At 36.5% G+C, this 72,089-nt stretch overlaps 3 protein-coding genes and 3 pseudogenes across 3 annotated transcripts; all 6 read left to right on the top strand.

Moving 5' to 3' along the window:
• The first annotated feature begins 8,452 nt into the window (after positions 1-8,452).
• Positions 8,453-9,394, top strand: LOC123805634 (olfactory receptor 51G2-like). The gene has a single exon (XM_045818326.1). It carries the CDS (start codon positions 8,453-8,455, stop codon positions 9,392-9,394), a length of 942 nt encoding a protein of 313 aa, XP_045674282.1.
• A 2,835-nt stretch (positions 9,395-12,229) lies between these two features.
• LOC123805310 lies at positions 12,230-13,199 on the top strand (annotated as a pseudogene).
• An 8,845-nt stretch (positions 13,200-22,044) lies between these two features.
• Positions 22,045-22,980, top strand: LOC123805559 (olfactory receptor 51A4-like). Its single transcript, XM_045818215.1, has one exon. The coding sequence runs from the start codon at positions 22,045-22,047 to the stop codon at positions 22,978-22,980; it is 936 nt and encodes a 311-aa protein (XP_045674171.1).
• A 13,193-nt stretch (positions 22,981-36,173) lies between these two features.
• On the top strand, positions 36,174-37,116 carry LOC123805577 (annotated as a pseudogene).
• A 10,544-nt stretch (positions 37,117-47,660) lies between these two features.
• On the top strand, positions 47,661-48,657 carry LOC123805311 (annotated as a pseudogene).
• A 9,155-nt stretch (positions 48,658-57,812) lies between these two features.
• Positions 57,813-58,757, top strand: LOC123805522 (olfactory receptor 52E2). The gene has a single exon (XM_045818153.1). The coding sequence runs from the start codon at positions 57,813-57,815 to the stop codon at positions 58,755-58,757; it is 945 nt and encodes a 314-aa protein (XP_045674109.1).
• Positions 58,758-72,089: the final 13,332 nt, after the last annotated feature.

Consider the following 72,089-nt stretch of genomic DNA (forward strand, 5'->3'; position numbering starts at 1 on the left):
CATATTGTGTTTCTCCTGCTAAAATGTTATAATTGTTTATGAAAATATTTCTGACTTCTTGGGGTAAGTTTAGAACTTGAGCTCCTGGAATTTCTAACTGCTAATGTGGCTATTGGCTATGGACTAAGTCTTCATCTCATCACCAGGCAGTGATGCCCTGTCTCCCACTGCCACTGTAGACCTAGCTGCTCTTTCAACTTACCAGCAAGTACTGGGGCAGAAACATGGGAGTGGCTCAAGAAAGGCTGACAGTGCAGGTCTGAACATCTGGGAAAATGTACAGATTCTCTGCTCACTACTACAGCACAGATTTGATATTTTAACCTGTTAGTGAGTTTGGCAAAATAACCACCCTTATCCTTTGGTAATATTTTCTCCTCTTGTTCTGCATGCTTATGTGGATCTTTACTATTACTATTGTGTCTTCCTCAGTTTCTTTATTAAAGGTAACACATAGATTTCTTCTTCTTCATTAAGATAACTTACACGGCTGCTTTTATTGGTGATATTTTATTATCTCATACCTATTCCTGGGGTCATGGCTGCTGCATGAACACAGCACTATGGGGCTGGTCTCACCCAGCTGTCATGAGTACACATAAAGTAGTTACAGTGTAAATGCTGTTGCCTGTTTACTCACCCTCTAAAACTATACTGAGGAATATGAAATACTGGCTGTGACAATTATTGCTTTCAGTACTGTGGATATGTACAAAACAGAATGCATGATCTTCATGTTAAAAATTAATGTTTAACAGTGGAGATACACACATATAAAGATTAGTAAAGTTAGTAGATGCCAGCATGGATATAGGTAAATAGTGCAATATTGCTATTAAAGAGTGGCCAATTTTCAGTGAAGATTTAGAAATCAGGAATTAAAATAATTGACAATTTAGTTGTACCTTGTGGGTCAAATTCATTGTTGTCAGCTAGACAAAGAGTGAAAGAAATGGGCTTGCTGAAGCTGACTTGTACTGGCTTGTGAAAGCCAATTGTTGATATCTTGTTCCAACTCCACCTTCTGTGATGTCACATCGCTAGTTTGAAACTGGTCATGGTGGCAGTATTTCCAAAACTGAAACTGGTAAACTGTAAATTCCAAGGCTTTACTTTTTTTCCTTGAGAGTTAGTTAAGTATTATCAGCACATCCACAATACCTTGCCATCACTAGGCAAGGTATTCCAGGTAAAAGAGGTAGCATGAAGAAAACAGTGTAGAAAGAACATGTGTTAGTAACATTCTCCAATCTCCAGGAGAAACTTAAGACTTGCCCAGACTGTCTCACAATACCTCAAAGAGAAAGGACCCTGAAGTGGCTTATAATGGACATGGACATGCACTGCCCAGCTCACACTTTAGTGAAGAACTTGTGAAAACATGAGGGGATTAAGAAGTAGAAATTAGTAGTTACAAAACAGTCATGTGGATGTGAAGTACAGCATAGGAATATAGTCCACAATACTGTAATAATGCTGTATGGTGCCAGGTAGGTACTGGAAATATAGTGGAGAGCACTTGTGAGGTATGAAATTGTCTAACCATTATGCTGTACACCTGCAACTAAGACAAAATAATAGTGAATGTAAACTGTAATTAAAAAAAATAAAATATAAAGTTCTTTTTAAAAAAGAAAAAGAAACTTGCAGCCTAAGCTCCCGTACGTGATGTCATTGTCTACTTATGGGATACAAGTTACACCTTGCTTCATAAAAATGATTAAGAAGTGATTCCTTTCTTAATATAAATACATATGTAGGGTTTCTGTTCTTTCATTAAATGTTTTAAATGATTCATTAAAGATGCTACCTTGGTGTGGGGTTTTCTCTCTATAAACTTTTTAGGAAAGATATAAATTCCTGATAGTCTACAGAACACTAATTTCAAATGAAAATTACTCAGCCATGGTCTCTTAAATATTTATTCTGATATTGTTTCTTTTTCATCTCCACCACATGTGAGAAATTTTTAAAAGTATATCTTATTGATTATGCTACTATGGTTGTCCCAATTTTTTTCTCCCCTTTTTCACCCCTCGACTCTATATACCCTCACACCCTCCAGTATCGCCTCCCCCACTTAGTTCATGGACTCAAATACTTCTGATGGAACAAAAGAAAAAAATAATCATCCAACCAGAACAGAATGAAGAAACAAGGGTTCAAAAAAATGAGGAGAGGCTTCAGAACCTCTGGGACAACTTTAAATGTTCCAACATCTGAATCATAGAGGTGCCAGAACTTTTGAATATGTTTCACATGCCAACTATTCATTGTCCTATTTGTCTATTTTTTCATACTTTTACATGTCCCACTTTAGGTATTAGCACAAGGATATTTTATGGAAGGCTTGTACTTGTCCCAATAAAGTGCCTTGAGGAAAGGAGCTATGATTTCTGTTTCCTTGATGCATTGAACCATGTCTATATGATGCCTCAATAAACAAACTGATTCAGAGAAGAAAATGCACTCAACAGTTAATAGGATGAGTTAAGAAATGGTTAGTATTAGGATACAGAGTTCAAATGATTTCCACTGATCTAATAAGCATTTTTCATCATCTTGAGTATCTTAAGCCATGTCACTCCCCACTGCCAGCTTTCACATGTCCTCCCTGGAAGCTCTGCATCAGGCTCAGTGATGAACTTGGGTTTCTGTGAAGATACCATGTTAAGAAAATGAGAGCTTTCCAGATTCCCCACAAAAACACTGACATTATCTTAATTCTGCTCATAAAGTGAATTAGGAACAAGGTAACTTTAAGTTTGGGTGAATATATTTAAATATTTTTCTGTGGGTAATAAAACTCACTTTGAAGTGGACTGTTGCCCTGTTTGCTCTCCCATCAGCTCAGTCAACAAAATCTACAAAACGTTATTGAAAGAAAAATGAATGTGATTATGGATTTTTGTGGTTAATATTTGTGAAAAATAATGAGATTTAAGAAAGTTTTGGAGAATGGTGTCATCTTGGAAAACAGCAAAGACAAAGTTAGTGATTAATCTTCCAGAAGAAAAATGAACATGGGAACTAATCATTTAAATTAAGTCTTATTAAAATTGATGGAGGTGGAAATAAGGTAAAATATCAGAAAGATTATTAATTGATTTTGTTGTTCATATTTGCTTGGGTTATTTCCCCTTTTCAGAAAAAAAATATTCTTAGTACTATTTCTTGACTAATAAGATACCAAGAGAGCTGAATCCCCCAAAACAAACTCATGGATACAATGTACATTTTAGAATGTCAACATATTAAATTAATATGAGAAATGCAACCTTTTAAAACTAGATGCATACTCTCCAAGAAATGAGTTTGCTTTTTGAAAATAAACATACATACAAATCCAAATCATGGTTAAAGAGCCATCTAACACCATATAGTTGACCCCCTCTACCTTTTACTATCCACCCACCTGCTTCCCTCGGGTAACAACCATATCATTGTCTATGTGTATAAATTTTTGTATGTTTGTTCTCTCTTCTTATTTTTCTTGAATCCTCACCTGAGGATATGTTTATAGCTTTTAGATAGAGAGAAAGGGAGAGAGAGAAACATCAATGTGTGAGGGAAACATCAATTGTTTGCCACTTGTATCACCCATCTGGGATCGAAACTGCAACCCAGGTATGTGCCCTGGCATAGAAGTGAACTCTCAACTTTTTGGAGTATGAGATGATGCTCAAACCAACTGAGCCTCTTGTCCAGGGATCACTTGTTTTTCTTGTTTGTTCATTTCTTGCTCTCAGTTTTTTGCCCCACATATGAGTGAAACCATATGGTTCTTAAGTTTTTCTGTCTATTATTTTACTTAGCATGATATTCTTAAGGCCTATCCATGATGTTGCAAATGGAAGGGTTTCATCTTTGTTTATGGCTAGGTAGCATTCTACTCTATATATGTACCACATCTTTCTCTAATCAATTATGAAAGGACACTTTGATTGTTTTGAAGTGTTGGCCACTGGGAATAATGCTGCATGTAGAACTATATGCTTGAAAGCCATATAATCTTATTAACCAATGTCACACAGTAAAAAGCCGTCTGATACTCATGAAATGAGATTCAGAGAAATTGACCTTATGATTTAATTATTTAATGTCTGTGAAATTTGATGTACCCTTTGAAAATACTTGACAGGGTCTTTGAAATCAGTGTCAGCTCAGAGCATAAAATATAGGGTCTCAAATTTGGAAGATTGGAAGAATGCTAGGAATGATTAATTTTAAATAACAAAGCTGTACCAAAGGATTAGGGAATCAATTTTTGGTCATCTGTTATTAAGGACTTAATATCTTCTAAAGATATACATATATTAACTCATTGAACATTTACAAACAAAGAGTTCATTATTATGAACTCATTGTACACATAAGGAAACTGAGGAGAAAAGTCTGAATAGCAGTGTTCACTAGGTTGCATAGTCATTCATTGAGTGTCAGCACCAGAATTCAAAGATAAGCACCTTTGGCTCAGCAGTCCATTCTCTGTACTGTTGTAGTTACAGAGCCTTTGGGTTTTGCTTTCATATTACCCTGAGACTTAAACACTGAATACTGAGTTTTTGTTTAGTTTTGTTCCCTCACCTCCCCCAACCCCATTTGTTCCTGTGCCCTCCCACAGTTTAAAGCAAAATTTCTCTACCTTGGCACTCTTACCATTTAGACTAAACAATTGTTTGCTGTGGGAACTGTGTCCTCCTTGTAAGATTTTAGGAGAATCCCTACTATCTACAAACCAGATGCCCTTAACCTTGCCCCCCCTTGTGACAACATAAAATGTCTCCAGACATGGTCAAATAACGCTTTAGGAAGAAATTTTCTTCATGTTGAGAATTACTGCCTTACATTAAGGATTCTCTCAACTCCTGTTTCCCACATGGAGATCTGCTGAACACAAATTTCAACAATTAATAAATGCTCCCTGGATACCATATGTCTGGAAAAGTCTGAAACATTAGCAAGCAATATTAATGTTCACACACAATGGAATTACAATGTGCAGTTTGTTCCAAAAAGAATTTTGTCAAGGTTTACCTGGTATGTTTGGCCATTAATTCTATTTGGACAGTGGCCTCTTGTACATTTTAGAAAAATTTGATATAGGCAGACTAAATAATTCACATTTGAGCAGTTAGAACTTGCTCTATGTCTCTGATTCTTCAGAGCACAGAATTTTTCTTGCACAGCATTCTGACTAACTAAACCAGCCCATTTTCTCCATCAGATGAGTTCAGAGATACTTTCCAGTTGCTGCCATATCTGGACTCCCACCTTGAGAATTTGGCATAATCATCTCCTTCCCCTGAGCAAGACAAAAAGCTCCAATGCGGTGGCATCAGTGGCATCATTTTTACTCCCTGAAGATTGCATTAGGAAAAAAAATGATCTTGAGAGAATGGACTAGTCTGGGGAGGGACACTGAGTTCAGAGTAGTTAAAGCACAAGGTATAGTGCTAATGAAGCACATTGCTGGATAGAGTCAAGGATGCTGAACCCCCAAATATGCCATCTTGGCTCTGGAGTTGCTGCAAAACAAATGGAAGCTTTCCTGAGGAAAGCTATGCTTCCTTGAAGAACTATCTGCTTTAGGATCCACTGTATAAATGTATGTGTGCACACACACATATAAATTCTCTTATGTTCATCACTGGTGGCTCTCTCTTCTTACAAGAATCCCCTATCCCTGAACAAGCTGCAGCAGGGTGAGTGACTGTCTACACCTGTGGGCTCAGGTATGCATGAAGGAATGTTTCTGAGGTGAGAAACATGGATAAAAGATTAGTACCTATTTGAAGAACCCAGGAAGTAGAAAGCTGGCCAAGTGAAATTACTGTTTTGGGGTTCAGAGATACAGATTGTCATTCACCCAAAGAAGCCAGACTATCATCCTCAAAGGATGCTTAAAAGGGTTTGCAATGGAATGCCATTAAAATTCACTTCCAGGTATAGATACTATAAATGATGGAATCATGCTCTGAAATCTCTGGTTTCTCACACATGGCTGTCTCTTATTAACTGAAAATTATAAGGTTAAAATGATGATGGCAATGATGATATTCATGATGATTCCAGTACCTCCTGTATCTCACTCTCATGCACGTCATATACACTCAGCAATATTATAAGCCGAAAGAGGAATTTAGGAAAAGTAATCCTCCTAAGTCCTGAGGGGTAACATGTTTACCAGTGACACTCCACTTGGCCACTCCAGTTCACCTGTCTTTGGATCACTGTTGTATATGGCTGATATGTTTTAGATGTGACTACTTCTGCATATCCATTAATTTTTTGCTTTACTTAAGCTGAAAGTAACTCCTAGGTCTCAGACTCTGTGCTGAGCACTTTAGATACATTTTCTTGAATCTCTTGAATATTATATAAGGTAACACAGGTCCCAATTTTCATGTTCAAAGAAGTTTAGTAAACTGTTCAAAATGATAGAAATAATGAATGGCAGTTGCCCTCAGGGCTTTTTCTTGTCTTTTTTTTCACTGTGGAGAAGTAGCCACTGAGATCAGGGTGCTTGTGTCTGTATCCAACAGACCCCTTTAAGTGAGATGAATTATGAATATCCTAAGTCAGAGGATTTTCTACAAAGGAGTCAGAAAAAACATCTAAGAGGGAAGACTGGCATACCTGGGCAGGATGGAGTGTCTGAAGACATTGAAGGATTTGAGGGAGGATCTGAAGGGAGGAGAATATAACTGCGTGCAAATGCCACTGTGATGATAATTCTTGTTCAATGATGCTAAAGGGCAAAGGGAAGTTTGAGATATGAAAAGCTGGGATAGTGAGGGCATTGTATAAGGACCAGTATTGCCTAATATGCTATGATTAATACAGTATATAAATCAGACTATGTGAATATGTAAGCCAATTCCTTTCTTTATTGTATCTGTTTCTAGAATGGGAAGAAAGTGGTATCAGAGTGAAAAGGTTCCCGTGACTCCTTTAGGAAGGGAGGAAATTGGTTATTTTAAGTCTGTCAGAAGAAATCACAAAATGGAAGTGTATTAGTGGAGCAGGACAGATTAGGGAACAGATGAACTTTGAAAAAAATGATACTCTGTGAAAAAAAATTTCATTAATATGTTGTGGCTAGAGTAGCTGAAATTGGGTCACCATCATGTTGCTCAGTAATGGCAGTCTTTAGGATTCTATTAAAATGCCTCATCTTCTTCAGTCCTTAGTAACCTCTGCCTCTTATGTTCCCTGAGCACATGTTGTCTACTTGGTGCCTGTTAGACTCTTCTTCTCACATGCCATGTGTTCTTTTGCATTGTTTTTCATTTTTTTTCCGAAGGATTATTTCTTTCTCTTTCTGCTCTATTACACATCCTTCCCAGTTCTCCAAGTAGCAGTCATTTCCCTTTTGACAACTCTTTATGGAACCAAAAATACCACTATCTCATCTGGTTGACACACACACCTCAAATTTATTTTAACCAAACTGAATTAATCTTAACTCCTAGTCTTTCCAACTTTAAAATTTTTGTTTGTTTCTATGAATGACACCAAAATCTACCAAGTAACTTCACATCTCCTGGTTTTCTTCCTTTTGCTTATTCTTAACATATGATCATCGAACAATGTTTCATTTTTTCTACCTATAAACTTTTATATCTATTTATTCTTTATCCTCCTCTCTGTCACATTTCACTTTTATCCATTTTTTTATGGACTACAAGAGCCTTCTAAAGGATTTCCCTGCTTTCTCATCTGTCAATATTTAAAACAATCTTAACATTTGTTCTAGGTTGGCACTGATATAATATACATTTGGTCAAATCATTAACTTTAAAAAGTGTCATCTTTTATCCTCTAACATTAAGTCCCAGCTCTATGTATTGATGCACAATTACCCTCAGAATTTCCCTCTTAACTCCAATAACAATCTGAAAAGCCATGCCACCTACAGCTTTGCTCAATTATATTGATTTACAGTTGTAATGCAAAGAGTTTCCTGCTTTGCATGGGTGCCCATCAGCACAGAGTATCTATCACAGCCCTCTGTTCCCACAGAACTCATATTTGTCATTTGAGAAACTAATTCAAGAATTACCTTTCATAAATCTTAGCTAACCTCCCTGGGCCAGGATAGATCCTCTTTCTGTGTTTTAAACTACACTTTGTTTTAATTTGAGCTCTTTCTATCCACTAGAGTGTAAGTGTTTACTTGAAGACATGTTTTATATATTACTCTCTATTTTGAGAGTACCCAATTTTCCTTTATAAAATATGTTCTCAATAAATGTGCAATGAGGAAATAATGAATTAATTGGTAAAATAATAAATGTAGGTAGTAATGTATATACAATGAGCAGAAGAGTGATTGAAACAGAAAACAGAGCAGTGTGCATCAGAGCTTCTTTTTGCAATATTGACTTTTACCTTAATTGTTTTCCTTTCTTGTCTCCCCACATAGATTGAAAGTGTCTCCATTCCCACAATGTCTGTCTTCAATAGCTCTGCTCTATACCCTCGCTTCCTCCTGACAGGCTTCTCAGGCCTTGAAAGCAGATATGGCTTGCTTTCCCTCCCCATCTTCTTTGTTTATGCCACCTCAGTTGCAGGGAACATTACTATCCTATTTATCATCAGAACTGAGCCTTCCCTACACCAACCAATGTACTACTTTCTGTCAATGTTGGCACTTACTGACCTGGGCCTATCCACTACAACCTTGCCTACAATGTTCAGTGTCTTCTGGTTCCATGCGCGGGAGATCTCCTTCAACACTTGTCTGGTCCAAATGTACTTCATTCATGTTTTCTCAATTATCGAGTCAGCCGTGCTGTTAGCCATGGCCTTTGACCGCCTCGTTGCCATCCGAGAGCCCTTGCGCTACGCAGCCATTCTAACCAATGGTGTCATCATTGGGATTGGGTTGGCAATTGCTGGAAGGGCTTTGGCTCTGGTCTTTCCAGCTTCCTTCCTCCTAAAGAGGCTTCAATATCGGCCTGTCAATATTCTCTCCTACCCTTTCTGCCTGCACCAGGACCTCATAAAGACAACTGTGTCCAGCCGTCGAGTCAGCAGCATCTATGGCCTCATAGTGGTCCTTTGCTCCATGGGACTTGATTCAGTGCTCCTCCTCCTCTCCTATATCCTCATCCTTGGCACAGTGTTGAGTATAGCCTCCAAAACAGAGAGGGTGAGAGCTCTCAATACTTGTATCTCCCACGTCTGTGCTGTTCTTACCTTCTATACACCAATGATTGGGCTATCTATGATCCGGCGTTATGGGCAGAATGCTTCCCCAATTGTCCATGTGCTCATGGCCAATGTCTACTTGCTGGTTCCACCCCTCATGAACCCCATTGTCTACAGTGTCAAAACCAAGCAGATTCGTGACAGAATTCTCAAGAAATTCAAACAACAGAAAGTTTAGGGAAAAAAGGTTCTAAAATACAACTTTCTTCCCCCTCTTTATATTTATTAGGGTACTTCACACCACTGTAGAACTTTCAATTTATATATTAGTGATAATGTTTTGACTTTAAGAAACTAGACACAAACCTTAACAACAGTAAATCTTATCTTTTTGGTGTAGAGAATAAAGGCATGATTTTGTTTTACATTCATGTTGACATACTAAACAATATGGTCCTTAAACCCATTCTTAGAAGAACTCTTTTAATAATCAGCAATAAACATTTGTGAAAGTAAGATTCATCAAATCAACAATCTCGTGAAGTTATTCATCACACCTTGTTAAAGCCCTCAATTTCTATAGAAGATTTAGGTTATGACACTGGGTCTCCTATGGGTTCTGTGGTCAAGAGCTATATTTGCTCATGAAATAGACCGTAGTATGAAGGTATTTTTAATGCATTTTTTAAAAATCTCCTGTTCAGGAGAGAAAAATGATTCCAGGAAGAAAGACTTCTTCTATAAAGAGAAATTCCATGACAAATGGACAAAGCTCAGGATGTTTTCAGAAGCATTAAAGGAAGACACCTTGGCTCAAATTATTAAACTGATTAGAGTGGCTCTCATATGATCCCAAACCATCATGTTTCTGTGTTTAGAAACTTATGGAGGCTTTTATATTCTGAGTAGGCAGACACTTCTGAGACCCACATTTCAGCCATTTTGATCTGCTTTTAACCTGTTAGTTACTGAAGAGAGATGTCAAAGGTTCCAAAACATCATAACACATTTGTCTATTTTTTTCTTGGTTATGCTATCAGCTTTTCCCCAAGTATTTTGATGCTACATTGTTAGGTATGTAGATGTTAAGATTTGCTATGTCTCTCTGGGTAATCCCTTCATTAAAATGTAATGTTCTGCACTGGCTGGCATAGCTCAGTGGATTGAGTGTGGGCTGAGAACCAAAGTGTCCCAGGTTCGATTCCCAGCCAGGGTACATTCCTGGGTTGCAGGCCATAACCCCCAGCAACCACACATTGATGTTTCTCTCTCTCTCTCTCTCTCCCTCCTTTCCCTCCTAAAAATAAATAAATAAAATCTTTTAAAAAAATGTAATGTTCTTTATCCTTGAAATTTTCTTTCATTCTAAAGTAGTCTTTTCTGATCTGGCCAAGATGGAGGTGTAGGTAGATACACTACCTCCTCACACAACCAGAAGAAGTATAATAAATTTAAAAACAAAAAATGACCAGAACTGCCTGAAAATCGATCTGTGTGGAAGTGTGACAACCAAGAAGTTAGAGAAGAAACAACATTCAGTGTGGTAGGAGGGGAGGATACAGGCAGCTGGGGCAGAATGGACATGCAGCAAGGTGGCCGCTGGAGGATCAGGTGGGTAAGGTGGTGGCTGGTGGACCAGCTGGTCCCACATTTGCAGGTGTATAAACTGGGAAGAACAAGTGGGGAGCAAGACAGTCCATGAAACCCAGCGTTCCAGCATGGGGAAAGAAAGCCTCAAACCTCTGGCTGTAAAATTATGGAGTTGCAGTGGCAGGAGAACCTCCTAGCCTCACAGGAGAACATGCTGAAGAGACCCACAGGATCCTAGAATGTACACAAAATCACCTACCAGAGAATCAGCACTGGGAATGCTGGTAGGAGGGAGGTGCAGGGCAGAGAGGAATAAAGAGGAGAAAACATGGGACAATTGTAATAATATAATCAGTAAAATATACTTTAGAAAAGATAAAAAAACAAAGATAAAGTGTGTCTTTTCTGAATTCAGTAGGTTGTCTAGCTTTCTTTTGATTTATGTTATCATGGCATATGTTTTTTCTTTTCTTCACTTAAAATACATGTATTTGTTAGAGTATTACTTTGCTAAGTATTGTTTTATTTTTTTAAAAATGTTGACAGCTCTCTTGGATGCAATTTGCATACCATACATCACCCATTTAAAATACATCAGTGTTTTTCGACCTCGTTGGCATAGCTCAGTGGATTGAGCGTGGGTGTGAACCAAAGCATTGCAGGTTTGATTCCCAGTCAGGACACATTCCTGGGTTGCAGGCCACAGCCCCCTAGCAACCGCACATTGATGTTTCTCTCTCTCTCTCTCTCTTTCTCCCTCCCTTCCCTCTCTAATAAATAAATAAAATCTTAAAAAATACATCAGTGTTTTTAAATATATTAACAGATATGTATAACTGTCAATCAATGTTTATCATCTCAAAAAGAAATCTCACACTCTTTAGCTATCACTTCTTTCTCTATATCCTTCACCTTGTCTTAAGGCACCAATGATATACTTTCTGACTCAGTAGATTTCCCTGTTTTGGATTTGGATATGAATGAATTATTAAAATATGTGGCATTTTGTGGCTGATGTCTTTCTCTTAGCATACTAATGTAGCATGTATCAGTACTTCAGTCCTTTTTATGGCTAATATTTCATTTCATGGTGTTATATAAATGAGTTAAAAATAGTCCCTGTGTATTTACCTGTAAACTTTCACAGTATATTTTCAGAGCAAGTAGTTCCTTCAGCTCAAGCTCGCTGGCACCAAATTGAAATACTTTCACAATCAATTACTTTAAATTGATACGATTCTAACCATACACAGACTGCCTGGTTTATATACCTCACAAAACTACACCCAACTTCTGCTAGTTCTAGATAAGACAAACCTTAGGATTATAAAAATCTGCAAACCACTGCTCCCCTTCAGGTTCCTCTATCCAGAGACTACCTTTCATGCCAGATGATTAAAGCATACACATCTGAGTTAATGTATTTAAGCTGTTGTAGAAAGGCTCTCTGAGACCCACATTCTGATTCCATCTCATTCCTGCAATGTCAGTCTTGAACACCTGCGAAGTGCACATCTCTACCTTCTATCCCATTGGGATCCCAAGGATGGAACATACTCACATCATGGTCTCCATCCCCATTGGCCTCACATACCTCATTGCCATTCTGGGGAACTATAGCATCCTCCTTTTCATAAAAGCGGAGACCTCTCTGCATGAGCCTATGTACTATTTTCTGTCCATATTGGCCTTTTTGGACCTCAACTGTCCTTCTACTCACATCCAACCATGCAGAGAATTTTTTTCAATGCCACTGGAATTTCCGCTGATGACTGCTTTGCACAGGCATTTTCCATTCATGGATTCTTATCTATGGAGTCGTCATTTCTTCTTCTTATGTCAGTGGATCACTTTATATCCATCCACACTCTATGAGCTACACCTCCATCCTGACCAGTGACAGAGTCATTAAAATTGGCCTTGTATTTGCTATACAAAGCATGTTATTGGTTTGCCTCTTCCCTTTATTCTAAACAGGCATAGATTCTACAAGAAACACCTTCTATTTCACTTCTATTGCTTCCATCAGGGTATCATGAAGTTGGCTTGTTCTGACAACACGTCAATTTTATCTGTGGCCTGTTTGTGGCTCTAACAGCTATGTTACAGTTGGTGTGTATTTCTGTGTCTTACATGGTGATCTTGAAAATTGTATTGGTCACAGCCTCACACAAAGGCCGCCTCAAGGTCGTCAACACTTGCTTCTCCCATATTTGTAAGTATTCATTTTCTATGCACTTGTTGTCACCTTAGTTATTATTCACTCACTTGCCAAAAATGTTTCACCAGTTATTAGGGTCCTCATAGCTGATACTTTCCTTCTGGTTCCTACACTAATGAATTTCAGCGTGTACTCTGTGATGACTCAGCACATTAGAAATTGGATCCTCGGAAATTATGTGACAAACAGGTTTGATGGGGTATTTCTTGCAGCAAATGCCAAGCTCACTTAACAATTTTCAAACAAAAATGGGAATAAAGAATTGCAATGAAGTAATAGATATTGACATGAATATGTACTATATATACTCAGCTGCCCCATGAAACTTCAAGTTATTGGTTTAACAGCAACAACATACTAGAAGGCTTGGGGTTAGAGTATGCTGATAACTGCATTTCTTACTTCCTCTCTCTCCTCTATCCCTTCACACAATCAGCTATATGATTTTATCAATAACAGCTATGTACATACTATCTTAATTTGATTTAATGAAATTTCAATATATTATTCTAAAACTGCAAAAAGTGTTTATTTAGGAAAAAAGCAAATGTGATTCTAATTAACTCAGGCATGATCAGTAGTGACTAAAATGAAGTGCAACATTAGTCACACACACAAATGCACATATGGTAACAGCATCTCCTAAACACAGCTCACTTGATGTGTGTGTGTTATGGGAAATGTATGTGTGTTTCTTAGCATATTTCATCATCAATTCAAATAAAAGTGCTTTTGCTTTAGTACTGTAAAATATATATTAACTGTAGGAAACTAATAGATGAGCAAATATTTCTTTCACTTATATTTTAAAGTGTTTGTAATATATTTAATAAATTTCCTTCTTTGGTATACATATTGGGTGAGCTGTTCCTTATCCAAGCTTGTATAACCCCCTCTTTATGCCAGTTATAGGCTTATATAAGGATATTATTTCTTAATTGTCTATATCCTACATCAATGTGTAGGTGATCAAAGTAGACTATTTTAATTTCTCTCTTTGTCAGTGTCAAGCAAAGTGCACGGAAAATATGAGTGGCTTATTGTATGTTTGTTAAAAGCATAGCAATCCTAGCAAATTTTGAAGACATGAATATAATGCATAGTAAGAAAACCAAAGAATCTGTTAGAATATGTCTGAAAATGCCCATTAATATGGAGTTTACTTGTTCTACAAGTTAATTACTTGGGACAAACAGTAAAATAAAAACAAGCATAAAAAGGATTTAAAAATCAAAAAATAAGTGAAGTAATCTCATGTATAGAAATAAGATATAGTCAGGTTCTCACTAAAAGTTACTGACTGAATTTAGCCCCACATCTAATAAACACTACTATATTTAATCCACACTAAACTCTAAAAATTATAAAGATTGTATTACTATCATAGACAGTCCATTGCTAGTGACAGTAAACCAAATCATATCACATTAAACAAACTTAACATCCTTAGGTAGAACATTACAATGGTTTACAGATAGGAAGCGAAAGTTTCAGGAACCTAGGACTATTATCATGTTCTAGAAGATACTAGCACCACCCACTCACTCTCTTCACCTCTCTTCTTTGCTTCTGTCAATGTTCTGAATGAACCACCATGGTGTGGTAAGTGGTTGTAAGCTGGTAGAATGGGTAGGTAGTGGTGACACTTCTTACACCTCAACTAACAGAGAAGAGAGTGGACTTTCACTATATGAGCTCCATTTCAGAGATCTAGAGAAAGGGCTGAAAAATACAGACTTGGTCAATATACCCATGGCTGTACATGCATTGTGATTAGCAAAAGTGGGTTATGGTGCTGCTAAAATCACTGCAACTGTAATAAAAAAAAGGGGGGACTTTTTCTTCCTAGAAGGGCTGGAGAAATGGCACTTAGAAAGAAGAAACAAATCAAAACAAATCAAATCAAGTAAAAGAAACAAAAACAGGAGTTGTTTACTAAGAATGCCAAAGATGACGGAATGACATCAGTGAGAAATGCTATTAAAATACAACTCAAAGTAGTTATTAAGGGATACATAGAAAATCAACCCATAGAGTGGCCTGTAAGTATTTTTTGGAAGTTCTTAGAAAATACATACATCATGCTATTACAGCAAGAATTAGGAACCAATGTCCTGAGTAGGTAGTGCAAATTATCATGAAATAGTAAATCATCTGCAGAATGCTATGTTTAAGAAGACAGGCAGGTACCTAGATATATATCATTTTACCTGAAAGCATCTCTAAAGGAGGCATGGAAAGCCTGCTTTTCAATCTTGGCAAGGCAATTGAATTACTTGAGCAGCATTTCAATGTCTGGGTAATAAGGTAATATCACAAGCCAATTAAATCAGAACATAAAATTATTTTAACCAATCTCTGACTAATATTGAAGTTCTTTCAAATTTTGACTATTTTGAATACAGTTTCTATAGATATTCTTAGAGATGTGTTTGCTTGTGGCAGTTCTAGTTGTTATGCTATAGTATAGTATCTCATTGTGATGTTAATTTTCATTTTCCCAAATGCAAGTTGGACAGTGCCAGTTTGGGTACCTTGCCCATTTTTTTATTATTTTACCTATTAATTTGTACGAGTTCTCTATATTTCCTTTGGCAGATATGTAAAATGAGAACATTTACTCCTGGGGGATGGATTGTCTTCTCCTTCTCTTAAAAGTGTGGTTTAATAAATAGATGATCTTTTAATTAATTTTAAGTGGTTAATTGCCACTATCTCAGGGTTAAGGTTTATTATCCTTGGCTATCCAAGGTCATGAACATGTTATCATAAATTTCTTCTACATATTTTTTCTTTTACATGTACTACTTAGATCTATGATCCACATGAAACCAATTTATGATAAAGCTCAATAGTAATTAATTTGTTTTTGTATATAAATTGCTCCACTTATTGAAAATACTTAAGTCTATGATCCAAATGAAATTGATTTATGATAAACCTCAATATTATTTAATTTACTTTTTATATATAAATTGCTCATTTTGTCTATTCTGTACTGGTTTGCAACCTCAGAGAATTTCCTGGGAATATTGGGGAACTGGCCTCTGTATGCAAAGGACAAGGAGCAACAGAAGCAAGAGGCAGACCACTTCAGAATGGTGGGTGGCAGGGAACATGTGTGAGGTTTGTCTTGGGGCCACAAGACCAGTATGTCTTCATACCTGCTTGCAAGAATCTTAAGTTTATACAGAGGCCTTCACTAGGTCCAGTCACATGTACTGTCCTGATGGTCTCAATAATACATCTCTCAGTCAAGGTTACCTCCTTGAAAGTGACTTCCGCTGTAGGAATGGTGGGCAGACCATACATTCTAAGGACAGAGGAAGGGTAAGGAGGTTCTAATTGTGTGGCTCCAGCTTGTGGTGCACTGGAGGTCATGACCTCACAATTACCTCCTCCAACATTGTGTCAATACCACACTGCTGTATAAAAGCTGCTTTTGAATTAGTGCTAGGTCCTAATGGTGTAGTCTAATGTCTTCCTCATCTTGCCCATTGCAGGCCTTTTGCATTTTCACATAAAGTATACAATCAACTTTCAATTTCCACAATAAAACCTACTAGGATGTCAGTAAAATTGTGCTGTCAGTATGCTCCTTTGGAAAGAATTGTTATCTTAACAGCATAGAATTCTTTACTCAATTAATATGGTCTATAGGTCTTTTCAATTTTTCTGCAATGTTTTGAAATTTTCAGTTTTGATATTTCATAAGTACTTTATGTTTATTTTTACATTTTTTATGTTCCTAATTGAACATCTTCATTGTTTGATGTAAATGGTATTCTAAATTTACACAAATTGTTTTTTCAAGTATGTAGGCATTCATTTTCTTTTTTATTTTTTTAACCTGGCTTACTTTTCTTAAGTTCACTTATTCTTTATATTAGTATTTATAAATTTCTACATAAACAATCATATCATTTGTGAATAAACATCTTTACACTATCCTTTCAAATTTTTATGCATTTTTCTTTTTTGCCCCATGTTCTCTTTTTACCCTGTAATGTTTCCTATATTACATTGTCTTGGACATCTAAGAAAATTTTGAATAGGAATAATCATGGGTACATTCTGACCTTTACTTGGTAGTGAGTGAAAATGTCTAATATCTTTTCATTTTTTCAATGCTAGCTATAGCATATTAGTGGAGTATAGCATATTAGTGGAGTATAGCATATTAGTGGAGTATAGCATATGTATGGAGTATACATATATATGCGTTATACATATATAAAATCTGTCAATTCAAGGTAGTACCCCCCATTTATACTTTACTCAGATGTTTATGATGAAAATATAGTTTATCTGCTGAAGTGATCATGCAGTTTTCCTCCATGTCACTGGGAAGCATATATATGATTTTTGAAAAATGTTTATTCTAGGTTAAACTCTACTTGGTTATGATATTACAGTTTGGTACATTCTGTGCTCTACTTGATATTTTTATTATGTTTGTACCTACACTCACGTGGTACATTGACCATTGTTAACTGTTTCTCACTGTGTGATTGGTTAGACAGCAACACATGAAACTGATGAAAAAGTGTTTTATTCTTCAACAGACTGTTATAATATTGGTCTTTTTTGTTGTTGTAAAATGTGTGGCAGATACCAGCCAGTAGTATCCATCTCTGCCATGGATACTTGTCAAAAACATGAGAAAAACATACACAGAGACAACCAGGTCCTGTGGGGGAATAGGGACAGAATGGCCACTCTCTCTAGTGAAGAGCATGCCATTTCCATTCCCAAGCAGATTTTTGTTGAGAATACAGACTTAGTTTGTGGATTCACAGTCTGGCAGAAAAGATCAAAAGAAGTAGGTAACTTACAAAGGTGCAGACAGAACCTCCGCTATGATTCTGGGCAGAGCTTGGAATTTTATCATGTGAAAGGTCTAACAGGGCTTAAAGGCTAGTTTTGGTTTCCTGTCTGTGCCTTCAAATTCTAACCTAATAACATCCTCCAGCAAACAGATCTCACAGGATCTTTCATATTCTATGTCCCAGGCCTGATTACCCCGGGGGTCCACCATTTCTGGTCTGGGCTGCACCGCCCCTGCTATTTCTGCAGGCCTGAGCTAACAGAGAAGACAAAGGCAGCCAGGAGACTTGGATTCTCACAACTTAGAACAAGGAAGGACTCAGGCTTTGATAAAGCCAAGGGGGCAGGGGTTGATGTCCATCACCCCTTCATTTCCATAGCCCTGAGTCTCTTCCTAGAAGCCTCTACGTGATCATGCCTATCTTAGGCAATTCCCCTCTTGGGAAATCTTACCCGTCATTAGCTAACTGATCAAGCTTAGGAGGTCGGGCATAGAACAGGCAACGTTCATGCCAGGGAAATAAGTTTTGTCTCCTTAGTGGCTCCTGATCCAGAGGTCTCTCATTCAGCCTAAGTCACGGGGGGTTACAGCTTCCTGAGACCAGGCAGGGTGGTCCCCAGAAAAAATACTTAAAGTAAATCACACATTTGGCCTTCTGACCTGGAGTTTAATTTCAGGGTTTTTTTTTAAACTTGTGTATTAAATTTTATTGACAGATAAAGAACTACCCATCTTTTTTCTTTCCTGTTATTTTATGAAGATTAGTGTCTTTTGAATAATTTGTCCATTTCCCCTAAGTTAACTATTTTATTGGAAAAAAAAGTTGTTTATCATATGTACTTAATATCTTTTACATTGTTGATAATATTTTTAGTAACATTCCCTGTCTTCATTATTAATATAAATTTTGTGTTTTCACTGTTGATAGTGTGTGGATAAATTTTTTAATGAAATTCTCAAATTTTACAGTGCCAGGTTGCTGCTTTGTTGATTTTCTCCAATTATGTCAGATAGGTATTTTAGTGATCTCTGATCTTACCATTTTTATTCTTTTCTTTGCCTTTTTGACTTAATTTATATTTTCACTATCACCCTGACATGGAAATTATATCTTTGGATGGTCCCATATTATTATTTCTTAATAAATTAACTTATCCTAAAATTGTCTATGGAGACATGGCTTTTGGCTGACTCCCACCTACTTTATATGCCATATCTTCATCATCATTGGGGTCTGGGAGTCAAAAGAAACATTAACTGACTCTTTTTTTTCTGTTATAGAAAAAATACTTCAAATCTATTTGAGAAAATGTTAATAATTATATTTACGTGGCTGGCGTAGCTCAGTGGATTGAGCGCCGGCTGCGAACCAGTGTCGCAGGTTCGATTCCCAGCCAGGGTACATGCCTGGGTTGCAGGCTATAACCCCTAGCAACCGCACATTGATGTTTCCCTCTCTCTCTCTCTCTATCTCCCTCCCTTCCCACTCTAAAAATAAATAAATAAAATCTTTAAAAAATCATATTTAACACATCATTCAATTTTAGTATTTGTAATATGTATTTAAATGTTTATATGCAAATAACTTTTATGCATTATCTGCATAGAAAAAAGTTTCAACATCTAATATGTAAGTTAAACATATGTAAAAATAGGAATAATACTATATTAATATGTAAACATTCATGAGAAGACGCTACAATGTCTAAAATCTGTTCTTTTATTCTACAGCAAACACAGCAAAATGGGAATAATAATAAAGGTCAAATAGCACATATGGTGACAGTTTAAAAAATGCAATCCATTCATTCAATAAATATTTACTAAGCTGCCATATTCCTTCCACAGTGCTAGTGACTGGACATATCAATATTAACAAAATAAATGTGCTACTTGCCCTGTTGTAGCTTGGAACAAATTAACTTAGTCCCCAAAGTTGAGCATTGAGCCAAAGGACACATAACACCACCATAGCAATACATAATTGAAAAGAACCAAGGTGCCTCAGCTGTTTCTTTAAGGACAAGAACCTATACAAAACCTCAGAAAGAAAGTAAGAGTAGATGGGACTGAGTGATTGACTCTGCAACCAAGGGGAATGTAAATGGTAGCCCTTTAGCAATCTAAAACTAATCTTAATAAAGTTTAAAAGACTTCATGATGGAGGGTTATAGTAAAACTTTGTTATGCTTCCTCTCCTTGGTCTACTTAACACTTTTTTACTAGACCATTGATAAATGAGGATGAGTATGTGTTTGTTTTCTCCTCAAGAAGCTTTTCCTTAAAATTCATAGTATTTGCATTATTTTCTTTGTCCCAAAGGTTTTGAACTGTGGGATTAATGATGTTATCTCCAAGAATAAGATGGCAGGCAGTTTAGAATGCTGAAAATAACAGAATTCCAGACAACCATTCAGTTCATAACTTCCCAAGTATTGATTGGCCTTCCTGACTGCATAGCATATGTTTAGTTATTGGGAATCTGACAGATCTGAATTCCTATCTTACTTCTACCATGCAACTCCTACAGATCTTGGACAGATTATTTGACCTCCTTGAGAAACACTTTTCTTCATTGATTAAATGAAGGCAATAACAATATTTACTACTATTCAAAATATTAAATGATTCAAAATCGGCATCTAGTAGTAAACAAGCCTCAATAAGTAGAGCAATCTAACTGTACAAAATGTAGGAAAGAAGAGATTAAAATGCTCAGATTTTTGCCTTGTAAAATGTTAAGCATAAAAATTTATTATGAAGAGACCCTAAGAAGAGACAGATTTCAGAAGGCAGAAAAGGAATCTAATTTGAACAAGTTGGTCTAAAGGGATATTTAGTTTATGATGAATGTGGAAAGATAAGTCCAGGATTAAGGAGTTAAAGTCTAGGTTAAAAGTGTGTCATTGGGTATTTGTTTTTATCACTTCTGTAAATGCACAGACTCATAGTATCTGTGCATTGACTCTGTCCCAGGCAGGGGAGCAATATCTGAGCTCATCAGAGTGTCAGAGATTGTGCACAACATTTACCACATCTCTCCCATGCCTTGTTATTAAGGATCTCTCTCTAACCAAAACAGTCCATAATTCAAGGACTAGATACTTATTTCATGTCCCTAGTAGTAACTCTCTCTGTGGATTTGCAATATCAGTCCATGTTTATTCTTATTCCCAGGACAGATCCAACCTGGCTGCAACCTCCAGAGAGTCTAGTGTTCCTGTACCAGATGACTGCAGGAGGAAATGCATGCAAACCCTCATATATCACCAGAAGCCCTGGGTGGCAGACAAACCCAATCACCTCTGCCATTCTTTGCTTAATCCCGCAGGCAGTTTGAAAAGTGCTCTCCAAAGTATACATCGTCTGCTAAGTATTCTGATATTCTAATCTATTTGCCTTTTACATTACTTTTCTTTTTTGGCAATCAACAACTTAGAGCTTCACATCAAGCAGAGAAACACCTCAGAAGTCACTCCTCTAGGAAAATTGTTCTTTTTAGTGACTATATGAATGAACTATTCACCATTCAGGGAATTAGTTTTCTGCAGAATTTAAATTCTCCTAAGTTGTGATATTGTCCACTTCAGGTTATTATTCTCCAGTCAACACCATACAAGTGGTCACAAATTCCAGGCCATGAGAAGATGAAACATGATGTGTCGGTAATTTCTGCTGTAACCATTCTTATTAATATATAAATAATTTAAAGTCATGAAAATCACAGAAGAATGTTTATACAGCCAATTTTCAAATTGCAGGATATAAAACCAAAGAGTTTGTTTTTAGTAAAATCATACATTTGTGGAATATCCAAAACTTAGAAACTGGCTGTGATATTCTTTTCCCTTTCTTTAGTGTCAAGCTAGAAATCATATATTTTACCCAACATCATATGTAGGGTGTGAAAGCAAGACAGCAGGAGGACTCAAGGATGACTGACTGTAGGTGGCTCAAACTTTGCAGGTAAAATGAATTCAGATACATATTTGAATGTGAAATAAAAATAGTTTCTCCAAGGAAAAACATGGCCAGAAGTAGTTGTTTCAAGCTGTAACATCTGAAGATTCTAGTCTAATGTGGTATGTATTTTTCTATGTTTGTCAGCCACGTAAATGCTTTGTCTTGTTGAAAGTTCTACATAATGCCAGAAACTTCAAAAACTGCCTTTCCTCTGGTGAAATTTCCAGCTTTATCTATTTTCTCAACTGAACATCTGTCTCTTTCATTGCAGGGCCCTCACTGCATCATGTCTATTATCAACACATCACAGGTTGAAGTCACCACCTTCTTTTTGGTTGGGATGCCAGGGCTGGAATATGCACACATCTGGATCTCCATCCCCATCTGCAGCGCGTATGTTCTTGCTCTTCTGGGAAACTGTACCATCCTTTTTGTCATCAAGACAGAGCCCTCCTTGCATGAGCCCATGTACTATTTCCTGTCCATGTTGGCCCTGTCTGACTTGGGTTTGTCCTTATCCTCTCTGCCCACCATGTTGAGGATCTTCTTGTTCAATGCTCCTGGAATTTCTGCCAATGCCTGCTTTGCCCAGGAATTCTTCATCCATGGATTCATGCTACTGGAGTCCTCAGTGCTCCTGACCATGTCATTTGACCGCTTTCTAGCCATCCACAACCCCCTGAGATATAGCTCCATTCTTACTGCTGTCAGAGTTGCCAAAATAGGGCTAGTATTGTCCTTTAGAAGCATCCTCCTGGTTCTCCCCTTCCCCTTCACTTTGAGAAAGTTGCAATATTGCCAGAAAAGCCAATTATCCCATTCTTACTGTCTCCACCAAGATGTTATGAAGTTGGCCTGTTCTGACAACAAAATTGATGTCATCTATGGATTTTTTGTAGCACTTTGTGGTATGGTAGACTTTATGTTCATCTCTGTCTCTTACTTCCTGATCCTCAAGACTGTGCTGGGAATTGCATCCCAGAAGGAGCAGCTGAGAGCCCTCAATACTTGTGTTTCACACATCTGTGCCGTGATCATCTTCTATCTGCCCATCATCAATCTGTCCATTATCCATCGCTTTGCTCGGCATGTCTCTCCTCTCTTCAAAGTTCTCATGGCAAATGTTCTCTTACTTGTGCCTCCATTGATGAACCCAATTGTGTACTGTGTGAAAACTCGGCAGATTAGAGTTAGAGTTGTGGCTAAGTTATGTCAGAAGTAGGTACAACACTGATGTATAATAAGACACATAGTGACAGGTTGTCTTAGGGAAGATTTCAACCTAGTTTCAAAGAACCTAATATTTGACAGAAAAGACTCATTAATATAATTTTTGTCATTATTATCAAATTGATTTCATTCACAAGTAATATGGAGTAAGATGTAAATAGAAATGGTAACAGGCAGTACATACCTTGAGTTCTCTCCATTATGGGGTACAGGGAAAAGTCAGTTGTCAGGATAAAAATAGATGTTTTATAATGATTCTATGTTAAGAACAAAAATGGTAATATATATCCTCCTTACAGAAGTAGCTTCCTCATCCTTCAAATGAATTCCATCTATATGTATTTCATCTTCTCACTATCTTTATTCAGCAACCCTATTATACAGAGTGATGCAAAAATAGGTTTCCAGTTGTGCATATGCAAAACACACTTTATCTTACCTTATTATTTATTAGTTATTGTATTACTTTCCATCCTAACTGTAAACCTATTTTTGCCCTACCTTTGTGTCATCAGCACTTCTCTAGTTAAATATTGTAATCACCTCCAAGTTTCTACATATCTGCTCTTCCTACTTTCTAACTATGCCAGGCAAGAGTTGTGCCTTCAAAATGAAAATTAGATGATGTGATGTCTCTTGTATATAGGACTCTTTATTTTTGGAGAATAAAATTAAAGCAATGAACTACATACTACAAGATTACACATTGACTGGATATTCTCTACATCATCAACAAAAAATAATTATTAAATTCCACCCCCCTTTGACCTTTGTATATTTGGGGAATTCATAGATCTCTTTGCTTCTTGTGACTTTTCACATCTGATCCCTTTTCTTATGACTTCTTTTCATACTCATTTTTATCCATTGTTTTGTTAAGTTTTTATTATATTTCACTGTGGAATACAACCCTAAATCCTCAGTTCTAATTATGACCCTCCCTTTAAAAAATTTAATCTTTATTATATTTTTCCATTACCATTTAGTCTCTTTATACTTCCCTCCCCCCATTGATTACTACACTGTTGCCCATGTCCATGAGTCCTTTTTTCCGTTTTGCTCTACCATTCCACCCCCTAACCTCCCAATCCCCGTGAGCTGTCATCCTGTTCTCCATGTATGAGTCTGTTCCCATTTTCATTGTTAGTTCAGTTTGTTCATTAGATTCATCATTTGAGTGAAATATGTTATTTGTCTTTCTCTAACTTGTTTATTTCACTTAGCATAATGTTCTCCGGATCCTTCTTTTAAAAATCTCTTTTATAGTTAGTTTATATGTTTTCTTTTTTTGTTTGTTTATTATTATTTGCAATGACAGATATAATTTGTTTATTTCATTTTCCCTTTACTTTCTGAATAAGGTGTATAATCAAGAATGGTAAATTTTATCTACTTTATTTATCTCTGTGTACCTAATGTCTAGCATATTAATCCCAGTAAATAATCTCCAATAAATAATTTTTATTGAGTGAAATACAAATAAATAATTATTCTTGAGTGACTGTATAATAAGACTATATTTGGGGAAAAAAGGAAATTGTTGAAAAGTTCGGAAATACTCTATACAGATGTAATACAATTTTCTTAAGTGTTATTACAAAGGTAGGCATAACACAAATGTCCAAAGATTTTAAAAGAAGAAAATATAATATGGGATTAAGGAGGAATTTATTGTCTGGGTTTTGATGGGTGACATAAAGTTCAATTTACCTTCCTAATATGATGTCAAAACCTTGCAGACCATAGATCAAAATTTTAATCTTTTCTTATGTCCACTTATTGACATGTCTTTTCCACAAATCAGAGCAATTCTTGTCTCCTATATTCATGTCTTCAGTTAAATCAGGAAGCGGATTCTGTAAGTGTCAAATGCTCAATAATTAATAAGTAGCCCATGACTGGAAGGCACCTCAGGATTAATGAGAACTTTTTAGAGACATAAACATAGCTTTTGAAACTCTAACATATACAATGTGTGCTTCTTGCATTTTCAAGCATATTTTTGTTTTACTTTAACATTAACCTGACTTTATATAAAATATTCCTGTCTATTTTTTCAGTTAAAGATATTGAGGCTCTGAGAAATTAACTCCATGAACTTCACACAGACAAGAAATTAAGAGCTGGGATTCACATCTTTCTTTTATACCCCATGGTGGTACTGTGTTAGCTATATTTCAGCTTTTGCATTCAGGATTGTATCTGTTTCCACAATGTTATCTTATAACAGGAAATTATAAGGGGCTAGAAGTTGATCTGTGTCTTGAGTGCATAACCCATGTAAAAATTTCACAGGGAGCCTGTGAGTATAGACAATGAGTTACCTGCTTCAAAAGCACAATGGTGAGGCTGGTATAAGATAGACATTCCCATTCCAATAAAAAATAAATTGAAAAGCAAGAGGTCACAGATGCCAAGAAATCTGGAACACAGTAGGAAAAATTTGGTTAGATTTTAAGGCTTCAGAATGGGTGTCTTTTGCTTGATGTTTTGATCTCCAGGCCTACCAGTGTGTCATTATTGCATTTTGGGCCCATGTTGCTTCAACCCTAGGTATTGGCAGACTGTTCCACTGAAATCAAGGAAGTGACTCTGCCCTTTGAAACCAAAGAGGATAGAGCCCTTTCCCCCAAACCTTTGCTCTCTGGGCCCTTGGTAGCCTCGGAAGCACTGCCAATCTGTGAACAAACTTTGGGTTCATTCTTCTCTTTTTTGAAGGTTAACATATGTTCACAGCTTAGTAGCTCCACTGGCTAGACCTGTACCCTTCCAGAAGTTTGACACTTCTCCTTCCTTCTGTCCTATTTCCATCCCAATTGGTAGGAACTGACAATATTTTTGCTGGAATATACTTCTCAAAAAAGCCTTTTGGCCTCAATGCAACTCACAGTGTTCCAAGTCATCAGCCAGGAAGGTCCTCTACAGATATTCTCTAGATAACTACATCTCAAAACAACCTTTGCTAAAGTGGATGATGGATGCAGGAGTCACACCGATAATTCTTTAGCAGGAGGTTGTCCAGACACACCCTTGATGCTGTCTATAGAAGACATATTTTTTTTCATTTTTTGCAAATGGATAGGCTCAGAATTTTCCAAATCTTCAAGTTGTATTTTCTTTTGGTTTAACAACTTCTTCTCAATTTATCTTTCTCACAATTTACTCTCAGTAGCAAGCAGAAAATAGACTGTACCTTCAAAACTTAGAAATCTCCTCAGATAAACAGTCAGTTCATCATTTACAAATTCCACTTTCCACACAACTCGAGAACACAATTCAGCCAAGTTCTTAGGCATTTAATGTCAAGAATCATCTTTTTTCCATTTTCCAATAACATTTTCATTGTTTCTCTCAGACCTCACCAGATAACCTTTAATGTTTATACACTTCCAACATTCTCTTCACGATGATACATGTATCAAAATTCCCTAGGACAATACGAAATTTCTCTTCATCTCCCTTTTTTTCTTTTTTGGTCTTCACCTGCATTGCTTTTATATCTGTATTCCTGGCAAAAGACTCTTCAAGACAATCTAGCTTTTTCTAATAAGGACCTCAACTTTCTTTTACCTTCTACTCATTACCTACTTCCAAATTCACTCCAAAAATTTTAGGTATTTGTTACAGCAACACCTCACTCTCTTATTCAAAAATATGTGTTAATTTCCTAGGGCTGCCATGTCCATTAGCACAGACTGGGTGGCTTAAACATCAGAAATTTATTTTCTCACAATTCTGAAGGCTAGAACTCTGATATCAAAGTGTTGACACAGGTTGCAGCTCCTGAGGACCAAAAGGAGGATCTTTTCCAGGCTTTTTTTCCCTGACCTTGAAGATGGTCATTTTCTTTATGCATCTCCTATAAAAGAAAGTTTCAACACTGGACATTTGTTAAAACTGCAATGCAGGTTTTATTCAGACTGCTGGAGTCAGGGAGAGAAACTTCAATATAGAACTGAGCTCAGCTCCTTTGAAACAATAGGTGAGAAACTTGAAATGCTAGGGCATTCGTAAGGAAAAGTATTGAAAGACATTAGAGTAAGGAGTGATTTGGTCACCTGTGTTTAAGAGTGCTTATTGAAGTTAGGCTTCTACTCTCTCACAGAGACTAGGAAACAGGGTCCATATCTTTCATGATGATTGAACTTTAAAGGGATGGCTCCCAGGTCCTTGAGAAAGGCATTTCTGAGAGTATAGAAGTCATTTCTCAAAGAGACAGACAAAGGATTTGCAATTGCAAAGTTTCTAAAGAAAAGGCAGAACAGGGGCCAATAGTTAGGTCTGGGCTGAGATAATCAGTAAATTCTTTTATGAAGGCTGACCTTTCTCAAGCACACATTTTAAGAGAAATAGGCATCATTATGCAGAGATACAGCTTTGAGTTGATAGAAGCCATGCTGGTATTTGGTGAAGACAGAGCTTTTCTCACTCTTCATATTGACTTCCCCTTATGTGTCTCTGTGTCCAAATTCCTTTCCTTATCCAGATAACAGTCATGTTTGATTAGGGCCTATTCTAATGATTTCATTTGACCTTACTGACTTCTTAAAGACCCTATCTCCAAATACGATAACATTCTCAAGAGCTGAAAGTTAGGACTTAAATACATATGAATTTGGAGAAGGAAACAATTAAGCCCATGACAACATGCTTTCCATCCATTCCTTTATTAAATAATATTCAATGTGTTTATTTGAAAATCAAAATATTCATTTATTTGACATTGATTGGTTTGACAGACTCCTTGCTGGTATGTGTCCTGACATTCACATTGCCATTTCCTTTTTATCAATTAAAACAAGCCATTACTTCCATGTGTGACTGTGGCTCCTGGTCTTTAGGATAAATGGCAATAGCCCAGCTCTAAAATGTTCAACAATTCATGGAAATGCAGAGGTGGTAGTTCAGTTTGGCCAACCAATGAGAATCAACTTATAGGTAGGTTTGAATCACAGCCCAAACACAGAAAGAAATGAAAAGAAAGGAATACTGACATGGGATTTCTGTGACACAATTTGCTGACTGTTAGAGTTATCCCTTTACATGAGAGTACATGTTGTTTCTTGGTGTGGTTATGTGCATCCAATGAGCTTCAATGAGGCATGAGAGAAACAAATTATGACCACTAGCTGTCTTTGTCCTCAATCTGTCCTAACTCTGTATACTTGTGATTAGGTTCAAATCTTGATAAACAAGAAAGTAAAGTCATAATTTTAACCAAAAAAAACACTTATTTACAACACTTTGGGTTTTAAGTAATTGTAAAGGATGTTTGCATAAGATTTAACTGAAAAACACAGCCCTCCTGGATGAGGCTATGACTTTTCACTCATTCAGTGTTTGTCAGTGGGTATCAAAATGACATTCATTTCCATGGGATCCTATGAAACTAGAGGCAGCAGGAAAAGCAGTGCTGCAATCAATAGGAACGCACTTTGCACTGGGTTACTACTGACCCTTGACCAACAATTTGAGGATTAATTTGTGTTCTCTAGGTAGGAAGTGTTAAAAGAAAACAAAACAATAGTAACAAAACACCATTGCAAACAGTAGAGATTACAGATGTTTCATAAGTTTTATAATATTGAAGTTGTCAAAGTCTGTCCTAGGTTTACTTATCTTAAAGGAAAGTACATACACCATTATATGAAAACACATATCCTTTCAACAAACAACTGTTGTCCATTGATCACTGCACTCCTTCATTTTGGATCATCTTTTGAAGCAGTAGTGTGAAAGCACAAAGCTTTGTGTTGTGTGTGTGGAGGCTAAGAAGATCCACCTGGCAGAAACAGAGGACTTCAGTGGGGTAGTAACAATGTTCAGAGGCTGGAAACCAGTATAGCCTGATGGGAGAAAGGACGAGGCTAATCTGACATTGGAGGGTACTGACTTTTCTTAAGGAAGGAAAAAATGATCAGATTAATGTTAAAGGAAGTTAAATTAGCACCTGGTACAAAGGCGTTTTGTGACAACTATGCATACATATGGCCTATTTGATGTTAATGGTGAGCACCTTCCAAGAAGGAATGTCATAACTATTCATTAATTTTATAAGGTTTTAACTGTATTCCTCCTTGTTAATTGCATCTAGAAATTGTCTTGTCCTTTCCACTAGGAACCCTATTATTCCCTTTAACCCTCCTATTTCAAAACCTTACTGCTATTGATATGATTATTATTAAACTGCTTACAGGCAGTCTAGACAGAAACATCTAATGCAACAAGGAATTCAATCCAAGGAAAGCAACTCAGAAGCATAATAGGATCATATGAACACAGAAGTAGCAGCTCAGGAACACAGCATGTTTATGCTGCAGTTTATCAACTGTGAATCGTCAAAGGAAAAAAAAATATGCGAGAGAGAGAGAAAGACATAGACAAAAAGTTATGTTCAGGAAAAAGAGAAATGGAGAAAGGGAGTATGAGAGCATAAGCATGTATGGGAAAGAGTGCCAACAACAGTAAATCTCTTCACTGATCATATACAACAGTTATCTACAGGCCCCTTGCAACATATGTGAGGGAAAGAGTACAGGAAAGAGAATGAGGCAGCATAATGTGACTTTGCTAGATGCCCTTCATGGAAGAATATCAATTGTCTAGTGGTAATGTATTGTGAATGCAAAACACACATCTTAATCTTATATTTATTTTCATTTATCTTTTAACATTTGGGAAGAGTAATGGGCTTTGTTTCACTATTATGAACAATTTTCTTTCATATAATTGTTTTGTGTCAGATTAAAACAGCAGCCAGACACTGGTTATGGTAAAATGCACATATCTTAATTTACTCCTCATGTTTTTCTACTTGTAAACTGACAGTGACTGTCTGGCAGGAATTATTCTCTCAAGAATGGAAATGTGAGAGCTTGCCAGTGATTACTCTTATTTATCGCTTTTCTCTTCTGCATTTTTTAGCCTCTATGTCACAAGGACAGTTTATAGTTGTGTAACAAATATTTAATGATAACCAAAAGTACTGTGAGAATCATGAGACAATGAAAGAAATATAAAATACACCCTGCCTTCACAGAGATTAGTGAAGTTGGAGGAACAGATGTCAAATGAATGAACCATAACTAATGAGACAAACATGCCAAGTTACCGGAAGGCATAGACCAAAGCATTTGCTGTCTTGCTGTAGGACACTGTGGAGAGTAGCAAAAAAGTTCTTTCAAAAAGTGTGGTACCTAATTTAGTGTTAGAACAAAGATGGACAAGGACAAAAGAATACATCTCATGCAGCATTTGTAGCATTTGGAAAAACAAGAGATTTGAAACAACTGTGTTCTGGAAATGAAAAGATATTGACTGAAATATAAAGAGGTGGCCTGGCCATGAAAAGAAAGGATGGTGGTTAACTTTCCTCTTTGGCCAAGATTAAATTAAGATTAGTATTATAAGTGATTAGTCCAATATTTTCTTCAGTTTCTGTTCATGACATAGAAAAAAAAACATTAGTTTCTCAAGGAATTTAATAATTTGTTTAGTAGAAGGCAAACTTTTTCTTGATTTAATATAATACGATTATGCCTTTACCACATCAGAAGAAGTATTCTACAGTTCTAAACTTCTATCACATTTAATTCTCAAATTGTTGCCCAGTTTGAATAAGGAGAGAAAGCCGTGTGTTCATTACCCAGAATAGTAAACATAGTTAAACAAATATAAAATATTCATGTGGTTCTGCTCTAAACTTCTCATCTTTTTCTCTAAGTGATTGATAAATGCCTAGATTTAAACACCTAACAATTCCCAACTATACCCTGCTATCACTCAAATGTTCATCTGTAACAAGATCCTAGAATGAGCAGAGATCATGAGGGAAGAAAGCAAGTTTACTGTGTTGCCTCTTGTCAACTTGTAACGTTTCATACATAGGTTCCTCATTTCTCTGATGAAAACGAAGCAGGTACCCCTGGTATTTCAGGTAATTTTTAGGTAAAAGAAAATCTTAAGGTCAATTTAAGTGTTAAAAAGGAAATGGAATAATTAGAATGTCTAATTAAACACTTCAATCTTTAGTTAAAAGTAATAGAAACAAAAACAGAAGTTATTTACTAAGAATGCCAAAGATGGCTGAATGACATCAGTGAGAAATGCTATTACAATACAACTGAAAGTAGTTATTAAAGGATACATAAGAAATCAACCCATAGAGTGACCTGTAGGTATTTTATTGGAAGTTCTTAGAAAATACATACATCATGCTATTACAGCAAGAATTAGGAACCAATGTACTGAGTAGGTGGTGCAAATTGTCATGAAATAGTAAATGATCTACAGAATGCTATGTTTAAGAAGACAGTCAGGTACCCAGATGTATATTGTTTAATTGATAGCATCTCTACAGTGCTTGGAAAGCCCTCTTTTCAATCTTGGTAAGACAATTGAATTATTGAGCAGCATTCCAATGTCTGGGTAATAAGGTAACATCACAAGCCAATTAAATTAGAATATAAAATTATTTTAACCAATTCCCTACTAATATTGAAGTTGTTTCAAATTTTGACTGTTACAAATACAGCTTCTATACATATTCTTAGAGATGTGTTTACTTGTGACAGTTCTAGTTATGCTATCGTACAGTATCTCCTTGTGTTACAGAACATGCACCAGGGAAGTACGCTATACTATTACCGAAAGGACCTTCCACTGGGTTTGCATTGTCTGCCGCCAGAGGAATGACATCTCTCAATGCCAGAGATTTTTGAAAAGGAAAGCAAATGTTTATTTAAAGCTATATAGACTTAAAGTAGTGACCTAATGTCTTCACTAAGATATCAAAGTCCTTTAGGATGCCCACAGATTCTTGCAGTCCTTCCTTCTCCCTCTGCCCTAATTTGGGGTACCGTATTGTTACAGAACAACAAGGTGGGACCTAAGGGAGTCAAGGCAATATACTATTACCAAACGAAATCCCCCAGGTTTGTTATGTCCACCGCCAGAGGAAAGATGTCTCTCAATGTCAGAGATTCGAGAAAAGGAAATGTTTATTTAATGCTGTACAGACTTAAACTAATGACCTAATGTCTTCATCAAAATCCCAAAGTCCCTTAAAACACCCACAAACACACACAGTCCTTCCTTCCCCCTTTGCCCAGTCTAGGGTACCGTATCACAGGAAGAGTAATAGAAGTCCATGGCTCAGGCAGCCCCCTGTTCTTCCCAGTAATCCATCTCGGCTGGTAGGCCTCCTTCCATTCCCGGCACCATCAGCTGTGTCTCTGGGATCTCTGCTAAAGCCGGGTGGTGGTTACCCCTGCTAAAGCTGTTGGGGTCCACACTCTGGTAAAGCCACATGGCTCTCCTTTCTATTGCCACAGCCGAGTGGTCCTCTCAGCACAATGGCCATGGGAGTCCCCACTCTGCCAAAACCATGTGGTTCTCCCTCCAATGGCTGCCAGGTCTGGGTTTAAATCCCAGCACCCATCTTCCTCTGCAGCCCCATTTCCAACTCCTCCCACAATTGGCCACACTTGCCAGCACTCCTACATCCTTCCAGCTTTACTGAGTTGTCTTAGTGGGTCTGGGCAGGTGTGGCCCCATGGCATGGAGCCAATTATCTCCAAGCTCTCACACAGGAGCTGTAACCAAGGCGTGTTGCCTCCCATTTATGTCTTGGGTGGAAGTTACTTCCATCACCCTGGGTCAAGGCATGGCCACAGCTATTTAACATATCTATGCAACCAGTTAAAGGTTATTGATATGTTAAATGACTATGCCAGAAGTTAGCTGCAAAGCTGTTGCTGTGCAAAACAGCTCTCAATGGCTCTGCTCCCTGTGTCCCTTCCCCTAACTCACACATGTGGGGGATGGGGGGAAAGGGGTGAGGACATCCTATATATCTTTCTAATATTTCCTGGACACCCTGAGTTCTGGACCCCATTCCAAATTCCTACTTGGAGGCCCCATCTTGGCTGTACCCTTTTACAATTGTGATGTTAATTTTCATTTTCCCAAATGCAAGTTGGACAGTACCAGTTTGGATACCTTGCCCATTTTTTATTTTACCTACTAGTTTGTAGTACTTCTCTGTATTTCCTCTGGCAGATATGTAAAGTGAGAATATTGACTCCTAGGGGATGGATTCTCTTTTCCTTCTCTTAAAAGTGTGTTTCAATAAATAGAAGATCTTTCTTTTAATTAACTATAAGTGATTAATTATCATTACCTCAAGGTTAATCTTTTCTATGGCCTTGGTTATTCAAGGTCATGAACATGTTATCATAATTTTCTTCTACATATTTTTTTCTTTTACATGTAATACTTAGATCTTTGATCCACATGAAATCAATTTATGATAAAGCTCAATAGTAATTAATTTGTTTTTATATATAAATTCCTCCACTTATTGAAAATACTAAAGTCTATGATCCAAATGAAATTGATTTATGCTAAAGCTCAATATTATTTAATTTGTTTTTTATATATAAATTGCTCATTTTGTTTATTCTGTGCTGGTTTTCAACCTCAGAGAATTTCCTGGGAATATTGGGAACTGGCCTCTGTATGCAAATGACAAGGAGCAACAGAAGCAAGAGGCAGACCACTTCAGAATGGTGGGTGGCAGGGAACATGTGTGAGGTTTGTCTTGGGGCCACAAGACCAGTATATCTCCATACCTGCTTGCAAGATTCTTAAGTTTATACAGAGGCCCTCACTAGGTCCAGTCACATGTACTGCCCTGATGGTCTCAGTAATACATCTCTCACTCAAGGACACCTCCTTGAAAGTGACTTCCACTGTAGGAATGGTGGGCAGACCATACATTCTAAGGACAGAGGAGGGATGAGGAGGGTCTGATTGCAAGGGTCCAGTTTGTGGTTCACTGGAGGTCATGACTTCACAATTACCTCCTCCAACATTGTGTCAATACCACACTGCTGTATAAAAGTTGCTTTAGAGTTAGTCTTAAGTCCTAGTGGTACAGTCTAATGTCTTTCTTGTCTTGCCTATTGAAGGCCTTTTGCACTTTCACATAAAGTATACAATCAACTTGTCAATTTCCACAACAAATCCTACTAGAATGTGAGTAAAATTGTGCTGTCACTATGCTCCTTTGGAAAGAATTGTTATCTTAACAACGTAGAATTCTCTAATCAATGAAAACGGTCTATCAGTCTTTTGAAATTTTTTGCAATATTTTGAAATTTCCAGTTTAAATATTTTTAAATTATTTTATGCTTATTTTTACATTTTTGATGTTCCTAATTAAACATCTTGATTGTTTGTTGTAAATGGTGTTCTAAATTTATGCAAATTATTTTTTCAAGGATGTGGGGATTCAGTTTCTTTTTTATTTTTTTACTTTAGCTTACTTTTTTACAGAATTCACTTATTCTTTATATTACTATTTATAAATTTCCACATAAACAACCATATCATTTGTGAGTAAACATCTTTACACTATCCTTTCAAATTTTTATACTTTTTTCTTCCCTATATTACACTGTCTTGGACATCTAATGCAATTTTGAATAGAAATACTCATGGGTACATTCTGACATTTACATGGTAGTGAGTGAAAATGTCTATAACTTTTCATTTTTTCAATGCTAGTTATAGCATATTATGTATATGTGTGTTATATATATATATATATATATATATATATATATATATATATATAAAAAATCTGTCAATTCAAGATAATACCCCCCCATTTCTATTTTACTGAGAGATTTTTTGATGAAAATATATTTTATCTGTTGAACTGATCATGTAGTTTTTCCTCTATACCAGCATATGTTTAGTTATTAGGAATCTGGCAGATCTGAATTACTATCTTACCTCTACCATGCAACTCCTATATGATCTTGAACAGATTATTTGACCTCCTTGAGGAATACCTTTCTTCATTGATTAAATGAAGGTAATAACAATAGTTACTACTATTCAAAATATTAAATGATTCAAAATCGACATCTAGTAGTAAACAAGTCTCAGTAAGTAGAGCAATCTAACTGTACAAAATGTAGGAAAGAAGAGATTAAAATGCTCAGAGTTTTGGCTTGTGAAATGTTAAGCATAAAAGTTTAAGAAGGCTTCATATTTCATATTTCAGAAGGCAGAAATCTAATTTGAACAAGTTGGTCTAAAGGGATATTTAGTTTATGATGAATGTGGAAAGATAAATCCAGGATTGAGGAGAAAAGTCTAGGATAAAAGTATGTGTCATCAGGTGTTTGATTTTATCACTTTCTTTAAATGCACAGACTCATAGTATCTGTGCATTGACTCTGTCTCAGGCAGAGGAGCAATGTCTGAGCCCATCAGAGTGTCAGAGACTGTGCACAACATTTACCACTTATCTCCCATGCCTTGTTACTAAGGACATCTCTCTAACAAAAACACTCCCTAATTCAAGGGCTAGATACTTATTTCCTATCCTTAGTGTTACTGTCTCTGTGGATTTGCAGTATCAGACCATGTTTATTCTTATTCCCAGGACAGACCCAACCTGGCTGCAATCGCCAGAGATTCTAGTGACCCTGTAGCAGGTGACTGCAGGAGGAAACACATGCAAACCCTCATAAATCAGCAGAAGCCTTTGGTGGCAGACAAACTCAACGACCTCTGCCATTTTATGCTTAATCCTGCAGGCAGTTTGAAAAGTGCTCTCCAAAGTGCACACTGTCTGGTAAGTACTTTGATATTCTAATCTATTTGGCTTTTACATTACTTTTATTTTTTGGCAGTCGACCACTTAGAACTTCACATCAAGCACAGAAACACCTCAGAAGTCACTCCTCTAGGAAAAATTATTCTTTTCAGTGGCTATATGAAAAAACTATTCACCATTCAGGGAATTAGACTTCAACAGAATTTAAATTCTCCTAAGTTGTGATATTGTCCACTTCAGGTTATCCTTCTCCAGTCAACACCATACAAAAAGAAAATGAATACAGATACATATTGGAATGGGAAAGAAAAGTAGTTTCTCCAAGGCAAAACATGGCCAGAAGTAGTTTTTTCAAGCTATAACATCTGAAGATTCTAGTCTAATGTGGTACATACTTTCCTATGTATGATAGCCATGTAAATGTTTTGCCCTCTCGTAAGTGCTACATAAAGCCGGAACCTTCAAAAACTGCTTTTCCTCCTCTGAAATTCTCAGATATATATATATTGTCAACTGAACATCTGTCTCTTTCATTGCAGGGCCCTCACTGCATCATGTCTATTATCAACACATCACAGGTTGAAGTCACCACCTTCTTTTTTGGTTGGGATGCCAGGGCTGGAATATGCACACATCTGGATCTCCATCCCCATCTGCAGCGTGTATGTTCTTGCTCTTCTGGGAAACTGTACCATCCTTTTTGTCATCAAGACAGAGCCCTCCTTGCATGAGCCCATGTACTATTTCCTGTCCATGTTGGCCCTGCCTGACTTGGGTTTGTCCTTATCCTCTCTGCCCACCATGTTGAGGATCTTCTTGTTCAATGCTCCTGGAATTTCTGCCAATGCCTGCTTTGCCCAGGAATTCTTCATCCATGGATTCACGGTACTGGAGTCCTCAGTGCTCCTGACCATGTCATTTGACCGCTTTCTAGCCATCCACAACCCCCTGAGATATAGCTCCATTCTTACTGCTGTCAGAGTTGCCAAAATAGGGCTAGTATTGTCCTTTAGGAGCATCCTCCTGGTTCTCCCCTTCCCCTTCACTTTGAGAAGGTTGAAATATTGCCAGAAAAGCCAATTATCCCATTCTTACTGTCTCCACCAAGATGTTATGAAGTTGGCCTGTTCTGACAACAAAATTAATGTCATATATGGCTTTTTTGTAGCACTTTGTGGTATGGTAGACTTTATACTCATTGCTATTTCTTACTTCCTGATCCTCAAGACTGTGCTGGGAATTGCATCCCAGAAGGAGCAGCTCAAGGCCCTCAATACTTGTGTTTCACACGTCTGTGCAGTGATCATCTTCTATCTGGCCATCATCACTCTTTCTATTACCCATCGCTTTGCCCGGCATCTCTCTCCTCTCTTCAAAGTTCTCATGGCAAATGTTCTTTTACTTGTGCCTCCACTGATGAACCCAATTGTGTACTGTGTGAAAACTAGGCAGATTAGAGTTAGAGTTGTAGCAAAATTATGCCAGAAGCAGATATAACAGTCATATAGAGTAAAAACCACATTGAGGGAATGTTTTGGGTAAGAGATTAAGATGAGTTTAGGACATTCTAGTATTCGACACAAATAATGTGGATATATGTTTGTTGATATCACCACTTTTATTTTATTTAAACTAGTTAATGGTAATGGGCATGAAATCAGAAATGGATGCTTTTCTCCACCCCAGAGCTGCCCGCCACAGTCAGATCCCATATTCCCACTCCTCATGGCTGTAGGCTAAACAAAGTAGCCCAGGCAGTCAGACTGAAAGTCAACATCTGTAAATCTGTGCTTTTGTAAACTCCATCTTTATTTTGAAAAATGTCTCATGATTTCAGGACAAATCTATGCTGTCACAGCATTGCTGCTGGTACACATCAGGAAGCAAAGGGGCATAGCAGACTGGCCAGTGGAAGGCACCCACTCTGGGCTCCACTGCAATGGAAGACATCATTTTAGAGCCTCAAACATCTCTTCTTTGTCTTGTTTGTGGTTTTAGCCATGTATTTATTCCCGTCTCAGAAAATAAGTGAAAATGATTGTGCAGTATATCATCAAGCATCCTTAATGATCAAATGGGGTGAGCATTGGGTATTAACAAATTTTTTTTGTTTATTACATTTGTACATGTGTTCTTAACTCAAAGCAATTGACCATTATAAAAATTATAAATAATTCATTAAAATGTTCTGGGCACTGCCATCACTTAACTATTTTTAAAGTAATTTTGAGCCATTAAATTGCATTGGTAGCACTTTATCATTCCATCCACTCAACATGCTTTTCTAGCTGAGATGTCCCTCAATAAGTACACATTGTCAGCATCATCTGTCTTCTGTCCTGCTCCTATATGTTCTATGTAACAATGCAATTACAATTGTTAAAATAAACTGTAATGAGGCTGTTAAATAGTCACATTTCCCTTCATTTCTGCAATATATATAACCCTAAAATAATGCACCTAAGTAGCATTTTTTGGATATATTGTTTCATATTTTATATTCTTTTAGAAAATTAAAATGAAAAGTAACTTTTCTTACACATAAATGGAGATTCCCTAAGCCAAGTAAGCTTGAAATGAAGTGCACCTGTAAGAATTGTTTTTAAAATTAGGTAAACACTGAATATGCACATATTTGTTTATGAGTTCATTCACCAAATATTTATGGCACCTGTTGTGTGCCAAGAACTGCTCTCAGGAGCTGGGAAGTCAGTAGTAAAAGGCCGGAGCCCCTTTTTTGTGGAGATTTTCATCCAGTGGGGCAGTCAGACTAAACAAGGAAATAAATGCTCAATATAAACTCAAGTAGCAAAAAATGATATGGAGAAAAATAATACAGGAAAGAGGAACAGAGAATGCTGTTAGAGAGTGTATTTTAGACATTGTATTAGTTTTCTATTGCTACATAATGAACCACCGCTAACTTAGTGGCTTAAAGCAACACAAATGTATTATCTCACATTATCCATGGACAAGAATCAAGGCCTGTGTTCACTGGGATCTCTGCTTAAGTCTCACAAGGTTGCACTCAAAGAGTCATCCAGAGCTGAGTCCTATACAAGGCTTGGGATCCTCTTCCAAAGTCATGTGTTCATTGGCAGAATTCAGTGCCTGCAGCTATGGAACCCATGGAGGCAGAAGGACAATGTCTGTAACTACTTCTTCTCCTTTAAGGGCTATTCTGAATATGCCAAGCCCACCCAGGGTAATGTCCACTCAGCCAAGGGTTAGTAACCTAATTATGAGAGTTAGATCTTATTAAATCACAGGTTCCACCTGCACAAGGACAGTATACCAGGGGGTGAGTGTCATGGGAGCCACCTCAGAATCTTACCTACTTCAGACAGAATGGGTATGGGAAGGACTTTGCATGTTAGTTACTTTTGAGCAAAGACCTGGAAAAGAATCACAGACTGAGCTCTAAAAGTTGAATGGCAGAAAATTTACAAGTACAAAGAGTCTGTCTTGTTTTTTTAAAGATTTTATTTCTTCACTTTTAGAGAGGGGAGGGCAGGGAGAATGAGAGGAAAAGAAACATCCATGTGAGAGAGAAACATTGTTCAAATGTGTCCCTTGAATATGTGTCCAGCCTAGGACAAACCCACAACCCAGGCATGTGCCCTGACTGGGAATCTAACCATCAACCTTTCCCTTGATGGACTATGCCCAACCAATGGTGTCACACTAGTCAGTACTGGGTCTGGCATAGTTGACTCATATTGTATTTCTTTTTTTTAAATACATATTTCATTTAGTATATTCTTACATTTATCACATTTTCCCTCATTTAACCCTTCTCCCCTGCACAGGACGACCCACTTGGATGCCCCCCAACCTTAGTTCATGTTCAAAGATCATATGTGTAAATTCATTTGCTTCTGCATTTCCTATACTATTCTTAACCTCGCTCTGTCTATTGTCTACCTACCATTTATGCCACTTATTTCCTGTAACTCACCCCATTCTTCACTCCTTTCCCCCAACAATAACCGTCCATGTAGTCTCCATTTCTGTGATTCTGTTTCTGATCTAGTTGTTTGCTTAGTTTGTTTTTATTTTTGTTTTTTTAGATTCAGTTATTGATAGTTGTAAGTTTGTTGTCATTTTAAAGTTCATAGTTTTGATCTTCTTCTTTCTCTTAGATAAGTCCCTTTAACATTTCATATTATCAGGGCTTGCTGATGATGAACTCCTTTAACTTGACTTTATCTAGGGAGTACTTTATCTGCCCTCCATTCCAGATGATAGCTTTGCTGGATAGAGTAATCTCAAATGTAGGTCCTTGCTTTTCATCAATTTGGATACTTCTTTCCAACCCCTTCTTGCCTGTAAGGTTTCTTTTGAGAAAGTGACTGATAGCCTTATGGGAACTCCTTTGCAGGTAAACTGTCTCCTTTTCTCTTGCTGCTTTTAAGATTCTCTCCTTATCTTTAACCTTGGGTAACGTACTTCTGATGTGCCTTGGTGTGTGCTTCCTTTGGTCCAACAGCTGTGGGACTCTCTGAGCTTCTTGGACTTGCTGAAAATCTATTTCCTTTGCTAGTTTGGGGAAGTTCTCCTTCATTCTTTTTTCAAATAAGTTTTCAGTGTCTTGATTTTCAGACTCTTCTCCTTCTGGCACCCCTGTGATTGGGGTGTTGGAATATTTAAAGCTACCCTGGTGGTTCCTCAGCCTCTCCTCATTATTTTGAATTCTTGTTTCTTTACCCCGTTGTGATTAAATGTTTATTTCTTCTGCTCCAAACTGTTCATCTGAGCCCCGGTTTCCTTCTGTCACTGTTGGTTCTCGGTACATTTTCCTCTATTTTGCTTTTTATAGCCTTCATTTTTTCCTCTATTTTGTGACCATACTCAACCAATTCTGTGAGCATCCTGATACTAGTGTTTTGAACTTGCATCTGATAAGCTGGCTATTCCTTTATTGCTCAGTTGTAATTTTTGAGGAGCTTTGATCTGGCCTTTCATTTGGGCCATTTTTTATGTCATCTCAGGGTGCCTGTTACATAGTTAGGGGCAGAGCCTTAGGTATTCTACAGGGCAGGGCAACCCTGTCTCTGCCTTGTCATGCTGTTTGGAGGAGTGGTCTGAGAAAAAACAATGCCAGTTGTTAACCTCTCTGCCAGCTTTCACTCACTTCCACCACTACCCATAGGCAAATTGGGCCCTTCTGGGGGCTGATTCCCAGGTGGGTGGTTTTGTGTATGTTTTAGGACCCTTTGGGTCTCACCAACTAACCCTCCTGTGAGGCTGGGAGTTTCTCCAGCTGCCTTAATCCCCCACAGGTTTTTTCATTGAACCTGTTTTCATTGACAGGTTTTGAGGCTTTATTTCCCGACATTGGAAGTCTGGGTTGCATGGTCTTCCCTGCTCCCCAGATGTTCCTCCCTGTTTGCCACAGGCAAATGTGGGACCACCCACTCCACCATCCACTGCCTTGACCTGCCCTGTCCTCCAGACTCAGCCTGCTGCAAGTCCTCTCTAACTTTCCTACCAGTTTGGATGAATGTTTCTTGTTTAACTCCATGGTTGTCAGACTTCCATACAATTGGTTTTCTGTCATGTCTCATTGTTTTTAGTTTTTAAATGTGTTGTTGTCCTTCTTCTGATTGTGCAAGGAGGCTCAGTGTATCTACCTATCCCTCCCTATTGGCTTGAAATCTCACATTCCATTTTATTGGTCAGCACTATGATAGATACTGAACAAAGGCTTCCTAGAAATGCTGAAAACAAGCAGTATGTGCATTCTTATTTTACAAATGAGAAAACTGAGTTTCCCTAATGTTTGCTAACACTCTCAAGTTCACACATCCAAAATGTCCTAAGACCAGGATGTGAACTTAGGTAAGGAACAGAGCTGCAGAGCAAGTTCACGAAAATCGAGCCCGTGCTACCTAACAGGGGACACACTCAAGAGCACTGAGTGCTGTGTTCAATGCTCCCCTGTCACCATTTTGAGATTCTTGATAATTTTATCTTAGATCTGGGGTTTACCAGTGAAGTCCAAGAGGACAATGGAGCAAGCACGTGAGCAGAAGGGATGTGCACAATGTGAGCACCTGCCAATTCTTGCCAACCCACTCATATATGGGAAGCCCCATGGCACAGAATTTCAGAGGATCCATGGTGGTAAGAGTTCAGTGGGACTCAACACAAGTACAAGATAAGCATGTCCAGTCTACGACTAAGAAAATGGGGGTGCTGACGGCCCTGAGAGGGTACATCATTTTTATGTGAACCAGATGTCTTTTGGGTATCTTTGTCTTTTGGGAACCAGATGTCTTGAGCCACCCAAGTGGCTCAGCCAGGGACAGTGACCAGGTAGGGAGTGAGAGAGCACGGAAGAGTCTCCCTAGGAAACAGAATGTGTGAGATCCTAAACTAATGACTCATCTCTAATGAGCCTCCTCAAAAAGCAGCACATTATTCTAGTAGAGCTTTTGGGAAATACTCCTCCTTGAAGACAACTTAACCAAGTGCAGTCTGAATTCTGGGACCAGACTTCTGTGGGGTGATGTACCTCAATAGGGAAGATGGCATGGATGTGTGGGGGTCTCACTCTAGCAAATACCACCTTGGCCACCTCCATGACTGCCTGGAATGCCCCGCGGAGAGCTATATTACAAAATGAGGTGTAGATGTATGTGAGATGTATTCTGGAGAAGGATGACATATTACACTTTTACTATTCATTTATAACTTAATGAAAAAAACTAAAATTTGCTATTTAACATTCAGGGAACTAAGTCTAAAAGAACTTTTAACTCTGTACCTGGGTTCATGTAATGAAGGTTATGTCCTCATGAATTTGAGGACATATATGACCCATATATGACATAAATGTCTGCATACAAGCAAAATTTCCAGACAGTATTTAAAATTTGCAATGTAGTGGGCATAATGAGACCAAAGTCAAGGTCTCCAAACATTGAAGTGGGACCCAGGTCGTTTCTAGGTTGCAGATGAAGTGAGCAGAATATTCTTTATGGTAAATACAAGATATGTGAAAAGGTGGATTGCAAAACAGGACAGTAGAGTAGGGCAGAAGGACCTGGAAGAAATGTGAACTAGTTGATTATATACCAAAGAAATCAGTAAGTCCTTTGCAATATATGAGAGGACATTCTTATAAATCAAGAAAAGAACAAGGTAGTATAATGAGCAATAATCTGGATTCCACTTTACAACTAATAGCAAATCTAGTGATCAAGAATTGGTATAAAAACAAAACACATTTGCTAACTTTATATTTATTTGCAATATATCCATTAACACTTTGGAATATTTATATTTTTTAAATGATATGAACACATTATCTTCAATTAAAGTGCTTTGATGCCAACACTAAACATCAGACAGGCACTTTTATACTGAAAGGAATGCATTTTAATTTAAATATTCCCTGTTATTCTTTGTGTCTTTCTACCTGTAAACTAACATTGACCCTCTGAGGGTCAATTGACTCTCTGAGTGAGGGCTGACAATTCCCTCACTCATAACCAACATTGAGAACACAGAATTAGTGTCAGAATGAGACAGTCACCCATGGGCAGTGCTTACCCTTATCTAGTTTACTTCAGTTTTGCATTCTTTTAGGTTCTAGTTAACAAAGTTAGTTTATGTTTATTCACCAGATAACAAATAAGAACCAAATGAGCCAGAGCCTCAAGGCAATTCAAATAAATGTAAAATGTGCCCTGCCCACAAAAAAGTCTCTAAAGTTGAAAAACAGATACCACTAAGTGAGCCATAATCACTATGAGTGGAACATAAAGGGCACAGTGAGCAAGGAGAGGGACAAAGTTGGTAATAAATGTCCCTTTGAGGCCAGGATTATAGTATGGCCACTATTATAAGTGACTTGTCCCAAATTTTCTCTGTTTTCTGTTCACCTCATGGAAAAAATGTACATTATTAATTTTCCTAATCATTTCACCAATTCCTTTCTTGGAGAGCAGTATATCGAATGTCATACCTTTAAAATCAGAAAAGACACTGGATGGAGCTCATGCCCCCTTCATGTATCAAAACAGATAAGCAGAGACAGGGATTGAACCTTTATGGGCGCTTAATTCAGATGGCTGGTGATCTGAAAAGACTGTGGGTTTATGCCCTAACAGACCATCTTACACTTTCTTTCCAGGCCAGCAAAGAAGGAAGTAAAGTGAGGGGTTTTGAAATTCAGGGAAAATTAGATTTAAAAAATGTAGTATTCTCACCCTGGGCCATTTGCAGTTCCTAGGCACTGGTGGTCTTCTGTCTCTCCCTGGAACACAATGGCCCAGATGCCTTCACTTGTTCCCCAAGGGATAATCTTTAGCATTGCCCCAGGAGGTCAGCTGTCTCTCCCAGGAACCAGGATGGGCCTTATCTGTAGTTTCTGAAACAAAAGCTTAACATATGCATTACTAGGCTTATAATTATTTACCTTAAAGTAGAATTCTCCAACTCTTGAGCCCCCTATCACCTTTATCATATCCTGAGGGCTATGCTACATTCTGAGTGTGAATTTTAAGGCCCCCTTGAGAGTAACTGGAAACCATTCTGTTTAGCACCCCAAACAGTAAGTACAATCAATTCAAAATAAATTTTAACTCTGGTTCTACTATAACTTTCAAATCCCTTTTATCTGGTTAAATTGTAAAATCTTCGATTTAGACAGCTCAAAATAGATCTTTCCTTGCTGCTCTTGTCCAGATATTCTGCTGCAAGATAACAATGAAATAAGCAGGAATAAAAGAGCATAATTTAATTAAAAAGAAAAAAGAAAGGAGATTTGACCTGGAATGGTGAACACAGCATGCAATTTACAGAGGATGTCATATGGAGCTGTACACTTGAGACCTGTACAATTTTATTGACTTATGTCATCCCAATACATTTAATTAAAAAATAAAAGAGGAAAAATTTTGAAGGCAAAGCAAAAAGGCAAGTTTTCTTTGCACCCCACCCCCTTTTTCAAGTACCCACCTGGCCTCATCCATAGTGACCATGATATTATTGACTATATTTCATATAATCTATATCTCTGTGACTATTCTGTAACTAGCAATTTATTTCTTCCTGAAATGCACATTTTCTAACCCTACCATATGTCATTCTACATGCTAGTGACTGGATATATCATAATAAAAATAACAAATGTGCTAACTATCCTGTTGTAGCGTATTTTTATTGTAATGAAACAAGTGGAATGTTTCTCCAAAGTTGGGTAACAAGCCAATTAACACATAACATCACCATCACAATCACTATGTTTTTACACACACAGTAATAAATGACTATATATATATATATACATATATATATACATATATATATCCTGTTGTCTCTTTCATGAGAAGAACCTGTAGAAATCTCAGAGATAAAGCAAGAGTAGATGGAGAAAACTTTTGACCATAACCAAGGAGACTGATTTTGGAGGGAAAGGGATGTAAAGTAATTGTCATAAAGTTTAAAAGAGTTTATTGCAAATGGTGCAAGGTTCAGGTTTAACTTATTTTATTTGTTTTTGGTAAACGAATATCCAAATGTTCTAGTACTATTTTTTAAAGAGATTACCTTTTCTCCAATGAATTGTCTTTGACCTTTGTCCAAAATCAACTGACCACATATGTATGAATGCATACATTTCTGGGTTTTCTATTGTTTTCCACTGATCTGTTTGCCTGTTTTTATGCCAATACTGTACTGCCTTGATCACTATAGCTTTACAATAAGCTTTGAAATCAGGTAGTATAAGTCCTTTAATATCATCCTTCAAAGTTGTTTTGGATATATTTGTTTTGTATATAAATTTTATATTAAACGCTGAATTCTACTAAGAAGAAAGAGGAGGAAGAAGATGAGGAGGTGCAGCAGAAGGGGAGGGGAAGGACAAGGAGAAGTTAGTGGGTTTTTAATTGGGATTTTGTGGATACTAGACTTATTGAGGGATCAGTTCATAAGGTATATAAATGTCTAACTACTATTCTGTACACCTGATACTAATATAATATTGGATGTCCACTGTAATTAAATAAAAGAGGCTATTGTGAAGGATTATGGTAAAACTATATTATACTTCTGTTCGATTAACTAAATACCAGCTCCCATTGGGAAACTTACACATATTAATGGAGGTGAACATAATATATGTTCCATATTATTTCCCAGAATTAACTAGTAGGCAGTCAGAATGCTGAAAAGAGCATAGCATTCCGGTAATCCATTCAATCTCTAACTTCCCAAATATTCATTGTTCATTCTGGTTGTATGGAATATGTTTAGTATCAGGAATCAGACAGAGCTGAAGCTCTGCCTTACCTCTACAGCACATTCCAATAGCTCTTATCCAGATTACTTGGAAAACATTTTCTTCATCAGTAAAATAGAGATAATGTTTGCACTTACCATTATTCATAAGATTGAAGGATTCAAGTTCATCATCCACTAATGAATGAAACTCAGTAAATGGAACAATTTTAATTCTCAATAAATGATGACCATTGATCGATATATGCAAAACGTGGGACAGAAAACATTAACGGGCTCTGTATTGGGGCTTGAGAAATATTAAACATAAAAATTTATTATGGTGATGGGTCCCTAGGAAAGGGGCAAATGTGGAAAGAGGAAAAACGGAGTCTTATTAGGACAAGTAGATTTTAAGGGATATTTAGTGGGTGATATCCAGGAGTATCTAGAAGAATGAGTCTATGCTTCACAAGCAAAGTGTATGTTGAAAGTGCATGTCACGGGGTCTGTCTTATATCTCTACCTTTAATGCACAGACTCAACTCAGAGCCTCTATGTTTTGATTCTGTCCAGGGAAGAGATGTAACATGGGAGCCAAATGCTCAACAGAAGTGTCGAGATTGTGCATGACATTGACCACATCTCTCCCATACCTGGTTATTAAGGACCTTTCTTTAACCAAAACAGTCCCTAATTTAAGGTCTAGATACTTATTTCATGTCTTTAATATTAACTCTCTCTGTGGATTTGCTATATCAGTACCTGATTTTTTTAATTCTAAGAACAGATCCAGCCTGGCTACAATCCCCAGAGAGTCTAGTCTAGTGTCCCTGTAGCAGGTGATTGCAGGATCAAAAAGGTGCAAACGATTATATATCAGTAGGAGCTTTCAGTGGCACACAAATCCAATCTCTTTTGAGATGTCCTAGAATCCTTCACCCAGTCTCAAAAGTGCTCTACAAAATATCCACCACCTGGTAAGTACTCAGATATATTTACCTATTTGACTTTTATTTTACTTCTCTCTTTTGGCATCAACCATGAATAATTTTATGCCTCCAAAAGTCATCTTTAGGAAAAATTGTTCCCTTTGGAAACTATGTAAATGGACCATTGGCCTTTTAGGGACTCAGTCTTCAGCAGCATTCAAACTTCTCTAAATTGCAAAATTGACCTTTTCAGGTTATTAACCTACTATCAACACAACTGATCACAAATTCCTGGTGAGGAGAAAATGAGACAGATTTTCAGTGATCCTTGCCCTGACTGCCCTTACAAATGGTTTGAAAATAATGGGAATTTTTAAAAGAATATTTAAATAATCAACAATTTTCAGAAGACAGGGATAGAACTAATTGTGGTTTGATGTTGAGAAGACTACACTTATGTCAGAGTTGCAAGAAGTAGGAAACAATTGAGTTGTGAGATTCCTTCTTTGTTTGTAGTGCTATTCTAGTAAGCATACATTCTACCCAACATCTTATTTCAGATGTGAAAAGAAGTAGTAGAGGATTCTATATTTATTGACTAGAATTTAATAATATTTTAAGGGAAAAGAAAATCAAATTTATATCTGAATCCAAAAGAATATTTCTACTTTCTCTACAGAAAACACATGGTAAAATAATTTTTCTAATCTATGATGTAAGTGGACTCTGGTCTAGACTATGATCAACTTCTCACTCATTGATAGTCACATAAATGCTTTGTCAAAAGAAGCTGAAAATAAACCAGAACCTTCAACACTGGCTTTTTTCTACCAAATTTACAGGTATTCATATTTTACTAACTCAGGAATCTCTGTTTTATTGCAGAGCCTTCAGTGCATCATGTCCATTAGCAACACATCCCATGTTGAAGTCACCACCTTCTTTTTGGTTGGGATGCCAGGGCTGGAATATGCACACATCTGGATCTCCATCCCCATCTGCAGCGCGTATGTTCTTGCTCTTCTGGGAAACTGTACCATCCTTTTTTGTCATCAAGACAGAGCCCTCCTTGCATGAGCCCATGTACTATTTCCTGTCCATGTTGGCCCTGCCTGACTTGGGTTTGTCCTTATCCTCTCTGCCCACCATGTTGAGGATCTTCTTGTTCAATGCTCCTGGAATTTCTGCCAATGCCTGCTTTGCCCAGGAATTCTTCATCCATGGATTCACGGTACTGGAGTCCTCAGTGCTCCTGACCATGTCATTTGACCGCTTTCTAGCCATCCACAACCCCCTGAGATATAGCTCCATTCTTACTGCTGTCAGAGTTGCCAAAATAGGGCTAGTATTGTCCTTTAGGAGCATCCTCCTGGTTCTCCCCTTACCCTTCACTTTGAGAAGGTTGAAATATTGCCAGAAAAGCCAATTATCCTATTCTTACTGTCTCCACCAAGATGTTATGAAGTTGGCCTGTTCTGACAACAAAATTAATGTCATATATGGCTTTTTTGTAGCACTTTGTGTTATGGTAGACTTTATGCTCATTGCTGTCTCTTACTTCCTGATCCTCAAGACTGTGCTGGGAATTGCATCCCAGAAGGAGCAGCTCAAGGCCCTCAATACTTGTGTTTCACACATCTGTGCAGTGATCATCTTCTATCTGCCCATCATCAGTCTTGCCATTGTCCATCGCTTTGCCCAGCATGTGTCTCCTCTCTTCAAAGTTCTCATGGCAAATGTTCTCTTACTTGTGCCTCCACTGATGAACCCAATTGTGTACTGTGTGAAAACTAGGCAAATTAGAATGAGAATCATACCAAAAAACTGGGCTGGCCTGGCAAAGGGGTACAGGGCTATTCTTCTTTGTGCATCCTAGAGGGGATGACTTCTGAGCAGAGATCTGCCATTTTTCAAAAATTGTGTAGCTTTCATATATTATGTAGTTCTAGTTTGTAAAAACTAACCCTATACAAGATAGATAACTAAAAACAGGAGGAACGATAGGAAGTTTAAGTGATTAAAGCTTTGCCTTGATAGGCCAAAATGACTGCTTTTGAATAAAGACACCTTTTTTTTTATCACTGAACCTTTGCCACTGTAGTTTTGCCTGCAGGGCATCAGTGGGCAGCAGGATCCCAATTACTGTTCCATAACATATCTCCCATTTAACCTCTTTGGAAGGTACATAGGATGTGTTCCAGGAAAACTAGGAAGCCAGCTGTGGAATGGGAGGACATGAGGTCTGAGGAACAGTGAACCCAAAACAGGAGAGAAAGTACAGGCTATTCCCAGCTGGGCACATGAAAAGTATCCAGTTGTGATTGGAGCTGCAGAATTAAGGCTGCTGGGAGGGAGGTCTCCCAGAAAGGAAAAAAAAAAGTAATAAATGTATATCTGTTGGAATACTTCACATCGTAGGTCTCTGACAAAAAAAATTCAACTGTCTTAGACGTTTCAGGGAATTTATTTGCTCTTGCAACAGTAAAGATGTGGGTCTGGTTTTACGTAAGAGATGTTTGTATAACTGTGTCACCAGGGACCAAGTTTGTTTGAATATTTGCTCTTGAGATTCTGTGTCTCATCTTGATCCTCTTAAACTTAGCTCCTTTTATGGACCCAAGATATTTTTGAGCAGCTACAAAGATTAAATGCAGCAAAGTTCACACTCACGGAGAAAAAAATGTGTGTTTTGAATGTCTTAAAATTAATTCTAATTATGTGTAAAGATTTCATTTGACCCAAGTGAATATTTCAGCATATAAGTACAGGAAAACAAAAACTGTAAGCTTACTGGGGGAGATAGCTTTAATGTATATATGGAGTGATGGAGAAGGCTGGCAATGTCAGATGAAAGATACCATTCTGTGCCATGTATAATGCACTCCCATGTATAATGTACACCCACATTTTTGGCCCAAATTTTCAGTAAAAAAATCTTTTATTTTAATATTTAAACTTATTTATTTATTTATTTATACCTCGAAACAAAACCAATTATCACATTTCAGGGTATTATTTTGTATATGCATATCATTATTGCTTTCTAGAGTTACATTTTTAAGCATGAGCATAAATAAAATAATTAAAAACATGTATATAGATATGTGATTAGTACTACCAGTGTATAATGCACATCATTATTTTCCCCTCAAAAAATCAGGCAAAAAAGTACACATTATACACAGCAAAATGTATTGCTTCTCATACATTGTATTCAGTGCCTTCTTTCTTAAGCCAGATACTGTCTTAAGGAAGTTCCCAGAACTTAATAAAGAGATTAATACTGTACAATAAAAGGATCTAATTCTTTCAATCTAAAAATCACATTTTAGTAAGATCCACAAGATATACACCAGATTGACTGAAATTAGAGAAGTAAATATTTAATATTGTTGGAGATTTCATAAGAAAAATGACTGTTGAATTAGTAGAATATAAATTATTTCTCCATCATTTTTACATAAGTAATATCTATGGAATTATTCTTATAAACCAAAACCAATAATAATAATAAGCAAAAACAATAATAATAAAATTGATCACTTAGTATATATAGGACACTTTCTATATGTCTTAGAAACATTTCATGCATATCTATAATTTAGTCAGTGATGGAGACACTATTTTGAGTTCCATTTTATAGTGAAAGAAAATGATGAATAGAAATGATATGTAAGTCATCCTAAATCACTTAGATCGTACATAGCAGAACCAAAATTAGACACCAGAACTATAATGTTGGACTGAAATTTACATTCATATCAATAGGTAGTTAGGTGTTAGGTGTTAGGTGTTAGGTAGTTAGGTGTTAGGTATTATGTGTTAGGTAGTTAGGTGTTAGGTGTTAGGTAGTTAGGTGTTAGGTGTTAGGTAGTGGTGTTAGGAATTTCATGAATAGAAAGGGTGTGAAAAACATCACTGACCTGTATCCTTCATGCTAATCAAAGAAACTCAAAGCAATAAAGAGAAATGGTAACATTTGAAACTACAAAAAGGTCTGCCACAGTAATTAAGATATTTGAAATTAAATTGTCCAGTTTTTTCAACAAAGAAGGTCAGTAGCCTATAGACTTGGGCTGCATAACATGGAGCTATAATTATCTATTTTCACATGTGTTAAGTATAAATGACAATCACTGTGTTTTATCCCCACTTTCTTCTGTTATTCACGTACTTTAGTTTGCTTCTATATGCCCTGGGCTTTTCTTTTTTTTGGAACAGAATCTAGAAATTTGTGAACAGTATCTGCAAACTCAGTCTTCGAGCTCTGTGTATAAATTGGGATTAAATGGGATGTATTCTTTGAAAAGTCCCTTAGGTGCTAGAAGCCTCATATAACATGCCCTCCACTTGCTCAGAAAGAGGAGTGCATGCTGTGCTACTTGGTGCTTTGTGTAACTGTCGACTGCTGTGGAAGAAAGAGCTAAATCAGCTGCTGATTTGTGGTGAATATGTGTGGGAAGAAATGAAGAGATACATGGGCAGAGCAGTCTGAGAACTGGACCAGGGAGATAAACAGGCAGGGAAAAACAGATAGATATAGATATAAATATAGATAGATTATAGATAGATATAGATATACAGATATAGATATACAGATATATAGATATATATGGAATTTTTTAAAAGATGATAAGATAATCTTTAAAACCTTCCAGAAATATCCAAGGCATTTAACATCACTCTATCAGTTGCACTGGGTGAAATCAATTCATGGCAATAGGAAGACATGAGGCCAGAAAGGACCTACTGTTGACAGTGGGCTCCTACTGTTGTTCCAAAATAAGCATCTGGGGTGCAATAGCCTTGGCTTTGGCCATCATCTTTCTGCTAGGCATTTTTTTCACTGGCCAGCTTGTCTGTTTTTATGGAATACAAGTAAGCATCAGTGTACCTGGCAGCAACTTCGCGCTCTCGCGCGCTCTCTCTCTCTCTTTCTGTTGGACTTTGCTCATAAAAGATAGGGGTTTTTAAATTTGTTTTTTACCTCACTATGTTTTCTATATTTAAAAAGATAATTAAAAATGATAAGTGAAACTGTACTGAGGAGAAAAGCAAGGATTCTATGCTTTAATTACAACAGTCATACCACACACCCAAGGGTAAGTTTCTTTCCTTCATTCTGAGTGGCTTGGTTCATTCTGCAGCATTTCTAATGAAGACACCATTTGAGTGCCTTTCTCCTTGCCCTTTAGATAATTACAAAATAGGTTCTTCTCTATTGAGACACTGCTATTCCAGAGAGCTACAAAAATACCTTTGTTAGGATCAAAATCATATGAAATGTTCAGGGTTTTCTATGTAGATTTCTAGTGTCTTGAACTGTTGGGAGGAGAAGTAACCAAGCAAGTGTGTGCTCCATAGCAGTGGTAAAATGAACACAGGTGAAATTAATAGGTGCTCTGAGAGTACCTGATAACAGTGTGGATACCGAGCAAAAGTGGGCAGATGGCATTAGATAACTCTCCTTTTCCTTTTTCCAACTGATCCCCTGTGTGGTGTGTAAATCATGAACAATCAACTGTTTCTGCTCCTGGCCAAGCATCTCAAGGAGCCAGCACTTGTCTGAGAACAGTGACTGTGTCTCATAATCTGATTTGGTGTCTGAGAGATGCTACTGGATGTGGGTCAGAGTTTTTTACATATCTCTATGGCAAATAATGAGTCAGAAGAATTCAGGTTTTCATTGTGTGAGTACCTATACATTTAGATCTATGATTTATTTTTTATTATGGATTACTTAAAGGCTTTTTTGATTGCCTCTGTAGTGTGTTAACTTGGCAGTGGGCACAGTCTTGATGTTTTCAGAGTCACTTGAGGAAGTGGATTTCCCAGAGTGGATTCACACCTTGTTCTCTTCCAAAGTGAATGGTGAGCTCTAATTATTGGACCTCTGCATTGAGTTTGCTGCAAGCTGCCGTATTTGGAATTAGAACTCAGTCAGCAGGCAGAATGGACTGTGTTCTTTCTCAAGCTTTTTTCAAGTATGAATTATAGAACTGTTGATTGTGAATTCAAAGTTAATAAGTCAAAAATAAGGTGCACTCAGACAGAGGAGAAGGAAATTCGCCTATCTGTACATAAAGTCATTCTAGAATATACTGAAGTAATATCTGCACTGTTTAGTAAAGGCATGAAAAAGATGAAAAAGAGGCTAAATTTGTTGATTCATGAGATGACAACTAATAAAATAAGTGTAGTAGACAGCTTTGTTGCAAGATCAAAGATATTTACAGTTATATTACTATCATCCAGAATCAATAAAAGTAATGTATCACATTTTGAAAGTCATCAAGGCATAAAAACAAACTTTTTTTAGTCAATTGATTATTCATTCTTTTTTCTATTTTTTTATTTTAATCATTGTTCAAGTAGTTTTCTCCCTTTTATTCCCATTCCAGCCCACCCACCCAACCCTCCCCACTTCCCTCCCATTTCCACCCTCCCCCTAGTTTTTGTCCATGTGTCCTTTAAATTTGTTCCCGTGAACCCTTCCCATTGTCCCCTGAAATTCTCTCTTCTCTCCCCTCTGGTCACTGTCAGTCTGTCCCCTATTTCAGTGTCTTTGGTTATATTTTGCTTGTTTCTTTGTTTTGCTGTTTAGGTTCCTGTTAAAGCTGAGATCATATGGTATTTGTCTTTCACTGCCTGGCTTATTTCGCTTAGCATAATACTTTCCAGCTCCATCCATGCTGTTGCAAAGGATAGGAGCTCCTTCTTTCTTTCTGCTGCATAGAATTCCATTGTGTAAATGTACCATGATTTTTTGATCCATTCATTTACTGATGGGCATCTAGGTTGCTTCCAGCACTTGGCTATTGTAAATTGTGCTGTTATGAACATCGGGGTGCAAAGGTTCTTTTGAATTGGTGTTTTAGTGTTCTTAGGATAGAGTCCCAGCAGTGGAATTGCAGGGTCAAAAGGCAGATCCGTTTTTAGTTTTCTAAGGAAGTTCCATACTGCTTTCCATAGTTGTTGTACCAGTCTGTAGTCCCACCAACAGTGCACTAGGGTCCCCTAAAAAACAAACTTTCAGGCGAAGCAGGTTCTGTTAAAGTTTAGGAGGCTACAGAAGAATTTTTTAAATGTTTGCTAAGGGTACAGGAAAAGCATTCTGTGGAAGAGCAGGTTTTTGACATCGATGAGACTGGCTTATTGTGTAAGGATATTGGTGAATGAGCATATATAATGCAAGTGGACTCCAAAACTCTTGGCTTTTAATCATTTCAATGCTGTACAATTAATTATTTGTAAGAACTATGCATAAATGAGGTGTCTTTAAGGAGAAACACACATAAAGCATGATTGTGTTTTCATTGATTGGCAAAAATGTGACAAGAGGTTACAGGAAGCTAATTCTTGCATTTCCCCCAGGAGCAATGGTTTCATATTCCCTAATTCATTGCTCACAGTGACTTTATAGGACATTAACAAGAATAATAAGAATTTACTATGTGTTTGTGTGAATACATATATGAGTATATGTGAGTACACACACACAAACAAACACATGTGTCTTGCTCTCTCATCTCCCATGGGAGACCTTATGGGCTAAGGGAATCTCTCTGAAGCAGAGAAGTTTCAGGTCAAAGAGGGGTAATGTGAGTAGAGTAAACGTTTACTTCATATCCTTTCTACCTGCCTCTTCCTCTGTGTTCCATCAGGGCCCTGTAAGCTTTCATCTGGATGCGGAAAATCTCACAAAGGTATTTTCATACATTAGTGGTTGTTAACTTGGTGTTTCCAGGGAAGGAGAAGCACTACCTCTTGTTCTGTCATCTTACTACCATAAACCTTACTTTTCTGCCTTCATTTCCTTAGAAGCCAGAGCTCCTTATGTCTCTCTCTTAATGAGTCAGAGGCAGATGAGACACTGGCGTCATCAGAGACCTTGTGTCCTTTACAAAACTGGCCCTAGGGTATTCTTCTATTGGACGCTCCTCCCAGGCAAAGAGAAGTGCCCTCATAAAAACCAGGCAGATTGAGTCAAGTCAGAGATGGGGTTCCTGATGCTTGGTCTGGTGAGTCTTCCCCATGTCCCAACTCACAATGTATCCTTACTTTACAGTGATGGATGAAGGAAAAGAAGGAGCATAAGAAAGGAAGAGAAGAGACACAGGGTAAAGTTGAGGGAAAGAAGATGAAGGCTGAAACTTAGGAAAAGAATAGAACCACATTTAGGAAGGGCCGTATTATACTAGTAAATACATTTGGATTTTACCTGAATCCTTTTCTTGTGTACTTTAGAAAAAGTAATTTGCTGATATCTAAAGAATGTTGGATAGCGTAGTACTTTTGGAATAGGTTCTAAATGTTTTAAATGAATTACCTGTTAAAAAATAAGAACTTTCTTATCTGCATTTTATAAATAAAAATGCTTATTATTTACTTTTCTTTGATCACAGAGTGAGTAAGTCTTGAAGTTGGTTCCAAGTCTAATGGCAGAACTCCTGCTTTTAAGCACTGCCAAGTACTGTGCTGTAATAAACCCAAGGAATGGTGAGGGTTTGAAATAGCTCTATTAGAATGAAGCAAATGTACTGATTTTAAAGATACTAGAGAAGTAGAATCAGTTGTATTTCTTCACTGTTTGGAGAGGAGAGGAGGATGATATTCAGATTTTTTTATCTAGCCCATTCATTGAACAATAATGATGTAAGACAAACAACTTTAGAAGTTCGTTTTTCTGTATATATCTTCTAATTATTTCTATGGTTATTCATATCACTGTCTTTGTACTTAATAAACCACCAAGGCCCCATTGCAGAATATAACTACATTGATGGATATAATTCCCTATAATTTTATTTTTGATCACAGAATATAATACCATTTCCCTGTAAGAACAATAACAACTAAAAAACTTCACAGAAATGGAAAGTAGCCTATTCTCTCCTTTAATAATGGGCTCTGCACCTATTAGGTAATTTTCTTATATATTGTGAATCTATTGCATGCAGGTATGAAGAAAAAAGAAAAACATTGTCTTTCTAACTTTCAGAGACTATTGCCTACAATTGTGATTTTCAGAGATGTTACTTAGGTATACAAAACTTTATTTACTAAAAAAAACTTGCCATTGGAACTTACACTGATAAGGCACAGAAAATTATGCTTCCATAATTGAATCCAACTGTCATTCCTTATGTTGTCCATGTCACACCTTTTTGGAGTATTCATTGTTCCATTACAAGGTAAGAACATTATACTAGAAAGACTATTCTTTTGGATATTTCATAAAGTGTTTCTCACAAATATTTATCCTTAGATCCTTAGTGTCCTTAGGTCCTTAGTGTCTAAGTGTCCTTAGGTTCTTTTCTTTTCCAATGCTTACATTTACTACTAGGAGTTCCCTATTTCCTCATCTACTTTGTAGTTTCCTTTTATTACTTGTCTATCATAGACAGGATACTTTTCTTGGTTTTGCTTCCCATGTATCAATGTCTTCATAATACCATGATTGTCTTACTGAAATTGTGATCATAACTATCATTTCTCCTCTGGAATCCTCCAGTGACACAAAATGATGAAAAGACACTTTTTACTACAAAACATTTACACATAATGAATGGTCAAATGCTTTGAAAATATGCCTCTAACAAATTCTATAAGTAACATACATGAAATTATTTAAAAAACAGTATATATAACATTAAAAGTGATCAATTTAAGTTGTTTAGAATATGGTTTCTATCTAGTCTCTTCTTCAAAATATTTACCATGTATTGTAAACACTTAAAACCACAATTGCCTCAAACTCATAATGAAGACACTGACATCTCTTATTCAGACAGATGGGAGCTTAAAAGAGCTTGTGTTTGTATGAATATGTGTGAAGGAGGGCGGATGTGTATATGTGACATAATGGAGGCATGAATTATCTTTTTCTTATATCTGACTGCATTCTCTTTTCATTTCAATTTACTTATATCCCCTCCACTTTCTACTTTCTTTTTATAGCTCTTTAACTATAGGCATTTCAAACATTTGGCAAGTCATTTAAACTATTTGAGGTTCAGATCCATATATAAAAACAGAGTTCAATATGATTCCTTATCTGTGTTTATAATGATTAGAGATGATATTTTCCTAGGTTTTGGCATCATTGAAAGTAGTAGGCAGTATCTCAATAAATAGTAGTTGATAATACTGTTTTCACTATATTTACTACTTATTTTATAATAATAAAGAATAAGTATTAATGAGTGGGTTGGTTTTAATCTTTTAGATTATTTGTTTTATCCTCACCTGAGGACATGCTTACTGAATTTTAGAAAGAGGGAAGGGGAGGGATAAAGAAAGGGAGAGAAACATTCATGTGAGAGAGAAACATCAGTTGGGGGCCTCTCATATGTGCCCCATACTGGGACTGAACCTGCAACTCAGGCATGTGCCCTGACTGGAAATCGAACCCACAGATTGTTGGTTTATGGGATGATTCTCCAACCAACTGAGTTACACTGGCCAGGGCACATTTTTTAGATTTATCTTTAGTATTTGAGAACACATCTTAATGAATCTGTGTTTTCATCAAAACTTTCTAGCCATCTTGTATGTTGACACTTGAGTGTTACTATCCAACCAAATGGAAACAATAAAAACAACTGTTTATGGAGCACTTTGAATGTCAAAATTGAAAGTAAATTATGTTGTTGATGATGGGAGAAGGTAATTAATGAAGTAGGTATTAAGGCAAAATCTTAGCATAATACCAATGAGGTAGCCATTGCCAATGAGACCATTTTTCTGAAAGATAAAAAAGGTGCCAAGAAAGATTGATATATTATGTAGAATCTTTTATTACAAGCTACTGCATAACTTCTTTTAAACCCTTTTCACTGATAATTTACTTCTACACATTGTTCTTATGTATTATGTTTTTAATTGTGTAAATGAATTAAGAGAGAGAATATTCATCATTGTATGCTGTTATTTTTCTTTAGGTTTGAAACATTGCTGTTTTACCTGGTGTCCTACAGATTGGCAAACATACATTTATAAGGAACATGGACTTACACATTACCTAGCAGGATGCCCTCTCCCAACAACACCCAGTTCCACCCCTCCTCCTTCTTGTTGCTGGGTATTCCAGGACTTGAAACACTCCATATCTGGATTGGTTTTCCCTTTTTTGCTGTGTACCTGATTGCACTCATAGGGAACCTCACTATTATGTTTGTCATCCAGACTGAGAGCAGCCTACACCAGCCTATGTTCTACTTCCTGACCATGTTAGCTACCATTGACTTGGGTCTCTCCACAGCCACCATTCCTAAGATGCTTGGAATCTTCTGGTTTGGTCTTAGGGAGATAATCTTTGATGCCTGCCTCACCCAGATGTTTTTCATCCACATCTTCACTTGCATGGAGTCGGCAGTCCTCTTGGCAATGGCTTATGACCGTTATGTGGCCATCTGCAACCCACTCCGGTACAGCACCATCCTCACCAACAAGGTTGTTTCTGTGATTGGTCTTGGTGTGTTAGTGAGGTCATTTGTTTCTGTTATTCCATTTGTATTTCTCATTTTGAGATTGCCCTTCTGTGGGAATCAAGTCATTCCTCATACCTACTGTGAACACATGGGTCTTGCTCGTCTGTCTTGTGCCAGCATCAAGGTCAATATCATCTATGGCTTGGGTGCTATTTCAATTCTAGTTTTTGATATTATAGCCATTGCCCTTTCTTATGTTCAGATTCTCCGTGCTGTTTTCCATCTCCCATCCCGTGAAGCCCGACTCAAGTCTCTCAGCACATGTGGTTCACATGTTTGTGTAATTCTCGCCTTCTATACACCAGCCCTCTTTTCCTTCATGACACATCGCTTTGGCCGAAATGTCCCCCGCTATATCCACATACTTCTGGCAAATCTTTACGTTATAGTGCCACCAATGCTGAACCCTGTCATATATGGAGTCAGAACTAAGCAGATCTATGACCATGTGAAGAAAATATTATTTAAAAAAAAATGTAGTTAAAAAGGAATAGCACCTAATATGTATGAGATGGAAATTTTAAACAGAAAAATACCTTGTTATATTAAATTAAGTAAATTTAAATGTGCTTGACATAAATGTTTATTTACTTTGGCTCCCTTCTTTAAGCATACCAATGAGTTCAGAGAATGAAAATTTAAGCTTTGTTATCCAATTTGTGTGACAAACTATGACTTACAAGTTTTTCCATGTGATTTTTATTATCATTTTCAGTACACATAAAGTAGGATTTATAGAATGTGCCACATTTTTTGTGTGCATTAGCTACCTTATATTATTATTATTATTATGGATGTTTTAAATGATTCCCACTCCTTTTTTATTTCCAAGCCTCTCTGTAATTGTTTCCTTCACCCTTTCATCCTTCATTATTGTTTTCCTTTTCTTTTCTTCTCCATCATCAGAAAACAATCTTTTGTTTCAATGACTGTATTATAATATCCTATGATTTCATAAAAAATATTGTAAACATACAAACTTGTGTCATAGATTAAGTACTGATTTTGTATATCAAAAGAAGGTGACAAGCTACAAACAGATCCATTATAAGTTTTTGTATAGAGTTTGTTGCAAATACATTTATGTTTTCCTAACCAAACTATGGTGCAAACATAAATAAAGGAACCACTTACAATCTAGAGAGTTTTCTTACTTTCATTTGTTCTGCTTTCTAACTTATTTTTAGGGTCATTTTGTAGTTGTTTCCTTTGTTGTTTTTCTTCATAAGATTTCATCAGTTAAAGAAAACTTGAGTTTAGTGCTAGTTCTGTCTTTAATGTATAAGTTTCAAAGATCATGAATTTTTTAATTTAATAATATAGTTATAGTTTTATTTCAAAGATAAGGCATGATGGCTTAATTATGTAATTGCTTCTAGAGTATTACAGTATAATGTCATGCATGTTGGTAACAGTAGATACAAAAGAATTATTAGCCATTAGTATTATCAGCATAATTATTTTTATTATTCTGTTTTGTTTTTTATTGTTACCTTTGACAACAATATTTTTATTAGAGATGTATGTGTCTTTTTCTTTTTGTATCTCCCTCACATAAAATACCATGAAACTGATATTGTATAACTAAGTACTACAAATATGAAATAAAATATAAAGATTATGTATATTATATGTACATTATATATATACACACAAGATATAAATACATAACTAATTTGTTGATATTTTAAAAAATCATTGTTATTGTGTTGAAATTCTGATTTAAGGGAAATTGCAAAACTGCTAGTTTTCTCTAAGTCCATCACAAATTGCATTCATATATGTATATGGCATTACCTCTTAGTCTTTAGAACAAACATTTTTAATTTGGAAACAATTATTTTCAGAATTTATTCTTCTCTTCCTCCATTTGCAATATTAGGGAAGTTATCTCCATAACCTTTTGTCATTTCTGCTCATAATCTCTTAATCTTAATTAAATGTTCCTTTTCCATGTATCCTGAATCCTAAATTCTTCCATCAGCTATGTCATAGCTCTATCTCTGATGTACCTTTATCACAAGCCATTCTCAGTCTTCCAGGCCAGTGGATTTAATTTCACAATTATCTTTTTGATATTTTCCTTTCTATCTCTAACACTATGGTTTTATTTGCTATTTCTAGTGGCTAGCACATGATATCTACCATTTCACTAACTTCTTCACACCAAACATCTCTCCAATGTTCACTTTCTATCACATTCAACATGTGTCTTTGTCTTCATTTTCTGGAGATATCTGTATTCCTTGGTAAACTCCTCTACAATTCAAGTTTACCAACTTTATAAAACTTATTGCCATTTTCTTCCTTCTCCATTTGCTAAATAATAGTTCCACAACAATTTTCTGGAATTTGCATTTTAATTTTTAAAATTAAACCTTTTTCTCTTTTTTGTGTTGTTCAATTGCAGTTTCCCAATTGTTCTCCCATTGCTCTCCCCTGCCCCTGCTCTCACAGTCAATACCTACCCCATCGTCATGTCCATGAGTCCTCTATTCGTGTTCCTTGGCTTGCTCCTTCCCCTATTTTCCTTTGTTATCCCCCTCCCCTCTACTCACTGTTAGTTTGTTCTTTATTTCCAAGTCTTTGGTTCTGTTTTGCTCATTCCATTGTTTTATTGCTTAGGTTCCATTAATAGCATTGAAGTGATTTTAAATTTATTGATAAATCAAGAAAGTCAACATCATCTATGGCTTATTTGCCATTGCTGCCCTCATCTTTTACTTAATCTTTATTGTCCTCTCCTGTGTTCAGATGCTATAAGCTGTTCTCTGTCTTCTTTCCTGAGATGCCTAAATCAAAGCACTTAGTACATGGGGTCCACATGTCTGCATCATCTTAGCTTTTTACACACCAGTGTTTTTCTCCTTTCTCACTCACAGGTTTGGTAGAAATGTCCCTTGCTACATTCACATACTGCTGGCCCATCTATATGTAGTTGTTCCTTGTTGTTTAAATCCAGTCATTTATGGGGTCAGGACTAAGCAAATTCAGGACCAAATTGAAAGAATATTTGTAAAGAATGTGTGACCCAGTTCTAGCTGGCATAGCTCAGTAGATTGAGCATGGGCCTATGAATCAGAGGGTTGCTGGTTCAATTCCCAGTCTATGGCACATGCCTGAGTTGCAGGCCAGGTCCCCAGTGGAGAGCATGTGAGAGGCAACCACACACTGATGTTTCTATCCTTCTCTTTCTCCTTCCCTTCCCCTCTCTCTAAAAATAAATAAAATCTATAAAAAAAAGTGTGCTCCAAAGGTATTTAAAAATTGATAAATTCTTTCAGGCTAATCTTTAGTTTGTACATCTCTCAGGGTGTGCAAAATTGAGACTATGTAAAGAACACTCAGGTACTACTTCAGCCTTTATTAGTATCTTCTAAACTCAGTCTCAGTGGCTCCTTTAGATAATTTGTCTCTCAATCAATTAAACTGTTTTTTTTTTCTCATTGAATGTGACCAGATTTAGGGCTAAGCAAAGGATGTAATGAGAATATTGAATGTGTGTGGGACAATGATGTTTTCCATGCCAGTAGTAAAACTTATGTGAGGTTTGATAGGAAGTGAGATTGCCTTTTTTTTTAAGATTTTGCTTATTTTTAGAGAGAGGAGAAAGGAGGGAGAAAGAGAGAGAAACATCAATGTGTGGTTGCCTCTCACACACCCAGTATTAGGGACCTGGCCCACAACCCGGGCTTGTTCCCTGACTGGGAATTGAACTAATGACCCTTTGGTTCACAGGCCAGCATTCAGTCCACTGACTCATACCAGCCAAGGCAGAAGCAAGATTTCAAAGGCATGCAATTCTTTAGGGTTTTTGCATGCAGATACCCAATTGCTCCAGAATTACTTGTTGAAAAGTATTTGCTTCATTGTTTTGCTTTTGTTGCTTTGTCAAAGATTATTGACTATGTTACATAGGTCTGTTTCAGGGCTTTTGTTTCATTTATCTATTTGTTGATTCTTTTGCCAATACAATTCTCTCTCAATCACTGTATGTTTATAGCAAACCTTGAAGTCCAATGTCAGTTCTCCAACTTTATTCTTTTCCTTTAATATTGTGTTTGCTACTTTTTTCTCCACATAAACTGAACATCAGTTTGTAATATTCACAAATAATTTGCTGGTGTTTTTATTGGAATTTTATTAAATTTATAGATCGGTTTGGGAAAAATACAATATTATCAATATAATACTGTCTTCCTACCTATGAACATACAATATTTTCCCATTTGCTTATTATTTTAATATATTTTCTCAGAGTTTTATAGTTTTTCTCATATTGCTACTCTACATATTTTTAAAAATTTCTACCCAAACATTTATTTTTTAGTTGGTAATGTTAACTATATTATGTCTTTAAATTCAAATTCCACTTCTTCATTGTTGCTATATAAGAAAAAGATCGGCTTTTGTATATTAACTTTTTATCCTGTAACATTGTTAAAATTGCTCATTACTTCTAGGTTTTCCTTATGATAAATGTAGGCCTATGTTCACACGAAGTCTTGTACACAAAAATTCATAGGTGCTTTATTCATAATAATATCTGAAATTCATAACACCTGAAAACAGAAACCAACTCAAGTATACATCAGCAATGACTATAGACAAATTTAGGCATATCCACATAATACAATACAACTCAGCATTTTAAAGGAATAAACTGATACATGGATGGACCTTAAGTAATTATGCTTAGTGAAAAAAGCATATGCCAGAAGAAAAGAAGCATATGTTCTGATTACATCTATGTAAACTTGTAAAAATATTAACCTAACAAACAGAAGCTGTCATTGCTGGGGAGAGGTGGGATGGGTTTCAAGGAAGGACAATAGGTATATCTTTCATAGACAACTGAGGAGATTTGAGAAGATAAAAGGTATGTTACTTACCTTTTATTATGACAATTGTTTCACCATTGGATACATATGGCAAAACATATTAAACTGTGCAATTTAAATGTGTTTACTTTGTTGTATGTGAGACATTAATAAAGTTGTCAAAATGCATTTTTAAAAATCCCTAATGACTGCCATTCTTACTCATATTATAAGCCAAAGGTATTAGTGTTACTTGGGTATTCTATATGTTGGGTGCATGAAATATCCTTGAACTTTCTGTCCTACTTTTTTTCCTTTGCATATCATTCTCAAACTATACTGGCTTCCTCATTTCTGGAGAGCATTATGTTAAGTGAAATAAGTCATTTCATTCAGACTTTAAGAACAGTAAAAACCTCAATGCTTTTGCTTTCTTATTTCTTCACCATACAATGCTCTTTTATCAAAGATTGCCTTGTTAAACACTTTGTTGTCTTCAAATGTCCACTCACATATCATCTGCAACCCTAAATATTCTGGTGAATATACCTTCTACTACATATACAGTAGCTGCCTCATTCCCCTTCCTTTGTCCCCCCTTTAGCACTTATCTCTAACCTATATTTATGCTTAAAACTTTGGATTTCTAAGGTAGTCAGTCCATTGGGCTAAAATGCATTGAGTCTACTGTAACTAATTTTTCCCACACTTTAAAAACAAAACTTGGACAAAATGCAAAGACAATTACCTAACAAGTTAGAAAATCAGACAACTTGAAACAAGGAGTCAAAATTTAAAGATGTGACCTATATCATGTCAATTCTCTAAAAAAAACTTCCCCTCTGTTCTTTCCTTCCATTGATTAGAGGGCAAGCACACAACAGGGATAGAGCAGGTTATACAAGCAATAAAAGAAAAGAAGAGGGGGAGGGAGGGAAAGAAGGAGGGAGGAGAGTATGGGGGAAGGAAAACAGGAAGAAGCAAGAAAGGACTGGATCTCTGGATTATGTTTGAAATCTCCATTTTTCCCTCCCTTCCTTCTATATTACTAATTACATCAAATGAAAATGGTCTAAACATATTCATGCATGATGGAGATAGTGAGATCAGATAAAAGAGCAATATCCAAGTACAGGTTGTGTACAAAAACCCACTTTAAATATAAATTCAGCCCTGGCTGGTATGGCTCAGTGGATTGAGGGCTGGACTGTGAACCAAAGGATTTCCAGTTCAATTCCCAATCAGGAGAGTGCATGTCTGGGTTGCAGTCCAGGTCCCCAGTAGGGGCCTGAGAGAAACAACCACACGTTGATGTTTCTCACCTTCTCTTTCTCCCTCCCATCCTTTCTCTAAAAATAAATAAATAAAATCTTTAAAAATATATAAACTAATAGATAAGTTAAAATATTAGTCATGCAAATAGTATTTTAAAAACTGAAGTGATATTATCATAGTCATAGTAGAATTCAGGATAAGGAACATTGTCAAAAATAAAGATAGGTGTTACATAATGATGAAAGAATCAATTATTTAAGAAGACATAACTATACTAAACGTTCCATGCATATCACTGTGGAGCTCCAAACTACACAAAGGAGAACCAATAGAACTGAAAGAAAATACAGCCAAATCCACAGATATATTTTAAAAATTCAAGATTCCTTTTCCAGTATCCAATAGAATAAGTACAGAGGAAATGAACAATCAAAAGGTTTAGGATGCAACTGAAAAATGAATTAGGCTAATGTTTATAGCATTAAATACTACTGTAAAAGTCTATATAAGTGTATATTACTTACTTTATTGGTCATCTTTTATTTTTATCATTTACAATTCCCACTAACACAAGTAGTCTCTTATTTAGTTTATGATCACATCTTTTATGACCAGGTAGGTCCCTGGTATCTAATGGATGCTTATTAATATTTATTAAGTGAATAAATAAATGCAAAAATAATGCCATCACCTTATTTTACATATCTCAGGAACAACAGTTCTGATTTGTTGAAATTTCCACAAGTTTGAAAGATACCTAATGTTTACAACAACAATGTGAATAACTCACGTTACAATTAATATTCATTCACAAGGGAGTTCCTAAAGCACCCCCATCTCATCAGCTATGAAGTGAGAATGATATGGCTGACCACAGATTTTTCTCTTTTGCCCACCTCTCATCAGCTTTTCCTTACAGTCAGAGAATACAAATTAACCAAACCTTGATTATTATCTGGATCATCTTCTTTTAAATTCCTTCAGTTAAAAAATAAATTATTATTTTACCTACTAGTTTGTAGGAGTTCTCTATATTTTCTCTGGCAGATATGTAAAGTGAGAATATTTACTCCTGGGGGATGGACTGTCTTCTCATTTTCTTAAAAGTGTGTTTCACTAAATAGAAGTTCTTTCTTTTAATTAATTGTAAGTGATTAATTATCATTACCTCAGGTTTAATCTTTTTATGTCCTTGGTTATCCAAGGTGACGAACATGTTATTATAATTTTCTTCTACATTTTTTTCTTTTACATGTAATACTTAGGTAATGATCCAAATGAAATCAATTTATGATAAAGCTCAAAAGCCATTATTTTATATATAAATTGCACCATTTATTGAAAAAATTCTGTTGAATTCTGTCATTGTCATTTTGTCTATTCTGTACTGGTTTGCAACCTCAGGGAATTTCCTGGGAATATTGGGAACTGGCCTCTGTGTGCAAATGACAAGGACCAATAGAAGAAAGAGGCAGACCACTTCAGAATGATGGGTGGCAGGGAACATATGTGAGGTTTGTCTTGGGGCCACAAGACCAGTATATCTCCACACCAGCTTGCAAGAATCTTAAGTTTATATAGAGTCCTTCACTAGGTCCAGTCACATGTACTGTCCTGATGGTCTTAATAATACATCTCTCACCCAAGGACACCTCCTTGAAAATGAGGAGGTGTAGGAATCCCACTGGAGGTGTAGGAATTCCTCCCACTGTAGGAATGGTGGGCAGACCATACATTCTAAGAACAATGGTGGGCAGACCATACATTCTAAGGACAGAGGTTCTGATTGTGTGGGTCCAGCTTGTGGTTCACTGGAGGTCATGACCTCACAATTACCTCCTCCAACATTGTGTCAATACCACACTGCTGTATAAAAGTTGCTTTAGAATTAGTCCTAAGACCTAGTGGTGTAGTCTAATGTCTTCCTTGTCTTGCCTATTGTAGGCCTCTTGCATTTTCACATGAAGTATACAATGAACTTGTCGATTTCCACAACAAAACCTACTAGTATGTGAGTAAAATTGTGCTGTCAATATGCTCCTTTGGGAAGAATTGTTATCTTAACAACATAGAATTCTCTAATCAATGAACATGGTCTATAGGTCTTTTGAAATTTTCTGCAATTGTTTGAAATTTTTAGTTTAGATATTTTAATGAATTTTATATTTATTTTTACATTTTTGATGTTCCTAATTAAACATCTTGATTGTTTGAGGTAAATGGTATTCTAAATTTACACAAATTATTTTTTCAAGTATGTGGAGATTCAGTTTCTTTTTTACTTTTACCTGGCTTACTTTTTAAATTCACTTATCTTTATATTAATATTTATAAATTTCTTCATAAACAATCATACAATTTGTAAATAACGTCTTTACACTATCTTTTCAAGTTTTTATACTTTTCTCTTTTCTTCCCTATATTACACTATCTTGGACATCTAATACAATTTTGAATAGAAGTATTCACGGGTACATTCTGACCTTTACTTGTCAGTGAGTGAAAATGTCCAATATCTTTTCATTCTTTCAGTGCTAGTTATAATAGCATATTATGTGTGTGTGTGTGTGTGTGTGTGTGTGTGTGTTATATAAAATCTGTCAACTCAAGGTAGTACCCCCCATTTCTATTTTACTCTGAGATTTTAGCATAAAAATATGTTTTATCTGTTGAAGTGATCATGTAGTTTTTCCTCCATGCCACTGGGAAGTATATCTATGACTTTTGAAAAATGTATATTCTGTGATAAACTCTACTTGGTTATGATATTATATTTTGTGTATTCTGTGCTTTACCTGATATTTTTATTATGTTTGTACCTACACTCACATGGTACATTGACCATTGTTAACTGTTTCTCACTGTGTGATTGGTTACATGTCAACACATGAAACTGGTAAAGAAATGTTTTATTCTTCAAGACACTGTTATTACATTGGTCTTTGTGTTGTTGTTAAATACTTAAAATAAATCACAAATTTGACTTTCTGACCTGGAGTTTACTTTGAGGATTTAAAAAAAAAATTGTGCAGTAAATTTTGTTGACAGATAAAGAACTATACAGCTTTTCCCTTTCCTTTTATTTTATGAAAACTAGTATCTTTCAAATAATTTGTCCATTTCCCCTAAGTTATCTATTTTACTGGAAAAAGAAAAAAAAAGTTGTTTATCGTATGTACTTAGTATCTTTTCATTGTTGGTGATATCTTTACCAATATTCCCTATCTTCATTATTAATATAAATTTTGTATTTTAATATTTATTCTTGATAGTGTCTAGTTAAATTTTGTTAAACCTACTATGATTGCCACTCGATCCAAAAAATTACTCTTTTTCTCAAATTTAAATACCCTACATCAAAATTAGTATAATATTTCTGGATTTTACTTTGCTTTGTATATCATTTCAGGTCATCATGAAAGTTAAAGGGTTTTTTTTCCCTTTTATTTATTTATTTAATTATTTATTTTATTTTAATCATTGTTCAAATTCAGTTTTCTCCTTTTTACTCCCAATCCAGTCCCCCCTCCCACCCCTCCCCACTTCCCTCCCATTACCACCCTCCCCTTAGTTTATGACCATGTGTCCTTTAAGTTTGTTCCTGTGAACCCGTCCCACTGTCCCCTTAAATTCCCTCTACTCTCTTCTGTGGGCACTGTCAGCCTGGCCTCTATTTCAGTGTCTTTGGTTATATTTTGCTTGTTTCTTTGTTTTGTTATTTAGGTAACTGTTAAAGGTGAGATCATATGGTATTTGTCTTTCACTGCCTGGCTTGTTTCAGCTTAGCATAATGTTTTCCAGCTCCATCCACGCTGTTGCAAAGGGTAGGAGCTCCTTCTTTCTTTCTGCTGCATAGAATTCCATTGTGTAAATGTACCATAGTTTTTTGATCCATTCATTTACTGATGGGCATCTTGGTTGCTTCCAGCATCCAGCTATTGTAAATTGTGCTGCTATGAACATTGGGATGCATAGGTTCTTTTGAATTGGTGTTTTAGTATTCTTAGGATAGAGTCCCAGCAGTGGAATTGCAGGGGCAAAAGGCAGATCCATTTTTAGTTTTCTGAGGAAGTTCCATACTGCTTTCCATAGTGGTTGTACCAGTCTGTAGTCCCACCAACAGTGCACTAGGGACCCCTTTTTCTCCACAACCTCTCCAACACTTGTTGTTTGTTGCCTTGTTTATGATGGCCATTCTGTCTGGTGTGAAGTGGTATCTCATTGTGGTTTTAATTTGCATCTCTCTGATAGCTAGCGATATTGCACATTGTTTCATATGTCTTTGGATTTTCTGTATGTCCTCCTTGGAGAAGTGTCTGTTCAAGCCCTTTGCCCAATTTTTAATTGGATTCCTTGGATTTAATTTAATTTAATTTAATTTAATTTAATTGGATTCTTCTTAGAGTGCAGTCTTGTAAGTTCTTCATATATTTTGGAGATTAAACCCTTGTCTGAGGTATCATTGGCAAATATGTTTTCCCATACAGTTGGTTCTCTTTTAATTTTGATACTGTTTTTCTTTAGCTGTGCAGAAGCTTTTTAATTTTGATGAGGTCCCATTTGTTTATTCTTTCCTTTATGTCCCTTGCTCTAGGGGACAAGTCAGTAAAAAAGTTTCTTTGTGAAATATCTGAGATTTTCCTACCTATGTTCTCCTCTAGGACTTTAATGGTGTCACGTTTTATATTTAAGTCTTTTATCCACCTTGAATTTATTTTTATATATGGTGTAAGTTGGTGCTCAAGTTTCATTTTTTTTGCACGTGGCTGTCCAGTTCTCCCAACACCATTTGTTGAAGAGGCTATTTTTACTCCATTTTATGTTGCTGCCTCCTTTGTCAAATATTAATTTACCATAGAGACTTGGGCTTATTTCTGGGCTCTCTGTTCTGTTCCATTGGTCTGTGTGCCTGTTTTTATGCCAGTACCCGGCTGTTTTGATTACAGTGCCCTTGTAGTATAGTTTAGTGTCAGGTATTGTGATCCCTCCTACTTTGCTATTCTTTCTCAAAATTGCACCAGCTATTCAGGGTCGTTTATAATTCCATATAAATTTTTGAAGTGTTTGTTCTATGTCTGTGAAATATGTCATTGGTACTTTAATAGGAATTGCATTGAATGTGTAAATTGCTTTGGGTAGTATGGACATTTTGATGATATTAATTCTTCCAATACATGAACACGGTATATATTTCCATTTGTTTGTGTCTTCCTTGATTTCTTTCTTCAGTGTTGTGTAGTTTTCTGAATACAGGTCTTTTACCTCTTTGGTTAGGTTTATTCCTAGATATTTTATTTTTCTCTTTGCTATTTCAAATGGGATTTTTTCCTTGATCTCTGTTTCTGCTGTTTCATTGTTGGTGTATAGAAATGCCTTTGATTTCTGGATATTGACTTTGTATCCTGCTGTTTTGCCAAATTCATTTATTAGGTCAAGCAGTTTTTTGGTAGAGTCTATAGGATTTTCTATGTATACTATCATGTCATTTGCAAACAGTGACAGTTTTGTTTCCTCCTTTCCAATTTGGATGCCTTTTATTTCTTTTTCTTGTCTGATTGCTGTAGCTAAAACTTCCAGTACTATATTGAATAGAAGTGGTGAAAGTGGACAGCCTTGTCTCGTTCCTGATCTTAGTGGAAAAGATTTTAATTTTGCCCATTGAGTATGATGCTGGCTGTAGGTCTCTCATATATGGCCTTTATTATGTTGACGAATGCTCCCTCTATTCCCACTTTGCTGAGTGTTTTTATCATGAATGGGTGCTGTACCTTATCAAATGCTTTTTCTGCATCAATTGATATGATCATGTGGTTTTTGTCTTTGCTTTTGTTTATGTGATGTATTACATTTACTGACTTGCGAATATTGAACCATCCTTGCATCCCTGGAATGAATCCTACTTGGTCATGGTGTATGATCTTTTTAATGTATTGTTGGATGCGGTTTGCCAGTATTTTGTTGAGGATTTTAGCGTCAATGTACATCAGTGATATTGGCCTGAAGTTTTCTTTCTTTGTTGTGTCTTTATTTGGTTTTGGAATTAGGATGATGTTTACCTCATAAAAAAGAGTTTGGGAGACTCCCATCTTTTTGGATTTTTTGGAATAGTCTGTGAAGGATAGGGGTTAGCTCTTCCTTAAATGCTTTGTAGAATTCTCCTGTGAAACCATCTGGTCCAGGGCTTTTGTGTGTTGGGAGTTTTTTTATTACTGCTTCAATTTCTTTAGTTGTTATTGGTCTGTTCAGGCTTTCTGCTTCTTTTTCATTAAGTTTTGGAAGATTATATTTTTCTAGACAGTTGTCCAATTTCATCTAGGTTTTCAAATTTTTTGGCATACAGTTCTTTGTAGTAATTTCTTACAATCCTTTGTATTTCTGTGGTATCTGTTGTAATCTCTCCTCTTTCATTTCTGATTGTGTTTAATTGGGTCTTCTCTCTTTTTTTTCTTGATGAGTCTGTTTCAAGGTTTGTCGATTTTGTTTATCTTTTCAAAGAACCAGCTCTTGGATTCATTGATCCTTAGAATTGTGCTTTTAGTCTCTATGTCATTTAATTCTGCTCTGATCTTGGTTATTTCCTTCCTTCTGCTTGCTCTGGGCTGTCTTTGTTGTTGTTCCTCGAGTTCTTGTAGACGTAGGGTTAGGTTGTTTGTTTGGAAAGTTTCTAACCTTTTTAGGTGGGCCTGTGAACTTCCCTCACAGGACTGCTTTGGCTGTGTCCCATAAGTTTTGGGTTGTTGTGAGTTCGTTTTCATTTGTTTCCAGGAACCTTTTGATTTCTTCCCTAATATCATTCTTGACCCATTCCTTGTTTAATAGCATGCTATTTAATCTCCATGATTCTGAGTGTTTTTGGTTTTTTTCCTTGGGGTTGGTTTCTAGCTTCAGTCCCTTGTGGTCTGAGAAAATGCTTGGTATGATTTCAATTTTCTTGAAATTCTTGAGGCTTGTTTTTTGTCCTATCATGTGGTCTATCTTTGAAAATGTTCCGTGTACATTTGAAAATAATGTGTATTTAGCTTCTTTTGGATGGAGGGCTTTGTATATATCAGTAAAGCCCATTTCATCAAGGGTATTGTTCAATGCCACAATATCTTTGTTGATATTTTGTTTGGAAGATCTGTCCATTTTTTATAGTGGGGTGTTAAAATCTCCCATTATAATTGTGTTGCTGTACATATCTTTCTTGAAGTCCTCTAAGATTTTCTTTATGTATTTGGGTGCTCCTATGTTAGGTGCATATATATTTACAATATTTATGTCTTCTTGATGGATTCTTCCCTTGAGTATTATGAAGTGACCTTCTGGGTCTCTCTTTATGGACCTTTTTTGGAAGTCTATTTTGTCTGATATGAGTATTGCTACCCCAGCTTTTTTTTCCTGTCCATTTGCATGGAAGATTTGTTTCCAGCCCTTCACTTTCGGCCTGTGTAGGTCTTTTATCCTGAGGTGGGTCTTTTGTAGGCAGCATATGTGTGGGTCATTTTTTTCTTATCCGATCAGCTATTCTATGTCTTTTGATTGGAGTATTTAATCCATTTACATTTAAGGTTATTATTGATAGGTACTTATTCATTGTCTTTTATGTACATGTGTTGCTCTCTCTCTCTTTTCCTTCCCTACCTTAAAGCATTCCTTTTAGAATCTCTTGCAGAGCTGGTTTGGTCGAGGTGTATTCTTTTACACTTCTTTTGTCTGGGAAGCTTCTTATTTGGCCTTTT

The sequence above is a fragment of the Phyllostomus hastatus genome, unplaced genomic scaffold (genome assembly GCF_019186645.2).
Source record: "Phyllostomus hastatus isolate PE091 unplaced genomic scaffold, TTU_PhHast_1.1 phas_scaffold_317, whole genome shotgun sequence".
Lineage (NCBI taxonomy): Eukaryota > Metazoa > Chordata > Mammalia > Chiroptera > Phyllostomidae > Phyllostomus > Phyllostomus hastatus.

Bases quoted from the DNA above. Each gene is read 5' to 3' on its own strand.
- LOC123805634 (XM_045818326.1), top strand. From the start codon at position 8,453: ATGTCTGTCTTCAATAGCTCTGCTCTATACCCTCGCTTCCTCCTGACA.
- LOC123805559 (XM_045818215.1), top strand. From the start codon at position 22,045: ATGTCTATTATCAACACATCACAGGTTGAAGTCACCACCTTCTTTTTG.
- LOC123805522 (XM_045818153.1), top strand. From the start codon at position 57,813: ATGCCCTCTCCCAACAACACCCAGTTCCACCCCTCCTCCTTCTTGTTG.